At 38.6% G+C, this 72089-nt stretch overlaps 4 protein-coding genes across 4 annotated transcripts; 2 read left to right on the top strand and 2 right to left on the bottom strand.

Annotated features, from left to right (window-relative positions):
• Positions 1-28066: 28066 nt before the first annotated feature.
• Positions 28067-30136, top strand: LOC127076271 (protein NODULATION SIGNALING PATHWAY 1). The gene has a single exon (XM_051017873.1). The coding sequence runs from the start codon at positions 28184-28186 to the stop codon at positions 29849-29851; it is 1668 nt and encodes a 555-aa protein (XP_050873830.1). The 5' UTR covers positions 28067-28183; the 3' UTR covers positions 29852-30136.
• Positions 30137-30186: 50 nt separating this feature from the next.
• LOC127076272 (E3 ubiquitin-protein ligase SPL2) lies at positions 30187-33403 on the bottom strand. The gene is made up of 6 exons (XM_051017874.1): positions 32954-33403; positions 32758-32859; positions 32206-32373; positions 31952-32073; positions 30856-30975; positions 30187-30599 (listed from the first exon to the last, which is right to left on the bottom strand). The coding sequence occupies exons 1-6, from the start codon at positions 33317-33319 to the stop codon at positions 30314-30316; spliced, it is 1164 nt and encodes a 387-aa protein (XP_050873831.1). The 5' UTR covers positions 33320-33403; the 3' UTR covers positions 30187-30313.
• A 428-nt stretch (positions 33404-33831) lies between these two features.
• LOC127138037 (protein MAIN-LIKE 2-like) lies at positions 33832-40310 on the bottom strand. The gene is made up of 4 exons (XM_051064442.1): positions 39109-40310; positions 38937-39027; positions 38683-38849; positions 33832-33880 (listed from the first exon to the last, which is right to left on the bottom strand). Exons 1-4 carry the CDS (start codon positions 39891-39893, stop codon positions 33832-33834), a joined length of 1092 nt encoding a protein of 363 aa, XP_050920399.1. The 5' UTR covers positions 39894-40310.
• A 1868-nt stretch (positions 40311-42178) lies between these two features.
• On the top strand, positions 42179-42853 carry LOC127135662 (auxin-binding protein ABP19b). The gene has a single exon (XM_051062319.1). It carries the CDS (start codon positions 42214-42216, stop codon positions 42847-42849), a length of 636 nt encoding a protein of 211 aa, XP_050918276.1. The 5' UTR covers positions 42179-42213; the 3' UTR covers positions 42850-42853.
• Positions 42854-72089: the final 29236 nt, after the last annotated feature.

The raw sequence follows: 72089 nt of genomic DNA, 5'->3' as shown, positions 1-72089 counted from the left end.
AACATTATTTGCTGCTTGAGAATAAGCCTCATCACATACATCAACATTGTTGGAGAACTTGATATTGTCTTTGAACCTGAAGCCCGATGGAAACCTGTGAAATTCTAGTTAACAGACTTTCGATGTCACACGGGATGTTATGACATCCAATTCTGCGCAGACAAGAATTATGCAGAACTTAAAAGTAAAGTGCAGTAAATAACACAAGGAATTGTTTACCCAGTTCGGTGCCACACACACCTACGTCTGAGGACTACCAAGCCAGGGAGGAAATCCACTATTAGCAGTATTAATTCAAGCCTTAAACCACCTGTTTAATCCTATCACTTAATACCTACCCAATGCAATTTCAATCTTAAACTAAGACCAGAGTTCCTACTCACTCCCCCTCAATCACCTCAGTGATTACAACCTTTAATTATATTAAAGTTAATGGTGAAGTTATACTTCAAACAACTCTTGATTGTGCTTCACAGCTTTAATCAAGATACACAATACTCACGCTTAAAAGCTTAGAGTGACACAACACTTACAACTCAATGAACACCCTAGTCCAATGCAATCATCTAAGTGATAATTGCTTGGCTTACAAGATAAACCTAATACAAGACACAAACAAAAATACAGCAGTGAAGTATGATGGAACAATAAAATCTTCACGCCTAAAACCCCTTCTGAAAGAAGGATTGCCATCCTTTTATATTGCAACACTTGGGCCTTGTACTTGTATTTCCTAAAAATAAGGTTAAGCAAGTTAACCTAATTTCCACATATTAGGGTACTAACAAATAGGCTATTTGTTAGGTTCATTAATTGTAGCTCAGTTGTTAGTTTCCTGGATTTTAGCTCAGCTGTTGGACTTCTGAAGAATAGCCTGAGAAAAGTACTGAAACAGAAAAACTAACCATCCTACACTTTAGCATATGCTGTCAGGAATGAATGTCACAACATTCAGTTTGACGTCCAGAACATATACCATATGCTAAGTCTGTTATTTTCCTGAAAACAGACTGTGCTAAATGTTGTACTATAAAAGACCAACCAGTCTATACTTCAGTATCAGCTTACAGTAATAAATGTCAAAACATCCAGTTTGACATTTTGACAATGAGCCTTATGCCAGGTCTGTTATCCTCCTGAAGAACAGACTGAAATAAATACTGAACTGAAGCAGAAAAACCAACCTGCCTATTATTCAGTATATGCTGTTACTGATGAATGTCATAACATCCAGTTTGACATTCAGACAGTAGGCCTTATGCCAGGTCTGTTATTCCCTTGATAAATAGACTAAAATAAATACTGAGTTATAACAGACAACCAACTATTCTATACCTCAGTATCTGCTGACAGGGATGAATGTCACAACATTTAGTTTGACATTCAGTAAATTCTGTATTAGCTAAACCTGCAGCATACTACTCAAGTATGTCATGACATCAGTCAAGACATCAGAGTACAGTTTGATGTTCTAACATAAAATGCAGCCAATCAAACATCTCCAAAGCATGTCATGACATCAGTCAAGACATTATAGTCCAGTTAGTGTTTTACCATAAAATGCAGCCAATCAAACATCTACAAACTCCCCCTTTGGCAAATTTTTGGCTAAAACAACTTGGCATCACAACACAGTTCACAGCAGCGGAAAAACACACATCTAGCAGGGAAATTAACCTAGCTAATACACTCAGAGCAGCAACACACTCAACACACATAGAAGTTAAATAAAAACTTCTAACAGTTGCACACACACAGAAGTTAAATAAAAACTTCTAACAGCAGCACATATACAGAAGTTAAATAAAAACTTCTAACAGCAGCACACATACACTCATCACATATAGGAGTTGAACATCAAGCTGCATCAATATTTGTTCAAGCACATAACAATATTTGTTGTCCTGGGGCACCACATGTGTTACTCCCCCTTTTTGTCAAAAATGTTGCCAAAGCAACACTTTAAATTACAGACCAAAATAAAACAGAATTACACACAAATGACAGAAACACAATCTTGATCTTGCTTCTCAGCCTTGATCAAGACAACATCCACTTGATCTTGCTTCACAGCTTTGATCAAGTATAGACACACTCTGTCTTCACAGCAGGTATATCAGATGCCATGACTTTGTGTATGACATCTTGAACCACTCCTGCATGAACTTCAGCAGGTACATAGGCTGTCTCATGTTAGGATATCCCCTTAACATCTTGTTAACACACTTGCAGCAAGTGAAATAGCTATGATTTGTTGACCAATCAGAGCACACTTTCAATTGTTTAATAATTAGAAATATTAAACAATACATTCCAAACATCATTGGTTGCTATAAATCCTCATAAAGGCATATTCCTAATTTACCCCTTAAATTTTCAAACTGAGTAGCATCCAAAGCCTTTGTGAATATGTCAGCAAGTTGTAGTTCAGTGGCTACATGTTCCAAGGTAATCACTTTGTCTTCCACCAGATCTCTGATGAAGTGATGTCTAATGTCAATATGTTTGGTCATGCTGTGTTGGATGGGATTTTTTGAAATATTGATGGCATTGAGATTGTCACAGAACAATGTCATGACATTCTGAGAGACATTGTACTCAGTCAGCATCTGTTTCATCCACACCAGTTGGGAACAACTGCTTCCAGCTGCTATGTACTCAGCCTCTGCAGTGGACAGTGATACACAGTTCTGTTTCTTGCTGAACCATGATATGAGATTGTTTCCCAAGAAGAAACATCCTCCTGATGTGCTTTTTCTGTCATCAGCACTCCCAGCCCAATCAGCATCACAATACCTAGATAAGACAGGCTCAGAGCCATGAGAGTATAGCATACCATAGTCACAAGTCCCATTGACATACTTGAGAATCCTCTTGACTTAATTTAAGTGGCTCACTTTGGGTTCTGCTTGGTATCTAGCACACACTCCAACTGCATAGGAAATATCAGGTCTACTGGCAGTTAGATATAGTAGACTACCTATCATGCTTCTATACAAGCATTGATCAACATTGGGACCTCCTTCATCTTTGGTTAGTTTTAAATGAGTAGGTGCAGGAGTTCTTTTGTGCCTAGCATTATCCATACCAAACTTCTTAACTATGTTTTTGGCATATTTGCTTTGGGAGAGAAATATAGAATCTTCCATTTGGTTAACTTGCATTCCAAGAAAATAAGTCAATTCCCCAACCAGACTCATTTCAAACTCAGATTGCATCTGGTGAACAAAATGTTTCACCATTTGCTCTGACATTCCACCAAAGACAATATCATCCACATAAATTTGGGCAATCATGATTTTTCCATCTTCATCCTTCACAAACAAGGTCTTATCTATCCCTCCTTTTCTGTACCCATGAGAGGTCAGAAATTCAGTCAACCTTTCATACCAAGCTCTAGGAGCTTGCTTCAACCCATACAAAGCTTTCCTTAACTTGTACACATGTTTAGGCAGGTTAGGATCACAGAACCCTTTAGGTTGTTCCACATAGACTTCTTCATTCAAGTAGCCATTTAAAAAGGCACTCTTCACATCCATTTGGAACAATTTGAACTTCAGAATGCAGGCCACATCTAACAACAATCTTATTGACTCAAGTCTTGCAACAGGTGCAAACGTCTCATCAAAATCAACCCCTTCAACTTGAGTATACCCTTGTGCCACTAGTCTTGCTTTATTCCTAGTGATTACTCCTTTCTCATCAGACTTATTCTTGTAAATCCACTTCGTACCAATGATGTTAGTCCCTTCAGGTCGTGGAACTAACTCCCATACTTCATTCCTTTTAAACTGCTTCAGTTCATCTTGCATGGCATTGATCCAATATTCATTAGTCAGGGCTTCTTTCACATTTTTTGATTCAACCTTGGATATAAAACAGGAATTTGAGCTATTCTCCCTTGATCTGGTAGTCACACCACTATTGGGATCCCCTATGATAAGATCCTTAGGGTGGTCTTTCTGAATTCTGATAGAAGGCACTTTGTTGGATGCATCTACCTCACATTCAGGAGGAGTTTCCTGTACCTCTTCAGACTTGACTGGTATGTCTGTTAAAGTATCAAGGACTGTTTCAACATCCTCTATGACATTGACTCCTTCCTCTTTATCATCCACTATAACATTTATGGATTCCATCAGGACATTGGTCCTGGAGTTGAACACTCTGTAGGCTCTGCTGTTAGTTGAGTATCCTAGGAATATACCCTCATCACTTTTGGGGTCCATTTTCCTTCTCTGTTCACGATCTGTAAGAATGTAACATTTGCTTCCAAAGATATGAAAGTACTTCACAGTAGGTTTTCTGCCTTTCCATATTTCATACAGAGTGGAAGAGGTTCCTTTTCTCAAGGTAACTCTATTGTGAACATAGCAAGCTGTATTCATAGCTTCGGCCCAAAAGTGCATAGGAAGCTTCTTTGCATGAATCATAGCCCTGGCAGATCTTGAATAGTTTTGTTTTTCCTTTCAACTATCCCATTTTGCTGAGGAGTTATAGGAGAGGAAAACTCGTGACTTATCCCTTCAGATGCGCAGAACTCATCAAACTTGGAGTTTTTAAACTCCGTCCCATGGTCACTCCTAATTCGGACAACACAACTAGCCTTTTCCTTTTGAAGTTTGATGCACAGATCTTTGAAGACATCAAATGCATCTGATTTTTCTCTGATGAAGCTTATCCAAGTGTATCTGGAATGGTCATCAACAACTACATAGGCATATCTCTTTCCACCTAGACTTTCAACCTGCATAGGTCCCATTAAGTCCATGTGCAAAAGTTCCAGAGTTTTGGATGTTGTAGGATGTCCCAGCTTAGGATGTGACATCTTGGTTTGCTTGCCAACCTGGCATTCTCCACAAACTCTTCCTTCATCAATAAGCAGCTTTGGTCCTCTAACTGCTTCCTTGGATATGATCTTTTTCATACCCCTTAAATGAAGATGACCAAGATGTCTATGCCACAGCTTCACCTCCCGTTCTTCCTTGGCTGAGGAGTAAATTGTGGAGTAGTTTGAGACTTTAGGTTCCCAGAGATAGCAGTTATCTTTGGATCTGCCTCCTCTCATAACTTCCTGATTATCTCCATTCATCACAACACATAGCTCCTTAGTGAACTGAACATAGAACCCTTGATCACACAGCTGGCTTATGCTGATGAGATTAGCAGTTAGTCCTTTTACTAACAGCATATTATTCAGTTCTGGAACTCCAGAACTGTCCAGCTTACCCACACCTTTGATTCTTCCTTTAGCACCATCACCAAAGGTCATATAACTGGTAGTGTGAGGTTGTATATCCACCAATAAATTCTCCATACCAATCATATGTCTTGAGCAGCCACTGTCAAAGTACCAGTCTTCTCTGGTAGATGCCCTTAGAGCTGTATGAGCTAACCTAGCAACCCATTGTCATTTCTTGATGGGGACATTATGCTTATATGCCTTATGCTTAGGTCTGACATGAGGGGTTTGGTTAGGATAACCATGCAACCTGTAGCAGAAGGCTTTTATATGACCAAATCTACCACAGTAGTGACATCTCCATCTATGAAATTTCTTCTTCTGATGGTTACTCATCCTGGTTCCCTGATGTTGAGACATTGGTAGTGACTTCTGCTTGAATTTCTGAACTTCAGCCTTTGAGCGTTTGAGTTCAGCAGAGGATTTCTTCACAAAGCCTAAACCAGAAATGGTTCCTGACTTCTGTCCCACCTTTAGGATCTCTTCCAACGTGTCGGTTCCTTTATTTAGCATTCTGATGGATTTTGTCATTTGATCTAGCTTGGAGGTCAGCAAGGTTATCTTACCATTTAGACCATCTATGACTGTCAGATGCTTCTTTTTCTCATCCTCCAACTCCTTGATGATTTTCTTCTGCTTTTCTCCTTGTACACACACTTCTGCATTTTTGACACATAGCTCTTTATATGAAGCAACAAGTTCATCAAAAGTCAGTTCATCTCCACTTGAGTCATCTTCAGAGGCACAGACACTGGTTAGTGCAGTGACATGCTTAACAGATTCTCCTTCAGATTCACTCTCAGAATCTCCTTCAGACCAGGTGACAGATAGTCCCTTCTTTTGTATCTTGAGGTAAGTGGGACATTCAGCTCTAACGTGTCCAAAACCTTCACATCCATGACACTGGATTCCCTTACCTTGGTTGAACTTTTCTTCAGATGTTGACCTTTTCCTGATGTCAGACGAAATGTTCTTGACATTAGGTCTACCTTTTTTATCAATCTTCTTTATGAACTTGTTGAACTGTCTCCCAAGCATGGCTATGGCTTCTGATATGCTTTCATCACCTCCAGCACTTCCTTCTTCTGAATCCTCTTCAGTATTTGATACAAAAGCTATGCTTTTGTTCTTCTTTTCAACATTCTCACACAAGCCCATTTCAAAAGTTTGGAGAGAACCAATAAGCTCATCAACCTTCATATTGCAGATATCTTGAGCCTCTTCTATAGCAGTGACCTTCATGGCAAATCTCTTTGGCAATGATCTGAGAATCTTTCTTACAAGTTTCTCTTCAGCCATTTTCTCTCCTAAGCCACCAGAAGTGTTGGCAATTTCAAGAACATTCATGTGGAAGTCATGAATAGCCTCATCCTCTTTCATCCTCAGATTTTCAAACTTGGTGGTCAGCATTTGAAGTTTAGACATTGATCGAAAAAATAGCAAGTGTACTATTTTTACCGATGTAGTAATAAGGAGTTTATTCCCAGTATCGATCTCAAGGATTGCGTAGGAATTACTTATTTTAATTCGATTCTATTAAACAAAAGATAATGGTTGGGTTGTTGTGGAATTGAGAATAATAACACGAAAATAGTAAAAATAATTGATTAAGATAAAAGATGCTAGGGTGAGTGGTTGAGTTAGCCGGTTATGAGTTTGTCCTGATTTCCTTACTACCTATGATACCTTCAATCACCTAACCTCAGAATGTTCTTGCCTAAGTCCTTACGCAAGAACTATTAACCTCCCAATTATTACTCAAATGTCCATTCAATTAATCATTGGTGTTAATCATACACAATATCAAGGTTTACGGTGATTTACGAAAGTTACTAGTCCTAGATGATACATTCATAAACCCAATTGTGTGAAAACCCTAACAATACAGTCCTGTTATTGAAAGTCATAAATCAATTTGTATTTGTCCGATACAAAAGCATAATAACATCACACAATTAAATTGAAATACGTAACATAGTAATTAAGGAGTCATGGGTTCAAATTCATAGCATACGATAACATCAGGACCACCCCCCTAGCATCAGGGGGTTTAGCCTCTCATAGTACTTAAAGAATTCATAAAGTAAAGATTAGACATTACAAAGAATTAGGAGAGTTTGATCTTCAATGGTGGCTACCCTTGAATCTCGCCGTCTTCGAATCCGTCGTATTCGCTATCTTCTCCACTGTAATGCTTTCGTTCGTCTGTCAAAAGGTCCCTTCTTCTTTCTCTTCCAAGCCTTCTTATAGTTTCAGATGACCTTCTTCTAAGTTAAAGGTCCAAACTACCCTTACTGAGCAGAATCGGTTCAAACAGCAAAAATTAGGTTTTCCAAGTTGCGTTCAATCAACACGGCCGTGTGGTGGAACACGGGTGGCCGTGTTGTTCCTCAGGATTAATTTATTTTAACATCAGTTACAGTAGCATCAACACGGGCCGTGTCCCTGCACACGGGCGCCCGTGTTAATGCACTGTTTTAATCAACACGGCCGTGTGGTGGCACACGGGTGGCCGTGTTGATCTCTGTTTTCTGCTTCATCTTTTTCTCTGCTTGACCAACAACACGGCCGTGTGGTGGCACACGGGTGGCCGTGTTGACCTGCTGTTCTGTCATATTTTCGTCCTTCAGAGTGTCCAGAACTTCACCATTCTTGCTTTTAAACCTGGAACAATGACACTACCCAAACGAAGCATAAACGAGATCTTTTTGACATAAATTCGTAATCGAATGTAATGTAATATCAAACCAACAAAACATGATACTTGACTCAAATGCAACTAAAAACAAACATAAATCTTACCAAGGTGATGAAAATATGTCGGATTAGCGGCGGGAATTCAATGGAAATGGTGACCGATCACAACCCCAAACTTGTCTCATTGCTTGTCCTCAAGTGATGTATTGAGTCCAAACAAAGGTCACCCCCGAATTCGTTTTCCACAATGCCACCTAGTCTTTCACATTCGTGTTCTTCCTTTCCAATCGAGTTTCAGGTCTCTCCGATTCAGGCAGTTTACCACATTTGCACATCCGAAACCTCTTCACCTGCAAGCTTTTCACACACTCACAATATCTCTCAGGGTTAGGTGTGTACACTCACAGCACAGTGTACAATATCAGACTCTTAACTTTGAATACATTCTAATGTCACCACCACAGCAGATTCCACACATTTTTTGAGGTCTTTTTAGGTTGTAACGGGGCTTGGGTACGGTGGGATAAACAAAAAAAATGGATAACAGAGGGTTTTTGAACTCGGTAGTCATGTTGTGTACTTTTTCTTTCTTTTCTCTTTTTCGTGCATCACGGATATTCTGGGGTAAAAACTCTTTTGACTCTTTTGCTACTCAAATTTTCCGAGCATTTTATATTTGTTAGAGTCTAAGGTCTCGGCAAGTGCATTTTTCTCTTTTGTTTTTCTTTTCTTTTTTTTTCTTTTTTTAAAAAAAAAAAGAAGATACATACTATTTTTCTTTTTGTATGATCTCATCTTATTTTTGTATGATCTCATCTTATGCACTTGCCTTCTCTTTCAAGATTTCCACCTCAAACTTAGTTTTATTGCACATTCTGCACTTCACACAATCATACCGAGTTATGACACAAAAGAAAATGGATGATTAAAAGTTAACATGGGTTTTATGATGAATAATGCTTAACGTTAACATGGGGTTTACAATGAACAAAATGGCTAAGGCTCAACGGGGTTTTACGAAGGGAAGCATACATATAGGGATGGCTAGAAAGGCCCTGGCTAAACAAACAACTTGCCTCAGTGTGTGTTGTCATGCTGTGACGTGTCAATAGAACATACGCAAAATCAGAGTGATAAAGTCATACCTGGCTGAACTCTCATGTTGATATTTCGTGTTTGGCTTTTTGTGATCTCACCATGTTGGTTAGCTTGCAAGCTCTGAAGTCTCTTCGTGTTATGTGGTTCTTTCCTGACTTGGTCTTTCCATACCGCTTTCTTGGTCCGGTGTCCCCAAAATGTGTCCGACTTCTTTTCTCAAGGTTGCATCAACTTCCGGGGTGCCTTATCAGCCTTAGTTTGAGGGGTGTCATTCATCCACTACCATTGACCCCGGGCTCGTCCAACCGTTTCTCATCACCCTGTACACACAGTAAGTCCAAAAGAACAGAAAACAAACAAAACAAACAAACATACTAATATAATGATAACATAACTAAAACGAAATAAATTGAAAGAAAATAAAACATGAAAAGCGAAAAACCCCCCCACACTTGAACTAAACATTGACCTCAATGTTTAAAGTCAAACGCGAAGGGGACTTACAGTGCTCACTGTTGAGGAGGAGGCGGAGGATCGTGTGGAAAATGCAACATCAAACGTTGCATCATGGCCTGCATATCATCCATGACTGTCCCTTGTCGGAACAGTTCCACACTCTGTCTATCAAGTTCCGCACCTTGCCTGGTTTGCTCGGTGCGGAGAGTTCCCATCTCCGTCTGGATCCAACCCCACTGATCCTGCAACATAAAGGAAGAGCCTTCACCCGGTAGGCTCGAATCATGTGGGGGCGGCATACCGTGGGTCTCATCTTCTTCCATGTGCTCACCTGAGAGATCATGGTCCAACTGTGCATCTTCCCCTTCCGCTTGGGCTGAACCTGCGTACAACCAATTAGCAGCATTGGCTATGCAAATGGATCCAGGTGCCGGAAGTGCGAGCACTTCCGCATTGTGAATCATCAGCGCGTAATGAGTTGGCTTGATGGCAATCATTTGTTGATTGACTAGCGTGTGCATGTCAATCCTAGTCTTGCCCATTACTGCAGTCTCTTCCATCAGCAGTTGATCATATCCGAAGTGGCCCGCTATCTGTGTGATCATACCACCTACAGAAATATCCCCAGTAGTTGCATGGCCCACCTGTTTCAGATGATTGACGGCGAAAGCCGCTGCATTTACTCGCTCATTGTGAGCCATGCAATACAAAAAATATAATTCTCTCTTTGCCGCAACCCCAGTACTATCACCCCGTCCGAACAGGGTGTATGCCAACCCTTTTTGTGCATACCGAAAGCACGGGTTGTGAATTCTAGAAGCCTTGGCTGAGCTGGGGTTATACCCCGTTTTACCTGTAATAGCTTGCCAGAAATCAACAGCAGAAAAAGTGTCCGGAGGGGATCCGGGTCCCGATACCGGGAGTTTCAGAATACTCCCCAGTTCCGCAACCGACAGCTCATGATCTTCATCAAACATGCGGAAAGTAATTTGCCCATAAAACTCCAACTCCGACCCTGTCCACCTTCTCCGCATCTTGAACTCAACCGTACTCAAAAATTCAAGGGTTATCCGAGCGAAAGTTGGTGCCTCAAATTGCATGTATTCCAACATACCAATGGTGTGGAACATGCGGTACACTTCCTCTTTCAAACCTAACTCATCCAGGGTGGCATCACACATATATCTAGTCGGAATAAGCTTACGCTTGGCTAGAATGGCATACCTTTCTTGATGCTCCTGTTGGTCAAACAAAATGCCATGATTGTTTGTAGAGCGTCTAACCCGTTGCTTTGGTCGAGAGGACGTGGCCACCTCCTTTTCCTTGCTTGCACGCTTTGGAGGCATAATGTACCTGACAACAATTTCTCAACAATTCAACGAAAAGGTTAGTGAAATCGGCAACCGTCACTGTGTAGAGGATAGCGAGGGGAATACTTTTTGTGAAGGTGAGTTGATGTGAAAGTGAGTGGAGCAAGGAGAAATTTGAAGCTTAGTATGATGGAACCTAGGTTAACAATGGAGGAAGAGGGAGAAAGAGGTTTCCAAAATCAGAAAAAATAGGAATGAGTGGTGTGGAAGAGATATAAAAGCAAGTAGGGCCCACTATTGAAAATACCCAAAACCAAAAATTTTGAAATTTTTACCCGTTACCAACAACACGGTCGTGTCTATCCACACGGGCACCCGTGTGAATTTTCTGTTTTAATTCACACGGTCGTGTGTCAGCACACGGGTGTCCGTGTTAACTTACTGTTTTAAACAACACGGCCGTGTTAATCCACACGGGTACCCGTGTGAATTTTCTGTTTAAATTCACACGGCCGTGTGTCAGCACACGGGTGACCGTGTTGATGCCCCTGTTTTTCACATTTTCTGAATTAGGAAATGCTTCTTTGGTCTGGCATCCTGTCACTGCGACTCGAGTATGACTCTGGTATTCTTTCTCCTTACCTGCAACACATGTCCCACCCCTACAAAAAGAAACGACAAAAACAAACAAAATAAGTTAGCAATCGAACACGTGGGTTGCCTCCCACGAAGCGCTTCGTTTAACGTCGCATGGCTCGACGGTTGCCCACCTCATTAGGTGAGGCGCATCTGGTCAATGAAACCCGGTTGTTGGCCTCTGTAATATGGCTTCAGCCTCTGGCCATTTACCTTGAAGATATCTCTATTGTCTTGGTTCCTAATCTCTATTGCCCCGTGTGGAAAAACCTTATGCACGACAAATGGTCCGGACCACCTGGACTTTAATTTCCCAGGAAACAACTTGAGCCGCGAATTGAACAACAACACCAATTGTCCTTCCCAGAAATCTTTCCTGATGATTCTCTGATCATGCCACTTCCGAGTTTGCTCATTATACATCTTTGCATTCTCATATGCCTGATTACGAAATTCTTCTAACTCATGAAGTTGAAGAATTCGGGATTCACCGGCTTTTGCAAGATCACAATTTAAGAATTTGGATGCCCAAAAGGCTTTGTGCTCCAATTCCAAAGGAAGATGACAAGCCTTACCATAAATCAGCTGGTACGGAGACATGCCAATTGGTGTTTTAAAAGCGGTTCGGTACGCCCATAGCGCGTCATCCAGTTTGATTGCCCAATCTTTCCGTGAAGCACTAACTGTTTTTTCCAAAATCTTTTTAATTTGCCGATTCGACACTTCAACTTGCCCACTCGTTTGGGGATGATACGGTGTGGCAATTTTGTGCTTCACATTATATTTCTTTAATAAGTTCTCCATGAGCTTATTCAAGAAATGTGTTCCTTCATCACTGATAAGTGCTCGAGGCACACCAAACCTGGAAAAGATATTTTGTTTAAGAAAGCTTACCACTGCTCTAGCGTCATTAGAGGGGAGAGCTACGGCTTCCACCCATTTTGAGACGTAGTCCACAGCCACCAGAATATAATTCTTCCCAAATGAGGGTGGAAATGGTCCCATAAAGTCTATTCCCCAGACATCAAACAATTCCACCTCAAGCATGCCTTTTTGAGGCATCTGATTCTTTCGAGAGATATTTCCTGTCCGTTGACATCTGTCACACTCTTTCACCACTACTTGGGCATCCTTAAACAACGTGGGCCAGTACAACCCGGATTGGAGGACTTTTGCGGCTGTCCTGTCTCCACTAAAATGTCCCCCATAGTCTGAGTCATGACAAGCCTTTAACACTTCATTTTGTTCTTCCTCAGGGACACATCGACGAATTAGTCCGTCTACCCCTTTCTTATACAAGAATGGTTCGTCCCACAAATAAAACCTGCAATCATGAAGAAACTTTTTCTTTTTGTTATAATCAAAGTCGTCAGGAATTATACCACCTACCAGGTAGTTTGCATAGTCCGCAAACCAAGGAACACCCACCACCGCGAGGATTCTTTCATCTATAAACTCATCCTTTATGGGATAGTCCTCTTCCGTCTCTTCAATCGGAGACATTCGAGACAGATGGTCAGCCACGGTGTTTTCACACCCCTTTTTATCTCGAATTTCAAGGTCAAATTCTTGCAACAGCAAGATCCATCTGAGCAGCCTTGGCTTTGAGTCCTGTTTAGAAAAAAGATATTTCAACGCAGCATGGTCAGTATAAACAATTACCTTCGTTCCCAACAAGTATTGCCTAAATTTGTCAAAGGCATAAACCACAACCAGTAACTCCTTCTCTGTGGTTGCATAATTCATCTGGGCTGGATTCAACACATGGCTAGCATAGTAGATGACGTGAAGGCGTTTGTCTTTTCTTTGCCCCAAGACAGCCCCCACTGCTATATCGCTCGCATCGCACATTATCTCAAAGGGTAGAGACCAATCAGGCGAGATCACTATAGGAGCAGACACCAATTTATTTTTCAGAGTCTCGAAGGCTTCGTTACACTTCGTGTCAAACAGAAACGGAGTATCCTTCACAAGCAGGCTAGTCAAAGGTTTTGCGATCTTGGAGAAGTCTTTGATGAACCGCCGATAGAATCCTGCATGTCCCAAGAAACTCCGTATACCTTTCTCGTTCACAGGATGCGGGAGATTGGCGATCACTTCCACTTTTGCCTTGTCAACTTCTATCCCTTGATGGGAAATTTTATGACCAAGCACGATCCCTTCTCTCACCATGAAGTGACATTTTTCCCAATTCAGAATTAGATTGGTTTGTTGACACCTTTCCAGCACAAGTGATAGATTATACAAACAATTTTCGAAAGAAGATCCAAAAACCGAAAAATCATCCATAAATACTTCCATGTGCTTTTCAAGCATATCGGAAAATATGGATGTCATGCACCTCTGAAATGTTGCAGGTGCGTTGCATAACCCAAATGGCATTCTTCTATAAGCAAAGATTCCGTATGGGCATGTGAATGTTGTTTTTTCTTGATCCTCCGGTGCCACAGCAATTTGGTTGTACCCTGAGTATCCATCCAGAAAACAGTAGAAATCATGACCTGCTAATCTTTCCAACATCTGATCGATAAAAGGTAAAGGAAAGTGGTCCTTCCTTGTAGCAGTGTTCAGTCTTCTATAGTCTATGCAAACTCTCCATCCTGTAACAGCACGGGTGGGGATCAACTCATTTTTTTCATTTTTTATCACCGTTGTCCCTCCCTTCTTTGGTACCACATGAACTGGGCTTACCCATGAACTGTCAGATATTGGGTAAATTAACCCTGCATCTAAAAGTTTCACGACCTCCTTGCGAACAACTTCTTTCATGGCTGGATTCAGTCTTCTTTGAGGTTGGACGACCGGTTTCTGATCATCCTCCATTAAAATCTTGTGCATACACATTGTCGGGCTAATTCCTTTCAAATCTTCCATCGCCCACCCAATAGCACCTTTGTATTTTTTTAAGACTTTGATTAGCTCTCCTTCTTGTGTTTCTCTCAAACCTGAATTAATGATTGCTGGACATTTTTCCTCATTGTCAAGAAAAACATATTTGAGATGTTCCGGTAATTGTTTCAACTCTATCCCCTTTTTTACATCCTGTTTTGATTCTGAAGATGTTTTGGGTCGAAGCTCCTCCCAACGTTGCGGTCGGGAACGAGCCCAAGGCGGTTGTTCCTTTAACATTTCTACCACTTCGGATTCTTCCTCATCAATTCCTTCAGTATCTTCTACAATAGATAAACTTAAAACTCTCTCCAAAGGAAGCCTGGGTGTTGTAATCTGCATAGAGTGAGCAAAAACCGTATCTAGCACTTCAATACTTTTACTCGCCCCTTCGTCCTCTTTGAATTTCATGGTATCCCTCACATCAATTTTGAGCTTTTCATCGTAAACTTTGAGGATCATGGTTCCTTCTTCAATGTCTATCATGCATCTTCCAGTTTCTAGGAACGGTCTTCCCAATATGAGAGGAATCTCCTCATCTTCCGGCATCTCAAGTATCACAAAATCCACCAGAAATACAAATTTATCAATCTTTACTAGAACATCTGTTGCTATACCATATGGTCTTTTCATAGAATGATCCGCAAACTGCAATGTCATGCGATTATCCTGCACCTCCCCTAACCCAAGTTTTTTGTAAATTGAGAGGGGCATTAGACACACACTTGCTCCTAAATCGATCAGTGCTTTCTTGAAGGATCTATCTCCAATGCTACATGGAATAGTGACTGCACCTCTATCTTTTTTCTTCATCGGAATTTTTAGGCCCTGCAAAATAGCACTACAAGTTTCAGTTAGCATGACTGGTTCGCTGTTGATCGATCTTTTCTTTGATATGATGTCTTTCATGAATTTGGCGTAGATCGGCATCTGTTCCAGAGCTTCGGCAAAAGGTATGTTGATCTCGAGCTTCTTGAATAATTCTAAGAATTTCTCAAAAAAAAATTCATGGAGATCTTTCTTCTTTGTTCTTGTCGGAAAAGGGAGAATGATCTTTGGTTTTTGTTTCTCTTGCTGGCTTGTCGGCTCGACTAACACTTCTTCAGTCTGTTTTGGATCTTCTCTAATCTCCAAGTCAACTTCCAACAATCCCTCTTCTTCAACCTGCTCGTCAACTTGTGGTTCCTTAGCCTTTCCTTTTCTGGTGACCACAGCTTTAATGTGACTTTGATCACGGGGGTTAACGATTGTCCCACTAGGAAGCGTGCCAGGTGCATGGGAATTTGACGCTAACTGTTGGGCAATTTGACCCATCTGAATCTCAAGATTTTTTATTGATGCTGTGGTGTTCTTCTGATTATTTCGAGTTTCTTCCTGGAATTGGATGTTGTGAGCTGCCATTTTTTCAATTGCGATCTCCCGATCTGCTTTCTTAGGTACCTGTTGTTGCGACTGCTGATATTGATTTTGATATTGACTCTGTGCCGGCTGTTGCACGTTCCCTCTTTGATCTTTCCATGCAAAGTTGGGATGATTTTTCCACCCCGGATTGTACTTGTTGGAATAGGGATTGTTCTGCTTTAAAAAATTTATATCTTCGATTTGCTGCGGTGTTGCAAAACAATGAACAGTATTGTGTGGTCCATTGCAGATGTCACACACTTCACTCGGTGTCTGTTGCACTTGAGCAACTTTCTGAGCACCTATGTTTAGTGCTTTCAGCCTTTTCTCTACCTCTGCAACAACAGCTTCTTCAATTTTCACCTGTTTATTTGTTTCCAGATTCAAGTCAATAACTGCAGATTTGCTTGACACCCTGTCATATAACTCTAAATGCTCGTTCGAGGCAATAGCTTCAATTATCTTCTTCATACCGGTGGCTGTTGCAAAGTTGGCTGAGCCACCAGCTGCTGAGTCAAGGATTTGTCTTGTTTGAATTCGAAGACCATTGACGAACATTTGCATTTGTTCAGTTTCATCCATGTTGTGGGTAGGACAAGCCACTAGGATTCTCTTGAATCGTTTGTAGGCATCTCCTAGTGACTCACCCTCTTTCTGTTTGAAGTTTAAGATCTCATATCTTTTCCGCAATGACACAGATGCGGGAAAATACTCTTGCAAGAATGTTGTTTCCATGTGCTCCCATGTAGTGATACTACCAGCAGGTAAGGAATAAAACCACTCTTCAGCCTCATCTGCTAAAGTGAAAGGGAACATACGAAGTCAGACTGCTTCTTCACTATGTCCCGGCATTTTCAGTGTTGTGCTCATGGTTAGAAATCTTTGCAGATGCTTGTTGGCATCTTCATTCACTCTTCCCGAGAAGGACCTTCTTTCGAGTTAGTTAATAGTGCTGGGATGCAGCTGGAATTGTTCCACAGTAACTGGTTGGTTGACAATTATCATACGACCACCCGGGGTGTTAGTTCCCCCATAGTCACCGAGGAGTCTCTCTGGTGGTGGTGGATTAGCAGCCATGATTTCAGGAACTATTTCCGTATCTGAATCCGAATTCTCTGAGTGCACTGAAACAACTTCTTCCTCCGTTTTCTCTTCTAATTCCAGTTTCTTTCTCTTAGCTTGTCGGAGTCGGGCGTGAAGGGTTCTTTCTGGATCTGCGTCAAAAAGGAAAATCCGCTGAGGCCTTACCTCGCATAAACAAGTTAGACAAAAATTAGAATTGAATAACAAAATTGTCACAGATACTATTCTAGTTGGTAAGCAACAAAATTTCGATAGAATAGAAATTAAAATATGTAGTTTGGCAATCCCCGGCAACGGCGCCAAAAACTTGATCGAAAAAATAGCAAGTGTACTATTTTTACCGATGTAGTAATAAGGAGTTTATTCCCAGTATCGATCTCGAGGATTGCGTAGGAATTACTTATTTTAATTCGATTCTATTAAACAAAAGATAATGGTTGGGTTGTTGTGGAATTGAGAATAATAACACGAAAATAGTAAAAATAATTGATTAAGATAAAAGATGCTAGGGTGAGTGGTTGAGTTAGCCGGTTATGAGTTTGTCCTGATTTCCTTACTACCTATGATACCTTCAATCACCTAACCTCAGAATGTTCTTGCCTAAGTCCTTACGCAAGAACTATTAACCTCCCAATTATTACTCAAATGTCCATTCAATTAATCATTGGTGTTATCATACACAATATCAAGGTTTACGGTGATTTACGAAAGTTACTAGTCCTAGATGATACATTCATAAACCCAATTGTGTGAAAACCCTAACAATACAGTCCTGTTATTGAAAGTCATAGATCAATTTGTATTTGTCCGATACAAAAGCATAATAACATCACACAATTAAATTGAAATACGTAACATAGTAATTAAGGAGTCATGGGTTCAAATTCATAGCATACGATAACATCAGGACCACCCCCCTAGCATCAGGGGGTTTAGCCTCTCATAGTACTTAAAGAATTCATAAAGTAAAGATTAGACATTACAAAGAATTAGGAGAGTTTGATCTTCAATGGTGGCTACCCTTGAATCTCGCCGTCTTCGAATCCGTCGTATTCGCTATCTTCTCCACTGTAATGCTTTCGTTCGTCTGTCAAAAGGTCCCTTCTTCTTTCTCTTCCAAGCCTTCTTATAGTTTCAAATGACCTTCTTCCAAGTTAAAGGTCCAAACTACCCTTACTGAGCAGAATCGGTTCAAACAGCAAAAATTAGGTTTTCCAAGTTGCGTTCAATCAACACGGCCGTGTGGTGGAACACGGGTGGCCGTGTTGTTCCTCAGGATTAATTTATTTTAACATCAGTTACAGTAGCATCAACACGGGCCGTGTCCCTGCACACGGGCGCCCGTGTTAATGCACTGTTTTAATCAACACGGCCGTGTGGTGGCACACGGGTGGCCGTGTTGATCTCTGTTTTCTGCTTCATCTTTTTCTCTGCTTGACCAACAACACGGCCGTGTGGTGGCACACGGGTGGCCATGTTGACCTGCTGTTCTGTCATATCTTCGTCCTTCAGAGTGTCCAGAACTTCACCATTCTTGCTTTTAAACCTGGAACAATGACATTACCCAAACGAAGCATAAACGAGATCTTTTTGACATAAATTCGTAATCGAATGTAATGTAATATCAAACCAACAAAACATGATACTTGACTCAAATGCAACTAAAAACAAACATAAATCTTACCAAGGTGATGAAAATATGTCGGATTAGCGGCGGGAATTCAATGGAAATGGTGACCGATCAGACATCCTCACTTTGGAGGTACCTTCATGAGTTGTTTTGAGAGTATCCCAAACTTCTTTAGCCAGTTCACAGTGATGCACCAGTCTGAAAATGTTCTTATTTATTCCATTGAACAGTGCATTCAAGGCCTTAGAGTTTCCAAGGGCTAATGCCTCTTGCTCCTTGTCCCACTCTTCTTCTGGAATTTGCATAATGATTCCATCTTTAACTGTCTTCGTTGGATGTTCCCATCCTTTGTTGACAGCTCTCCAAACCTTGCTATCTAGAGACCTCAAGAAGGCTATCATACGAGGTTTCCAGTCATCATAGTTAGAACCACCCAGCATGGGTGGTCTATTTGAGTATCCTACATCCTTGTCCATGGTACTAGAAAGTAACGTCCCTAGATCTCACCCAGAAATTAACAGGCAGGGTGCTTGCTCTGATGCCAATTGAAATTCTAGTTAACAGACTTTCGATGTCACACGGGATGTTATGACATCCAATTCTGCGCAGACAAGAATTATGCAGAACTTAAAAGTAAAGTGCAGTAAATAACACAAGGAATTGTTTACCCAGTTCGGTGTCACACACACCTACGTCTGGGGGCTACCAAGCCAGGGAGGAAATCCACTATTAGCAGTATTAATTCAGGCCTTAAACCACCTGTTTAATCCTATCACTTAATACCTACCCAATGCAATTTCAATCTTAAACTAAGACCAGAGTTCCTACTCACTCCCCCTCAATCACCTCAGTGATTACAACCTTTAATTAGATTAAAGTTAATGGTGAAGTTATACTTCAAACAACTCTTGATTGTGCTTGACAGCTTTAATCAAGATACACAGCACTCACGCTTAAAAGCTTAGAGTGACACAGCACTTACAACTCAATGAACACCCTAGTCCAATGCAATCATCTAAGTGATAATTGCTTGGCTTACAAGATAAACCTAATACAAGACACAAACAAAAATACAGCAGTGAAGTATGATGGAACAATAAAATCTTCACGCCTAAAACCCCTTCTGAAAGAAGGATTGCCATCCTTTTATATTGCAACACTTGGGCCTTGTACTTGTATTTCCTAAAAATAAGGTTAAGCAAGTTAACCTAATTTCCACATATTAGGGTACTAACAAATAGGCTATTTGTTAGGTTCATTAATTGTAGCTCAGTTGTTAGTTTCCTGGATTTTAGCTCAGCTGTTGGACTTCTGAAGAATAGCCTGAGAAAAGTACTGAAACAGAAAAACTAACCATCCTACACTTTAGCATATGCTGTCAGGAATGAATGTCACAACATTCAGTTTGACGTCCAGAACATATACCATATGCTAAGTCTGTTATTTTCCTGAAAACAGACTGTGCTAAATGTTGTACTATAAAAGACCAACCAGTCTATACTTCAGTATCAGCTTGCAGTAATAAATGTCAAAACATCCAGTTTGACATTTTGACAATGAGCCTTATGCCAGGTCTGTTATCCTCCTGAAGAACAGACTGAAATAAATACTGAACTGAAGCAGAAAAACCAACCTGCCTATTATTTAGTATATGTTGTTACTGATGAATGTCATAACATCCAGTTTGACATTCAGACAGTAGGCCTTATGCCAGGTCTGTTATTCCCTTGATAAACAGACTGAAATAAATACTGAGTTATAACAGACAACCAACTATTCTATACCTCAGTATCTGCTGACAGGGATGAATGTCACAACATTTAGTTTGACATTCAGTAAATCCTGTATTAGCTAAACCTGTAACATACTACTCAAGTATGTCATGACATCAGTCAAGACATCAGAGTACAGTTTGATGTTCTAACATAAAATGCAGCCAATCAAACATCTCCAAAGCATGTCATGAAATCAGTCAAGACATTATAGTCCAGTTAGTGTTTTACCATAAAATGCAGCCAATCAAACATCTACAACCTGTATTTGAAATAGCAAGTATCAAGGGTGTGTCCAATTTTTCCACAGAAGGAACATACTTTGGAATTGAATGAATTTTCTCCTTGAAAACTTGGATTACCACGACCTTTGACTTGTTTATTAGGAATTCTTCCATTAACTTGAAGGTTGTTGGTGTTTACCAAGAATCTTGGAAGATTTAGAAGTGATAGGAGTGGTTAATTGATGTTATTGTTGCAAGTTGGAAGAAAAGAACTTGGTGACATCATGGAGAAGCTCGACCATGAGGATTTGGGATTTGACATTGTTGAAGTTATTATTCATACCTTTCAAAAAATAGATGACACACTCCACATCTCTTTGCTTTTTTATGGTGAGATGAGCTCCACAAGTGCGATTTGGAAGAGTTCTAAGGGCCTCCAAATCTTCCCAAAGAGTCTTCAACTCGTCAGAATATACATTCACCAATTTGTCACCATGTCGCATGAAATGGATTTGCTGAAGAAGATCAAATAAGAATAAATGATCACTCTTGGAGAATTGATTTTGTAGATCTATCCATAGTTTGGATGCATTATCAACATAAACTATCCTCTAAGCAATGTTGGGAGAAAGAGATACATATATCCAAGAAAGCATAACGTTGTTGCAATATTCCCATGTATCAAAGATATGATCATCTTCTTGAGGTGTCGTGAGTTTTCCATTTATGAACTTGACCTTCGTCTTATTTAAAATAGCTATTTTCATCGAACAACTCCAAGATTCATAGTTATTTTCTGATAATTATGGAGAAAAAAGAAATGCACCAGGATTTTAGGCAAGATGAAGATGATATGGGATGGATTGACCAAGGTTCAGATTCTTTGTGGATTGATTGTAGGTGTTATGGTTGTGTTGAAGGTTATCATTGTTATGTATTGTGTTTTTGTTATTTTGTGTGGTAGAGTAAGTTTCATGATCATGAAAGTCCATTGTTGAAGCTCAAATGAAAGAATTTGTGAAGAAGAAGAAGAAGAAGATTCTAGTTTCTCACACTACCGATACCACAATTTAGCCCCTCCCCCTCTTGTGCTTGAATTTACTTGTCCAATAGGACTTGGTACACATACTCCATAGCCTGATGAAGGTTCTCCCGAGATTTCTGTCGTGCAGTAGCCAAGTCTTCTTCAAGGCCTTTCAGAAATTTGGCCCGATCATATTTCTTCTACCGAAGAGCTTTCCGATTTGCTTCAAAGTTACGACACGCCTCTGCCGCATCATCAAAAGCATTCTTCCAACACTTATCTCCCTCAGCAAAAGAGTCCTTAAACTTCACTATTTGAGCATCCAAAGTTGACAAAAAATCGTATCTCCCCACCTCTTCCTATAAAGAGTCAGTAAGCTTGACCTTTATCTTTAACTCGGGCAATTCCTTCTCAGCCGTGGAATTCTCCTACTCAAGGATCTCACACTTTTCTTCAGTTCATCTCATTCCCTAACAAGGTCAATGGTACTTAACATATTATCCTGGCTGGAAGCTACCATCAAAACCAAGGATCCGTCCCGAAACAGAGTACGAGAATCATCTCCAAAAAGACCCCACCTGTCAATCGTATAAAGGTTCTAGACGAAAGTCGGGTCCTCAGTGGCCACAACAGGAACAAATTCCTCTGGGGTGGTGGATACTTGAGACGAAAGAACGTCAGGAAGACATAAGAAATGAGTAAGGGCCTCCTACTCAAGGTCATATGACAAATGAGCATGTTTAGAAGAGCCTCCTTCAATAGGAGTGAACATGTAGTCACCTCGATTCCTCTTGGTAGGGGAAGGATATGGTGAAGGCTCGCGAACTAAAAGGTCGACCATTGTAGTTCTCAGTTCTTCCATCTCAAGAGTTATACCTGGGATAATAGTCATAACTATTATTGTGGCAGTAACTATAGCCAGTGGCCAGACCTCTGAAGCGGCACAAATATTCGTCACTCGGTCTAACGAATCGGTAGTAAGACCCTCATCCTTGATAAGTACGATTTTTTTTTGCAATCGATTCATGTTATCTGCATGATACGAGTGGAAATTGTTAAAAAAAATGTGCCCTGGGTCCCCATCCTCACCAAAGAGTTTTTCCTCTCTACATGACTGGGCACACTTAGAATTGCGTAAGTATCAATCTGCTTCTTGTTTCGCTGAGAGGGGTACTTCGCCTGGACCAAATCCTTCTTCACAACTGATACCAAGCACATAAATCCTCATTCATTTCCACCTCATTAGAAGACAAGAGACTCAATCCGGTGTGGTAAAAAGAAAGATGTTGGAGGAAGTGAACTCGAGACCAGTGCTTCAAGAAACCACTATTGCAGGGATGCGTATATCCCACTGGGGCATGAGACAAGTAGATATAAAAGTGACCCTCAGGACTAACAAGTTTCACCAGCATTAAACACTCAATAAAACTACCACAGACTGTGGTAAAAGAGTTAAAGTAAGGTATCTTGGGGTGAAGGAAGACCAATCCCTGATCTCGGGCATCATCCTTAGAAGTGTGGTCCATGTAAAACTGATCGGAGATCTAGAGAAGGTTTCTAATATTTGCACCCGACGTAGAGTTGGAACACCTTTATATAAGCCCAAGGTTCCAAGTGGATTTGCAAGGGGGTAACGCTCAGACGCTTCATCATATCTACCTCAAAATCAAAAAAGGGCATATGCACCCCTAACCTGGTAAATAGGCATTCATACAGAAGAACCTAGCAACCCTAGAAAGAGTTACACGACCTTTTCGTCGGGCCTACAGGAAGAACTGACCAATCCGAGGAGTTTCCGACCATAATGTCAGCATTGGTTATATCCTCCATAGTGTTCAGAACGTGATGAGTCTCTATAACTTCGAAGGCCACCCAACAATATCTATGGGCGTTATACGACTCAATTAACCAAAGTCCCCTTCGGGGAAGTTCATGAGCTTTAAAGTGATCATCGGGACTGATCCAAGACACAAAGTTAGACTTCCCCCAACATTATAAATGGCGTTCAATTTCAGCATCACTGGGCTCACGACCATTCATTCGTATGTACAGCCGGACAAAGCTACCGACACATTCCTTCCTTTGATGGGTAGCTTATATTTCTGCCTTAGTGAAGACGAGGGATGCATCGATTCTCAACAGAAATCTCACCCTCATCGGCTTTCTTTGAAAATAGAAGCCTCTGAAGGATCCCTGGAAGGAGCTCCGTCTGAAAGAGAATCTCCAGAAACTCCCTATATTTCTGAATTATAAACCAAAGAGACGATTTTCGGTTTAAAATCCCCAATGACAGAGGAAAGGGAATATGATTCATACTCCATTCCCATTTTCAAAGAAGGATAAGTGTCACTTTCTGAATCACTCTCTATGATAATAGGGTTATCACTTATTTAACAAAGAAATAACAAATGCTTGAAGAAAAAAGTTTGAGTTGTAGAAGAGTACCTTAAAGTAGGAGGTCAAATACAAGGATACGGAGGTTAAAGGTTGGATCTTGAAAGCTTTGAATGTGTGATAACAATCACTCCAGGAAAAGCTCTCTCAAAGAAGAGGGAAATGTTCAAAAGAAATAAAGGATATTCAATATATTAATAGTTTGTATTGCTTTTTTAAGTTTCTTTATTAAAAGAATGGTTAGTAGAGAGAGAATTAATAAGTGTCATTAAGGCAACTCAATTGGTAGTTATGTAAGGATATTAGATGTAAGAGCGTGAATTCAAACCTACGACGTCTCACTTATTCACCTTTAAAAGATTAATACCTACTTGACAAAAAAAGATAGAATTGTAAAGAAGAATTTTAAAATAAATAAAAAAAGAAGGGGGTGAAATCAATACATTCAAGATCAAATGTATCTAAAGGTTAGTAAAAAAAAATGATGTTAAAACTCCGAAAGAGGTAGGGGAGCTCATTCCAAAAAGTATAAGTGGATAAGATAAAGTTTAAATTAGCTAAAGTAAATCTCCAAAGAATGATCTAGTGGTAAAGACTTGCATCTTGAGAGTGTATTCCTCTCAAGATCGGATACCAAGACTTCGTTGCAAAACAACTAATAAAATTTAGAAATTATTTCTAAGCATTTCTCCACATAATAAAGAAAAAATGTAAAAGCACCGTAAATATTGACATTCATATCAGAGGAGAGACCAAGTAATTTCTTTGATCGTAAGAGTTTTAGGAGGATAGATTCAGATCATCAACCTTTTAAGGACGATGAAGTTTAAGATTGGAGTTGAACAATTGAACTTTATGCTGTTATCAGATAACGAGACAATTCTACTTATGAAAGCTATTATCTCATACTTTCAAGAGATTTTATCTTGAAACCTTGTTTTATTTCTCACATACAATAAAACATTAAGAGTCATATATATATATATATATATATATATATATATATATATATATATATATATATATATATATATATATATATATATATATATATATATATATATATCTTAAAAATAAAAGAAAATTAGAATGCAATCAAAAATCACAAAGCACAATAGGTGTCCGAAAACAAGATACAAAATAAAAACATGAAGCCTCAAGTAGAAAGAGACATTCAAAAACAAAACCACAACTTCTACATAACCACCTCGCTACTCTTAGTCTAGAGCTCAAACCAATCAGATCTACCATCAACATATCAGATTTTAATAGAAGCGGTATATAAGATCCACAACCATACTCTGAATCAGGGAAAACATTCGATCTGCTATTGGTGAGGTAGATGATATGGTTCTGAAGTTAATCCGTGAAGGTGCAAGAGTTATCCTCCGTCCTATCCAAAAACCAATTCCAAGCCAATAAAATACTTTTCTCCTCCGTTTCTTTCGTTGTTTTTGTGACTTCGTTAAAGATAACATCATTTCAAACTTTTCAAATAGACTAGATTATAACATGTCAAACTATAATGTAACCACCCTTATACTTTACCCTACCTCTTAAAGACAAAAAATACTAAAAAAACAACCTAAGATCCTTGTATATCTACCTAGCACCCCAACCACCTGGAAAATCTATATTACACTGGCGAGACTATCTCACAAGTAATAAAAATATGAGAATCGTCTCAATTAGAAACCGACAAAAATGACAAGAAAGCCTAATAGTGTCTAATAACGCCTTTCTTCTAAACAAGTTGACTATAGAAGGAAATCTATCATGTAGTATTTGTCAGGAAAAAAACAAAATCTTAGACGCGCCCCAACTACCCCAAATAAGATAAATGATATGACTTTGAAATGAAATCAGTGTCATAGATGAAAATAAGCTCCCCCTCTGGACAAGGTAACTAGAGGCCACTAAAAAAGTACCTTCACTAGAATGCTTCCAAATCTATTTATCTTTATCTAGAGTAAGCATAACATGTCTAAGAAATGCATGAAACTCTTTAAGAATGGGAAATTCTCTATGGAAGAAATGTATCCTTCATCTAAAATCTCAGGTCAAGACCCCATTGATAATCTCTCCTATCTCGCCCATCAACCCCTTTTTTTGCAGAAAATTGGAGAACAATCCAGGATACTTAGACTTTAAAGGGGTGCTCCCTAATCAAGGATCCTCCCATAAGGAAGTCTGAAGACCTGACCCCACTTTCTTGATAATGCCAACAAAAAACCAATATAAGTTACATTCCTCTTTTATCCCAAGGAGATATGTCTCTTTCCACCAAAACGAAGAAGAATAAAAACCTCTATCCCTACCTCAAATATGAGAGGATATATATATATATATATATATATATATATATATATATATATATATATATATATATATATATATATATATATATATATATATATATATATATATATATATATATATATATATATATCCACATCTAACTATTATAATATCTCTATAAAATTCTTAATCATCTACAAACAACCTCCATCTCTATTTCGTCATAAGAGCAAAATTAACCTGTCGGAGATTCCTCACTCTTAACCCCCTGTCAGACATCATCCCAATTTATGCTGAAAATCTTAGAAGAATTCTTCATCCCTAAAGAAATCTTCTGTGTAAAACCACAATCTTCTTCTAAACCATAACAATTTTTTTTAGGAAGGAGAAGAAGATAAGAATAATATTAAGTATAAAATTAAAAAAAACCAATCTACCCTATAGACTCAGGTATCTATGCTTTTAAGAATTGAGTTTTTTTTCTAACAAAGCGATCAAATGATCCAAAGAGACTCAAGAACAGGAATTAATTTCCACTAACAACCGCAAAATACTTAAAAGAAAGATAAACTATCTCAATTAAAGAAAACTTGATCACCAAATTATATTTTTAAATTTACTTTTACACTGAGTAGATAACTTATTTCAATCATAATTTTCATTGATATTTACAGACAAAAATTGTACAATAATCTTGGATATTTACCAATTTAAAATTATAAAAGTGGACATACAATTTTCAAGAGAGCCTTGTATTTTATAAGTTAGGAGTAGTTATTTTCAACATATCAGTGTCTCTTTTTAATTGACATTAATATTAGTCTCACTTAATTAGGAAGGTCCAAAATATTTTGATAGGAACCATATAAACATTAATCAATAAGATTTTAACATCTTACTAGATTCAAGTGATTAATGAATAGCTTAAATAAATAATTATTAACTAAATTGTATTTACTTTCTCATCAATAAAAATTCTTAGATAGACACAAACAAACACTTAATTTTACAAACAACCAATCACAACTTTGTTATTAATTAAAATATAAAATAAATTTTTTTCTCTCCTTCATTATCACATTCATCCTATAATTTCAATTAAAAAAATATTAAATTTTAATTAAATTTAAAATTTTCTCTCTTATTACTTATAAAAATATAAATATATATGCATCATCATACAAATATTTCTCTCTCATCAAACCCTGAGTTACTAAGACCTCTTTTCTAAAAATCGAAACATTGACACCAAAAACAACAACAAGATATTGAAAAAACAGTGGCAAATAATGTTTTTTTTATTTTATAATTTTGATATCCAGCTCTGTATCTACTAATCCAAAAAAACTGACTCCACTGCTCATTTACGATTGTCCGTTTAAAGCCGGAAACATGACTTAACTCAAAAATTGTTTGCACTAGGCCATTTCTGGGAGTGAAATAATGTGTTAATGTCAATTTTTGTTTTCACAATATATAATAACAATTTAACACCTATTAACAACAAAATACAGTACAAAAAGTTGCATAAGCCCAGCCAGACATAAACTTTTCAACAATCATCAATTAGTCAAATAATATTTGCCGGCTAAAATTTAAAAACAACCTATCACATTCTTCAACACACAAATTAAATCTTAAACAGTATATATAAATCTCCAATACAATACAAAAACAACAAGTTAACCACCCAACATAAAGAAGAGACAACCTCGTCTCCTAGTTGCCTATGTTAAACCATTTAAAAACCTCAATAAAACATCACATCCTCCAAACCAACAGCACACAAACAATTAGATAATTCCCTTATTTGTCACTACTTGGTAATGTAACACCTCTATTATAAGCTAAATGTTTTGTTTTATAAGTACATGTGAGAAACTATTGAACTTAAAAACTTAAAAGTCTTTGGTTCTATCTTCTATGATCTCTTGTTTTTGGTCAATGATCCAAGAACACTACTAACCCTTTCAAACCCTTCAATCTTTCTTCTTTGATATCTCGAAAGTTTCTTTTTTTTTTCATCGTGATGATTATGGAACCAAACCCGACATCGGATCACATTCTTGACTGGCTTGAAGGGTCTGTTTCGTTCTTTCCGTCATTCTTGGATGATCCGTATAACAGCGGTTACATCCAAGAGTATCAGTTATGGGATCAGAATCAAGATATAAGGAGCCAGTATCAAACTGATGCGATTAGTGATTCTGCTAATGCCACGAACAGTGGGACCAATGTTGTTGCTGCTAGTACTACTACTACCACAAGCACAACATCGCTTGAGCCTAATAGTTCGAACAATGTAACGTTTTCTGATTTACCGAAGAAACGGAATGTTGATGATGAGTCGAGGCTCGAGAAACAATCACAAAACCAAAAGAACAAGAGAGTCAAGAGGCGTGTGATGAATGAAGGTGATAATGGAGATGCAGGTCTTGAAGGGACAGTGGTTAGAAAGTCTGGTGGGAACAAGAAAGGTGGTGCTAAGGCTAATGGAAATAACTGTAACAATGGAAACAATAAGGATGGTAGATGGGCTGAGCAGTTGTTGAATCCGTGTGCTGTAGCGATATCCGGTGGTAACCTGAATCGCGTGCAACACCTTTTATATGTTCTCCATGAGCTAGCTTCAACTACCGGTGATGCCAACCACAGGCTTGCGGCGCATGGACTCCGAGCGTTGACACACCATCTGTCTTCATCTTCGTCGTCTACCTCTTCAGGGACTATAACTTTTGCATCTACTGAACCACGATTCTTCCAAAAGTCGTTACTGAAGTTCTATGAGGTTAGTCCTTGGTTTTCCTTTCCTAATAACATTGCAAATGCTTCCATCCTTCAAGTTCTAGCTGAAGAGCCGAATGATTCGCGCACCCTTCACATCCTTGACATTGGAGTCTCTCATGGTGTGCAATGGCCAACTTTTCTAGAGGCCTTGAGTCGTCGGCCCGGGGGACCACCTCCTCTGGTTCGCCTCACTGTGGTTACTGCTTTATCGACTGAAAATGACCAAAACATGGAGACACCATTTTCAATAGGTCCATGTGGTGACAACTTCTCTTCTAGACTCCTAGGTTATGCTCAGTCCATAAATGTCAACCTGCAGATAAACAAGCTTGATAACATTCCATTGCAGACATTAAATGCGAAAAGCATTGATACCGCCCCCGATGAAACCTTAATTGTCTGTGCTCAGTTCAGGTTGCACCACTTGAATCATAACAATCCTGATGAAAGAACTGAGTTTCTAAAGGTGTTGAGAGACATGGAGCCTAAAGGGGTGATATTGAGTGAGAACAACATGGAGTGTTGCTGCAGTAGCTGTGGCGATTTCGCCACTAGATTCTCTCGAAGAGTGGACTACTTATGGAAGTTTTTAGATTCAACCAGTTCAGCATTCAAAAATCGCGAGAGCGATGAAAGGAGAATGATGGAAGGGGAGGCTTCGAAAGCATTGACAAACCAGCGTGAGATGAACGAAAGGAGAGAAAAATGGAGTGAAAGAATGAAAGAGGCAGGGTTTGCAGAAGAAATATTTGGAGAAGATGCGATTGACGGCGGTCGAGCTTTGTTAAGAAAGTATGATAGTAATTGGGAGATGAAACTAGAAGAAGAGAACAATACAAATGTGGGACTATGGTGGAAGGGGCAACATGTTTCTTTCTGTTCTCTGTGGAAATTGGATAAACAAAATTGACAGCATAGTTTGTTGTTTGAGTTCTGTATAGAAGTTACATGTGCTATTGTGGTGAGATTCTTTCACCATAATGTAGTGTTTCCTTATCCTAAATTTTCAACTATAAAAATGTCTGTGATTAAGAGAGCTGCAAATTATTCAATTTGATGCATGTTTTTTAATGTTTCACTAAGGCTCAAGCATTCCAGTAAGAATCATGTTAAGTCTGTTTTGTAATGTTTGTAATGTTCCATTAAGGTTCAAGCATTACAGTAAAAATCATGTTCAGTCTGTTTTGTAATGTTAGTAAGGATTCAACTCAGCGAATAACTTCTCACTCTAAAAAGAAAATTAAAGAACTTCAAATAATAGCTTCTCACTCTTCAAAGAAAATTTCATTTACATTGATTTCGCTACAAACAGTCGATATTCGACTTTTCTCCCTAAATGCCACAGTGAAACGAAAAACCATCCTCTGTCTACTCAAGACTCAAAGATTCGCACTGAATCCTGAACCTCCTGGCGACAAACTGGACACTTTGGTGCCACTTCACTTTCAACTGATATAGCACACACTTGGCAACATACAAGATGCCCACATGGAATGAAAATGGAACGCCTTCTCCTCGTCAGACATATAACGCATAATTGTCCGTCTGGAACGTTTTCAGTATCATCGTCATCTAGCTGAGAATCAACTTCAGTGACTGTTTGCCTTCGTTGTTGGAGCTGCCTTCGTAGCTTCCATTTTTTCCATCTATTCCAATTCCTGAGAAAATGAAAATTTGTCCTCATAAATTTTAACCACTAAGAACAATATTATTTTAAATCACCATGCACTTTTATTATCATCAAAATTAAGGCCATCAATGTGTGCCAAACAAGTTAAACAATTCCTCTATTGATTCATTGTGTCAAAATTTATCCAACCAAAGTCAAAATTCTAAAGTCAGCCGTGATTAATGGAATTCAAAACATCGCACCTACAATAAGTTTAAAGTAACTGGTCAAGAAAACCAACGTACCTCACAGCTGCATAGCCAATGATCCCAACTGACAATGAACCGAGAACAATGCCACTCCAAAACAATACTCTTGTTTTGAAGGAAAGTTCTACAACCATCTGATTTTTACTCAAGTTAGACCTACAGAAAACACGAATCATTTGCTGATACTTTTGAGTTATATCATATCATATATGCACTAAAACATGCAACAGGGATGAAAAAAACATCAATAATTCAGTATTTGTTGCAGAGGTCACAAACTATACTTCACCAGAAACAATTTATACATCACAGGTATGCTCTACTTGTTGGCAAGAGAGTATGCACAGCTTCCACTAAAATCACACAGATACTCCCGTATCATCTCACCAATGTAAATATAAAAATTAAAATTAATAACTAAAAGACAACAGAACAAAATGGTTGTAATTTTTCAAGCTATGATGCACAGCTACTCAATTTTTCCTCCTTTCCTCCTGTATCATACTTGATAATATCTTATACAATCTGATACGCCATTGACATGCCATGATGTATCAGAGACCGTTTTAAAATAAATAAAATCAATTCATCATGGAACTGCAACAATATAGTTATCATATCTAGTGATCTTTTATTTGGGAAACCGTGTTCTATTTTTCAAAGAACAATGTATTTCCGTATCAGATATGGACTGTATCCATGCATTGTAGTTCTTAGAATTTAGAGTTGGGCCTAACTCAATCATACAAAATCAGTTTGTAAGGCGAGGGCGGCCCAAACTTTATAAACACCTAAGTACCTAAGTAATGTGGGACTAAATTCACCCCTTCGTACCCAATACAATGAAAGTATTGGAGGCTGCAATGTAGGCAACCAAAATAAAACAATTAGGCGGCTAGGGGCGGACCGCAATTAAGGTGGAATTTCCAACAATAGTCTACCAGTAAACTGACATTTCCCATAATACTTTTCCTACAGGACCACCATCAGTACAGAAAAGGAACAACACTAAGTTACCTTAAACTGAAACAATCCCTACTATTATTGCCCAAAGTATGGCAAGAATACTAAACGGAACATGGTTTCGAATGATCAACATTTTAACAGTTTATTTCAAGGAAAAGAAACTTACAGAAAATACGGAAGATCTTCGCAAGACTTGATTTCAGCAATTCCATTTCTTAAACTGCAAAGGCCTACAGCATTGATATCCTTCCCCAAGGGAAGAATTTTCTCTTCATCAAGCAGTCCAACCTGCAGAAAGAAAACATAACATCATACATTAAATTTCAGTAAATCTCATATACCCAAAATCAACAATCTCACAAGAGACCGAGACATAGAGGCAAAATTTCAAAATCAAACTTATAGTGAATATTAACTTACCGGATATTCATGCCCAAGAAAAGCTTGCAAGAGAGTATAAGGAGGATTTATGGGTTGCAATTTGTGATAAACTGTTGTAAGAGGTAAAGGATGTGTGGACCCATCCATGTTGACAACAACATATTCAGTATTTGACAGTCGTCCAACATCAATGAGAACAAAAGGCACCTAAAATAAAAATAGTTATAACATCTAGAAATATTTAATAATGTCATTATTGTATTACTGTGGTAAAAGTACTATTGTATCTTCGGATGCTTTAAAGTATATTAGGAGTAGTTCCTATATTACATGATTTGTTTCCTTATTTTGATCTACCCTCATAAGTACTTCTATAGTATATCCTAACAAAGATAAGAAAATAATCATACGATATAAACTAAGATATTCTAAAATATTATTAGATGTTTTCATATATTCTGCCAAGTTCATCTTTTTCCCTCATAGCTACCCCATCAGCTCTAGCATGTCCTAATCAGCAGGATCCTAAAGTTGTATGAGCCAGAAATTCTGGTTACAGTATAAGCCAGAACCAACAAAATTATGCATTACCTTTCTTAAAGATGTAGACTCATGTTGTCTCCGAGATCTCGCAAATACGGCTCGAAGATCAGAAGTCCATCCAAATAAGCCTTTCCATTCGCTGTATATACACTTCATGACAATCAAAACAAAAATTAGTCTTCTAATTCCAAAATAAAATGGCATGAAACTGAAGTTGGAATACACAAAACAAACAGTTAGTTACCCTTTGAGTTCTTTGAAGAACAACGCCTTTATCACCGGACTCACGAGAAACCAAAACCCCAGGCCACAAGGCTTTCCAACTTCCGTCAACAGCGGACTTAGCATCAACAGTACCGCGCACAATTACGATTTTACCATCGCCGGAGTTTTTCCTATCATCCTCTGAGACGTTCTCGAGGAGCGAGCGTAGGTCAGAGACGGGGACGGAAGGAGCGTGGGTGATCTTCTGGAGAGCGGCGGAAGTGACGGTGAATTTTCGAATGGAGCGAACGGCGACGTAGGCAGCGGATAAACCCAAAACGGCGCCGTCGAAGGATAGGACTAACTGGGAGAGGAGGGAGACTAGTAATTGATCTTGCGAGGACATTGATGAGTACAACAACCAAATTCTGTTTGCAGAATAAGCTCACAATTTAGGGACAGTTTAATGATTATAAATAGTTGTATTTAAGATTTGATTTTAAAAAAAAAAAAATAGATATCCATCTTTGAGACCAAGTTAAGTGTGGACATCCGGCCGGTCTGGTTCGGACCCCAAAATTTCAAACCGGTTCAGGTTCAACTCTTGGTTAAGAAATATACAAGTGTAGTTTTGTCTGGTTCAGTAATTGGTTTTTTTAGGTTTGGGTTTTTTCATAACTCGTTTTTCCGAGTTTAACAATAATCGGGTCCGTTTAAAAATCAAATCCAATCTTTTTATTACATTTTAGATTAACGATGGACTAGTTTTAAATACGTTCAAATATTCTCTCTTTTATCTTCACAAATCTATTTAAATATTAGAATTTTTTAAAATATTAATTCCATACCCAAAACTTACTTGTGAGACTGAATTAGTATGAAACCAACAATGAAACTGAATTGCTATTCTTTCAAAATTCATAAGTGACTGGTTGTGTTATTCATTGCTTCAAGATTACGAGTCATTCTGAAAATTCAAAAAGTGGTTGCAAATACAAAATATAAAATGGTTTAGTAAATGTTTGAATCCAAAAATTCAAAAAGTAGTTGCATGAAATGTTTTTGTCAGCATATATGTGTATAATATCATCTCTTTCGTGTATATGTATAACTTCATTAAACTCTACAAGTTATTAAAAAAATAATGAGGCTTAAAGTTATTAAAATAATATTAAACAAGACAAAATTTTGATTCATAAAGTGCATGAAATAATAGAATCCGTTATCTCATATTCTTCAATCATATTAAAGATTTTTTGATCGTTGTAAGAAGACTTCAACCAATTTTGAGAGCAAATAAGTGTCTCGACCATTTGTGGACTCAAAGAGGTCCTATACATGTCTAAAATATCTCCCCTCCCGGCGCTAAAGGCACTTTATGAAGCTACACTGGAAATAAGTATTGTCAAGACATCCCGAATAATTATTGTTAATATAGGATAACGGGTGAAATTCTCCTTCTATCAGTTAAGAATGTTAAAATTTTCCACATCCCTGCAACAAGTGTCACCTAAGTATTTATCTAGTTCATTTTGATTTTTCATTGTGCATTTCTCCTTCAAGTGTTTTTTAAAAACACTAGCCCTTATAAAAAAAGTGATGGATTTTTAGGTTGGGAAGATGTTTCTCCATGGGAAGTGTTCTCCAATGGTGCATTTATGAGACCAACTTCAATATTCTTATCATGGTCAGATTTATACCAATTGTACAGTTTAAACATATTGGTTTTAACACACTCAACTCTTTTCTTAGCAAGTTTCAGTACCAACCTCATACATGTTATTAAAATACCACTCAATATATTTAAACTTAAACCTAGGGTCAGAGATCACTCTATTGTAAAGAAAAAGATTCACTTTTTCCACATCCCCAAAATATTTCTCATATTTAGACTTCATATTTGAAATTATTGGAGCCACAAGAATATTCATGTTCAAAGACATTGCTTGAAGCTCGCAGAAAATAAAAGATAGATTATGAAAGGCTGAATGCAAGACCAGTTCTTGCAATGATGAAAACACTTTGGTTGCTTCGTAGAACGTTTTTAAGAAAATAACAAAAGCCCTATATTTTTCCCAATCAACAAAACAAGATGGACCACAAAGGTAAAAAAAACCCATGTATCTAGGATCCTAATCCTCTAACTTTTCAAATTCTAATTAAAACTTTTTCAGCAGCATCCAACATCAAGTAAGTGGAATTCTGTCGTGTAGAAATATCAAGACAAAGTTTTTTTTACATGTTATACCTGCAATTTTATACATTCCTTAAATTTTAAAGCTCTTTGTGTTGAAAACCTCACAAAAGTAACAACATTGTGAAAACTTTTGACACGTCGCAACTGTACGACTGTGCGAAGTTGTAAAAGATTATCGAACCACGGGGATCAATGTTTTAAGTGCCGAATTTTGTTTTATCAATGTATATCTAGAGGAATCAATAATTTGAATCTTAGTAACAACAACTTCAATAAAAAACACTTATATGAAACAACTTAATTAAAAAATCACTTAAGTCACAATGGAGACAAACAAGACCTAGGGTTATGGTTTCCACTCCAACACATTCGTATAATCTGAGTCACATTTATTACAAGATTTTCGACATAATTTATAGACCTAGAATGACATCCATTCAAATTTAACACAAGTTTGCAGCTTTCTCATCAGTTTTATCATCCTTTCATTTTACAAATTTACATACTATGAGTGTGTTTCACATGATGGTTTCTTTTAATTTTCCCGAATTTTTTTCAATTAAAGGTATGTATGTTGTTGATGTTGTTTTGTGTTGTTTGTTAATAAATGGTTATTCATGTGCAGCTAGCAAGTGGTTATGGTTCTTTACTTATCAATAATGCAACTGGCCATGGTTATGGTTCTAATAAGAGAGTTCCAAACTTGTGTTCGCTGTGGAAATATTATATGAATGAGTCTCTCATATAATATTCTCATACAGAACACATATTTTCTACTCTCCCTTCTACTTTATCCTCTTATAGCTTTCAAGAACAATTAGTTATCAAGTTCTCCCAATCTATGTTAATTAATTAATGTTTTTGTTGATAAATGTTAGTGAGTTTGTTATATCATATGTGATTGCTTGTTTCACTAACCCCTCACTGAACTTGCACTCATTTAAATAAATTTTTGAGACAATAATAAAAAAAATTAAATTATTATTGAAAAACAACTTAGATGATTCAATCTTTATCAAATTACATGCATCTTGTAATCGTGATTTCCTCTTTAGTCCATAGAATTTGATGAAATGCCACAAATTCTTCAAAACAATGATGATAGATGGATGTCAGACTGAGTCTTTCACATAAAATTTGATATTTGCAAAATAAACTAGAAAAAAAGAGGAAATAAAATTTTGTGTGAAAGATTTAGAAGACATTCATTCATCATCATTACTTTGAAGAATTTAGGGTTGAATCAAGTTGTATGGGTTAACGAGGAAGTCATGAATTACAAGATGTATGTAATTCAAAAAACATTGGACCGTTTAAGTTGTTTTTCAAGAATAGTTTAATGTTTTTATTGTTATCTCAAAAATCTATTTGAATTATTGTATATGATTAATGAGAGGCAGAAAAAAACAAACAATCTCATATTTCACAACGGTTGGAACATATAGCTTTTGTGATAGGTAGCTTACTACCTAACTTATAACCACAGTCACACGTTGGTTGTGAAAACCAACATACATACAATTACATGCTACCTATTAACAGACGTGCAATCGTCATTATATGTGTTTTTCACAATAGTAAAGATTTCACAAAATCATTTTCAATTTTTCCAATTAAGAAAATAAAACTTTTACAATTATTTGTTTAATAAGAAATATGGGGCTTTTGTACTTATAATACACATTATGTATCAGTTACAAATGTTTTAAGTGTTATTCAAGTTTCTCTTATTTTGAATGAAGAGTTTTGGGATGAAAAATAAAATAAAAATTAATGCGAATTCAACAAAATTATTTAATTTATTTGTCGACATATTAATATATGCTAATTTGTGTTTTTGGACAATCCAATAAAATTATGAAAAAAAAGAGGAGATGCAGTATAAATTAATTTTAGAATGTTAATCAATTATTATAGTGTATTTTGTTAAATTAGAGTATAACTTTTAAGTTAGTGATATCATTTAGCTAAATGATGAATTTCTAAAATTATTTTCTAAAATTATTTAATTTTATCATTAATATTATATGTTTATTTTACCTTGGTGTCCAATTCAGGGAATTTTTTTTTTAAATATCCAAAAATTTCAAAAAAATTTCAAAAATATCCAATTTTTCAAAATAATTACACAAATGGCCAAAATTGGCCATTTTTTACCCTTAGGCGCCACCCTAGTTGGCGCCTACCCTTAATGGGGAGGGCAAGTCGCCACTAGGGGTGGCGCCTATGCCCAAATCCATTTTTTTTTTTTTTTTTTTTTTAATGTTTTTTTTATTGTTTTTTTTTTTTTTTTTAATTTTTTTTTATTTATAAATTTATGTTTTTTATTAAGTATATTAATTTATGTTCACACATATATTTTGTCTAAATTTTTTTATTTATATATATATATATATATTAATTTATATATATATATATATTAATTTATATATATATATATATTAATATAATTTATAAGTAATTAATATTATTTGTAAATTTTTGGAAAAAAAATTAATGTATATATGTATAAAGATATGATAGACAATATTTTTAAAGATAAAGATAAAGATATAAAGATAATAAACAGAAAATATTTTTATTTAAATAATAAACAAGGCAAATATTACAAAGATATGATTAATCACATATGATGCGGTCCCTTGTACGATCCGCACGGGGGAGGTCTAGTTACTCGCCTAGACGGTTCACGTGGTGGTGGTGCTTCCCTATTACCACCCCTTGCCCTAACGCGCCCCCTTGCCGCTTGCCGTTGTGGTTCGGTCGAAGTCCCTTCAGTGCTGTAGGAAAGACGGGTCCCCTCTGCGCCCTCGAAGCTTTGTCTCGGTGGGACAAACTGACTACTGCTGGGTGCGCCCTCGAATTGTGGTCTTTGGTAGTTTAGGGTTGAATCGGGTTGGCCAAAGTGCAATGTTTGTTGTGGTGTGTAGTAGTCCTGTTGGTAGTCCTCTTGTATACCCGTGTCGGGGCTAGGTGGAGGACTGGAAGAGCTTGGGAAATTGCCGTGTTGGAATTGTTGGGATTGGTGGAAGTAGGGGGATTGATATTGTGGTAGGTGTTGGGACTGTTGATGGTGGTGGGAATGTTGAGTTTGTTGTTGGTAGTCTTCATGGTATTGGGATTGAGTTTGTGGTATGTATTGTTGATTTGGTTGGGGGGTGGACATGTGTTGTGGTTGTTGTTGTTGGTAATATGGTGGTGGTGGTTGTTGTTGGTAATAAGGTGGTGGTGGTTGTTGTTGGTAAAATGGTTGTGGTGGTTGTTGTTGGTAATAAGGTGGTGGTTGTTGTTGTTGGGAATACTGTGGTGGTTGTTGTTGTTGGAAATATGGCTGTTGCATCCGGGGATCGTCCAAATAGAACGGGTCAGACACAATCATTTCTGGATTGGTATTTGCTCTATACCATTCCACATATTCCCTTGTCGGCTTCATTTCGTTGGGCGCCACCGGAAATTGTAGAACATAGTGGGCACGGTCTTTCCACATTTTTCGAAACTCCTTAGCAAATTCCTTCCAATTTTGGGCATACCACTGGTGGCTGACTTTTTTTAGATGCCAAGGTTCCATGGACATTGGGGGGCCTGGGATGTCTTGATGCATTCTGAATTGAAGCTTGACACGGTCACTTTGGTGCATCTCCACAGTGGTGAACCGCATTATGGCCGTTTTTGCTGTCCAAACAGCTGCATCTTCGGGGTTTGGTTGATGTTCCAATCCCAAATATGGCCTCCAAATAAACTGCAAAGAAAAAAGTAAATATGTTATTTATCGATAATGCATGACATTAATAAATCAGTTAGAAGTTGAGTGATTTAGTGGTAATACATCCTGTGCTCGGAGACGATCCAACAGTTGACGATAAAATATAATTTTATTTTTGGGGGTAAGACTGTAATCCAGTCCGGTTGTAATGAACCTAAACAAAAAAAGATAAATAATATTAGTTACAAATATTTATAGAATAAATATACAAAATGAAATAAGATCATAAATTTACCTAGTTGCGTAGGGGAAGGAGTAGTCATTAGGATTTTCTGGGGCTAGCCTCGGCAATCTCCACCACCCCCATGTTTGAAGCAAAAAAGAACATCCAGAAAATGTACAGTGCTCATTTTGTGCATTTTTACACAAAGAGCTATATAGGAATGCTAATACTGCAGAACCCCAACTATATGTGCTTATTCTATCAATGTCCCCGAGCAAACTCAAGTACATAAAATTTATGCTATTTCCCGTCCCTTCGGGAAATAGCAAGTTCCCAAACAATAGCATAATGTAAACCCGGGTTTTTATGACTTTTTCTTGTTCGGAGGATTCCTCAGTCAAAGTTATGGAGTCGTGGTACAATTGTAGGCTAGATAATTTAATACCCTGACCCCTTGCTTTGGCAGACCCCTCACCCTCGACCAGATCTACCCCCAACATTTCAACACATATTTGGTTAGGCTGTTGAACATTTCCGGTGACAGGCTTACCATCTATTCTAAGACCTAAAAGCATGTACACGTCCTCTAATGTGACGGTACATTCACCAGTTGGTAGGTGAAAGGTGTGTGTCTCAGGTCTCCAACGTTCACACAGAGCCAAAATGAATTTGGCATCAATGGTGGCATTTACGACATGCATTACATGACCGAAACCCGCACGCTCTATGTAAGGTACGCACCATGGGTCTGGATAAGGCATTGGGTGTGAACGTTGACGAAATTTCTTGGGATCCTTTAAAAACAAACAATATAAAAAATTATTATATTGGACTTTTAAAAAACTAACTACAAACATACGAAAGAGGCAATGTTCAAGAAAAACTTACGAATGAGGCAATGTTTGCCCTAGTTCCTCTGTGTTCTTGGCCCATGGTAAGAAGCGACATGACTGCAATGTAGGAAGAAGCTTGGTGGATGAGAAGTTTCGCCTGAGTTCTCTGAATAAAAGTGTTAGTGGTAGATGAAAACTTGCAAGAATGACCCTCTATTTATACTCTTTTTCAAGTAAACTGAATATGCAAAAATGTGACAAGTGTAAGGCATGCGTGGTAGTGTTGGCATGCATTGGTGGAATCTGATGATGCAGAAACGTGACAAGTGTGAGGCATGCGTGGGAATCTTGCAGAATAGGTGCAGACTACGTGGCAGTGTTGGCATGCATAGGTGCAGACTAGGTGGGAGTTGTCTTGTCTTGGGGAAGACTTGGTGGAATCTGATGATGCAGAAACGTGACAAGTGTGAGGCATGCGTGGGAATCTTGCAGAAATGGACGTCGCAGAGAAAATGCAGAGGAAGTGTAGCATATGTAGACAACTAGGGCATAATAAGAACAAATGTCCATATCGTGGATCTAGTTCCACAACTTAGTTTTCACTTTCATAAATCTGTGTACCAAAATCATTTTAAATTAAAGTTTACTTTTTATTCCAAATAGAAGATGACACTTGAACAACAAACACAAACATCTAACATTACAACACCAATTACTAAAACAAAAACAAATACTGGAACAAAAACAAGTACTAAAACAAGAACAAGTACTAGAACAATAACAAATACAACAACAACATGACAAACAACCATTAAAATCTAAGAAATTACAACAGTTAACACTATGTCGTCTGATCCATGCATCATTTGGATGCAATCAATGTCGCTTTCAACTTCAACCCACCAGCGTATCGTTTCTCCAGTTTCAAATGAGAACCTTGTTCTAAGCCTCTGAATCCTTCTGATGACTTCACCAGGTTGGTAATCTCCCTCTAACCAAGACATCAAGGACCTTTTTAGTTGGTCCAACGAACGGATGTTCCAAAATTTCATCTCCATTGGGGGTTTCAAAGGCGAGAAAATAACATGCCCATCCCTTTTTAAGATTACTGGTTCAGGATCCGGGCGCCTTGATGATGTTCGCTGCCATGACGACGGTCTTGGGGATGCCATGAACTCAACTTGATACAGAAGGTGGTAGGAAACAGTGTTGAAGAAAATGCAAGGAAATAACACTTTATTTATAGGAAAAGATCTGGGTTGTACACCAGTCTACCTAACCCTAATTCTCCCAAAAATTTATAAATAATATTATTTACTTATAAATTAAATTAATATATATATAAATTAATATATATATATATATATATATATATATATATATATATATATATCTTGTAAATAAATATTTATATATATTAATTAAATGTGTATAATATTAATTGTTTATAAATTAAATTAATATATATATATATATATATAAATTAATATATATATAAATTAATATATATATATATCTTGTAATAATTTTATTTATATATAAGTGTTAATATAAATTAATATAATTTATAAAAAAAATATATTTATCAAATATCTAATATTTAAAAAAAAAAAAATTAAAAAAAAAAATTAATAAAACATTTAAAAAAAAAAAAAAAAAAAAAAAAAAAAAGAAGGGATTGGGCATAGGCGCCACCCCTAGTGGCGACTTGCCCTACCCATTAAGGGTAGGCGCCAACTAGGGTGGCGCCTATGTACACAATTAGGGCAAATTTTGCCCATTTGTGTAATTTTTTTGAAAAATGGGTTAATTTTGAAATTTTTTTTAAAATTCTGGATATTTAAAAAAAAAATTCCAATTCAGGTACTGAAAGATGAGAAATTAACTTGTCAAAACTTCCTTATCAATTCGATTTTCCAATTCATCAAAATCAACAAATTTATTTGGAGTTGCAAAAAAATAAATAGTAAAAATAATTTATAAGTGTTAAATGTGACATAAATTTTAAAAAATTAATCACAAATTTATTCCAGAGTTGTATTAGGAAGAAATATAAAATATAAAATATTAGAAAAATAAAAGTGAGAATCTTTTTTAAAATTAATAACATTTTCAAATAATTTAATACAAATAAATAGTAATAATTTAAAATAAAATAAAATAGTCAAATATCTTTAAAATATCTAGAGTATTTATAACTTCATATCTTCAATATTAAATTATAATAATTTAATACATATTGTAAGCTAAGGCTATATATATATCTTCCATCTCAATCTTGAAAAAATACACTATACAAACAAACAAACCAATCCTTGAATTTTCTTATCCTATATTTTAAAAGATGAATACTATTCACATTATTTTTTTCATTTTTGCTTTTCTCTCATCATATACATTCCATGCTATTTCTTCTGCCAATGATTTTTGTGTAGCAGATTTATCACTTAAAACCCTAACAGGTTATTCATGCAAACCAGAAGCAAACGTAACTGTTGATGATTTTGTGTTCTCTGGCCTTGTAGAGGGAAAGCCAGTAGCACCTTTTAACAGTGGATTAACCGCCGCAACCGTTGAAAATTTACCAGGTCTTAATGGACTTGATATTGCTGCAGCAAGAATAGACATGGGAGTAAATGGAACTGTCCCATTGCACTATCATCCTGAATCAAGTGAGTTGCTTATAATTGTTGAAGGTGAAGTCACAGTTGGATTTATCACACCACAAAAAGCTTATGTGAAAACTCTTAAACCTAGTGATGTTATAGTTCTTCCAAAAGGACAATTGCATTTTGTGATTAACTCTGGTGCTGGAAAAGCTGTTATTTATGGAGCTTTAAGTAGCTCAAGCCCTACTGTGCACGTAACTGATTTTCTTTTGTTTGGCAATGACTTATCAACTTCCATAATTGCACAAACTACTCTACTTGATGTGTCACAAATTGAGAAGCTTAAGGCTGTGTTTGGCGGAAGTGGATAGAAAAGCTTAGTACTATGTTGGTTTGAAATCAAGTTATGTGCCTATTTTTATTTTTGCAAACAATAAAAATTAATGGAATTCTTATATTTTACCAATGGTTTTTAGCGAACAATTTGTTTGTTGTCAAGACTCAATATCTATAGCATCTTAGTTCAATTTAATCTAAAGTAATTCTTGCTTACATCTATATGGATTTTGATCCCTTACATTTGCTTGACATCAAAAGTATGTACCAGAAAAATCATTCAATATCCAATACACTTCCTTTTATGCTCATCCCCTCCCCACATAAACGTTCGATGCAGCTTTAAAATCTCCTGAATTATAACCTTAAGCGCTTTAAAGAGTGAGAAAAAATAGATTTGAAACGTCGCATTCAACAACACCACTCTCCCTCCAAAACGGAAAAAAAAGGAACATATCCTATCTTATAAGCTAGGAAGGTGGAAACAGCTTTCAAGAAGTCTTGACTTAGGTGTATATAATAACTTTTACTCTTCTTGAGATTCACACACAACCCACTAGCGAACTCAAAACCACTTAACAAAGCCTTTAAACTCCACAAGTTATTTCAAGATCCATTACAAAGAATCATTGTGTCGTGTCGTCCGCAAACTAGAGTAACTCAAAGTGAATCTTGTGATGAACCTGAAATCCCTAAAATTCGCCATGAACATATGCATTCAGAACAAACCCTACAAGACCTGCCATAATGAACAAGAAAGGATAGATATGGTCTCCTTGACACAAATCTCTTGAAGCTCGAAAATTAAGGATAAGACTTCCATTTGTTAAGGTCGACATATATAGAACTAGTAAAAACTAGAGCTTCCAACCATTTGAGTCAGTTAGGATCAAAATCCATCCTCCTTAAGACAAGCTTAAGATACCCCCAAAAAACACAATCATAGGCCTTTGTGAAATCGACTTTCACCAACAAGCACTCTTTCTTGAATTTATTAGTGTGAGAATTTGGATCGAACTCTAGTCTCGACAATGATAGCTTCTTGGTTCGAAAAATGTTCACCATGTAGTCAAAGTCTGTTCACATGCTGATCCCGCATGTTGTAGTCAAATTATACTTAAGCATGCAGTAGTCAAAATTGCTAGGATCGTTAGCATGTTAAATTTGGCATGTTTGTTTAGCTCAATTGTTTAAGTTATCTTGTAACTTAAGTTAACTTAGTAGTCTATAACTAAACTAGTTCTCTCAGGTTGTTGAGACGAGTTAGTTGTTATTCACTTGTAATCTTTGAACCCTGATTGAGTAAGTGAATAGAAAAACAATTTTAACCAATTCTGAATCTTTCTCCTTCTTCTTCCCTCTTCTCTCTTTCTTGAAATCCTAATAGGTTTTCTTGTGTTTGTTCAAAAAACCCAATCTTTCTCATAGTTTTAGTTTGTTCTTGATGGTACTTCGTTACAACAAACTGGTGTGGTGAGCGTGAAGATGAATATGCCATCAAAAAAGTATGGGATTGAGAAATTCACTGGTGTGAATGATTTCAGTTTGTGGCACTTGAAGATGCAAGTCATACTCGTATAGCAAAGTTTGTTAGAAACGTTGAAAGGATCAGAGAAGATGGATGTTGCTCTAATGAAGAAGGAGAAGAAGACAATAGTCAAGAAAGTCCATAGTGCCATTGTATTGAGTCTTGGTGATAATGTTCTCCGACAGGTTTCGAAGGAGAAAACTGAAGTTGGTGTGTGGACAAAACTCGAAGGCATGTACATAACGAAATTGTTGGTCAATCGTCTCTACCTGAAGCAAGCTTTGTATTCATTTAAGATGAGTGAAGACAAATTCTTAGTTGAGAAGATGGATATGTTCAACAAATTGATTCTTGATCTTGAGAATATTGAAGTCAAGATTGATGATGAAGATCAAGCGTTGTTGCTATTGTGTGCTTTACCTAAGCCTCATGATCGTTTCAAAGAAACTGTCTTGTATGTAAGAGATTCGTTGACCTTTGAAGATATCCAATCAGCCTTGTACTATAAGGATTTGAAAGAATGAAAGGAGCACATGCCATCGATAGTTGGTGAAAGTTTGTCAATTATGGGAAATTCTTAAAGAAAGATGGTAGGGTTGAGAAGAAGAAGGGTAAAGTTCTACATAATTCTTATGGTGGTAATGCTTATGCTATTAGGTGTTATCATTGTAAGAAGGAGGGCCACATAAGAAAGGTGTGTCCTAGTCGACTGGATAATTCTTGTGGAAAGGATAATGGTAATACAATCATTGTGCAAGATGATTATGAATCATCTGATGTCTTGGTGGTTTCAAGCAGTGACTCTAACAAGGAGTGAATTATGAATTCAGGTTGCACTTGACACATGACTCCAAATAAAGATGTGTTTGAAGAACTATGTGAAATTCTGGTTTAGTCAGAGTTCAGATGTTCTACTCCACGTCATGACATCTGATCCAACATTGTTACTCTTACAGCAAGATAGCTATACAATTAACACCCAGTACTAATGTGCACACATTCACAAATGTCACGGCATCTGCTACTGTATTACCATAGAATGGAAGAACACCCAGTTCTGTCCATCTGGTACAAAGACTCAACAGATATCAACCATAGCACTAACTTCTGTTGAGCCTGCACAGTTATCAGCATGATGACTCAATAGTGATTTGAACATCACCTGTTACAGTATTATAGTTTACTGGCCTTGTACTTGTATTTCCTAAAATAAAGGTTGAACAAGTTAATCTAATTTCCACATATTAGGATGCTAACAAATAGGCTATTTGTTAGGTTCATCAAATGTAGCTCAGTTGTTAGTTTCCTGGATTTTAGCTCAGCTGTTGGATTCCTGAAGAATAGCCTGAGAAAAATACTGAAACAAAAAAACTAATCATCCTACAATTTAGCACATGCTGTCGGGAATGAATGTCACAACATTCAGTTTGTCAACCAGAACATATACCACATGCTAAGTCTGTTATGTTCCTGAAAACAGACTGTGCTAAATGTTGTACTGTAAAAGACCAACCAGTCTATACTTCAGTATCAGCCTACAGTAATAGATGTCAAGACATCCAGTTTGACATTTTCACAATGAGCCTTTTGCCAGGTCTGTTATCCTCCTGAAGAATAGACTGAAATAAATACTGAACTGAAGCAGAAAAAACCAACCTGCCTATTATTCAGTATATGTTGTCAATGATGAATGTTAAAACATTCTGATTGACATTCAAACAGTATGCTATGTACTAGGTCTGTTATTCTCTTGATAAACAGACTGAAATACATGCTGAGTTATAACAGACAGGAATATAACGTGCAGAAGGAAAACAAACACAGGAAATTGTTAACCCAGTTCGGTGCAACATCACCTACTCTGGGGGCATACCAAGCCAGGAAGAAGATCCACTATCAGTAGTATTAATTCAGAGTTAAACTCCCCCGTTTACAACTCTTCACTTAATCCCTACCCAATGCAATCTATACCTAGGAACTCTTAGATAGAAACCACCAGTTTCCATTCCTATCACTACAATTTCAAAGTAATGCTAAACAAATTGAACTTGCTTCACAGCTTCGTTCAAGACCATAACAACTCTTACCTACAGGCTTTGAGCTACAAATAATCTCAGCTTTAAGCACTGAGAAACACATGGTAACCTTCCCACAAGTTGGGAGGTTTACCTCACACACACCCCTAATTTTTACATTGTTTGAGGCTTGCAAAACCTAGGTTACAATATGCTATTTATAACCTAATCACCCAACTGGATTTGGGCCTTCAGAAATCGCAGCAAACTTCTTCTTTGTTGTTACAAAGTCAGCAGAAAACTTCTGCTACAATCAAGGTCTTCAATCTTTTAGTTCCCAAAATATCTCCATATATATCTCCATATTTAGAACATGTATATTCTGATTGAGTCTTTAAGACCTCCACAAGGAAGTTAGGATATTCACCAAATATCCTCACTAATCCCAGAATATATACCTGAATTAACTAATTCAGTTTTCTACACATGTGTGATGTCACAGTCACGATGTCGTGACATCGTACATGACATGTTGGTCCAGATGTTGAACTTCTTCAACCCAACATATTAAAACAACAGAGGTGATTACATTATTTGTTTTGCAAAATTAATGCCAATCCTAAGGTATTAACACTATGTGATCAAGATGGTGGATCAATATTACTTGGAAACAACAAATCATGCAAAATCGCAGGTATTGGATTTATAAGATTCAAGCTCCATGATGAGTCAATAAGGCTATTGACTGATGTCAGGTATGTACCTGATCTTAAGATTCAAAGGAGAACAAACTATCTTAAAGGTAATAAAGGGGTCAAAGGAAGTCTTGAGAGGCGTGAAGAAACAAGGCTTATATACCCTTGAGGTTGAAGTTGTAAGTGGTTAAGCAGATGTGGCATCTGTGAGTGCAACTTTTCGTTAGATGTATTTTAAATGATGTTAAAACTATTATACTTTAGCATTAATGTATATTGGCCGGTATCCTCTGATTCTCAATGTGCATCTTCAAGGAAAGGTTGGTGGCTAGGGGGTTCACTTAGAAAGAAGGTTGAATTTAATGATGTGTTCTCACCTGTTGCAAAACATTTATCCATTCGAATGTTGATTTCTATGGTGAACAGATGTATGTCAAGACTGCCTTCCTGTATAGTGGTCTAGTTGAAACAATCCTGATGAGGCAATATGAAGGGTATGCAGAAAAGGGAAAGGAAGCTTATGTGTGCAAGCCGAATAGGTCTTTATATGGCCTGAAACAATCTCCTCGAAAATAGAATAGGAGATTCGACAAGTTCATGGCACACATAGGTTTCACTAGGAGCCAATTCGACCAGTGTGTTCACTTTTTTGGTAAAGGCTGAACTCGATAAGGAGTTCGACATGAAAGATTTAGGAGCTTCCTCAAGGAATCTCAGTATTAACATCCAGAGAGATAGAAAGCAGTCGAGATTATGCTTATCTCAAGAGACATACCTGAAGAAGATTCTTGACAATTTTGGTATGTCGAATTCAAAGCCTGTTGTAACATCGACTAATTCTCAATTCAAGTTGAGTTCAACTCAAAGTACTAGTACTGAAGTCGAAAGAGCCTATATGAATATAATTGCATATGCTAGTATAGTAGGATTTTTGATGTATGTTATGGTCTGTATGAGACCATACATAGCATAAAGAGTGAGCCTTGTAAGTAGGTATATGGCCAATCTTGGGAAGGCGCACTGACAAGCATTAAAGGGGTTTCTAAGGTACATAAATAGATCTCTGAATAGAGTACTTATTTATGGCGGAGCCTATGGTGATGATAAAAAAGTTGAAATAGAAGGATTTTAGGACTCTGATTATGCAGGATGTAGGTATTCCAGAAAATCTATTTCTGGATATGTGTTCACTATGTTTGGCACAATAATCAGTTGGAAAGCAACACTTCAGAAGGTTGTTGCCTTATCAACCCCTGAAGAAGAATATATTTCCCTCATTGAAGTTGTGAAAGAAGCATTGTGGATTGAAGGTTTTGCTAAGGAGCTGAGACTTCAAGGTCAAATTATCACTGTTAAATGTGATAGTCAAAGTGCAATACACATTTCAAAGAATTCACCCTATGATTAGCGAACCAAGCACACCGATGTGAGGTTGCATTTCGTTATAGAGATAATCGAGCATGGAGAAGTCCAAGAACTGAAGGTTTCAACCAATGACAATGTTGCTAATATGATCACCAAGACATTGTTAAGTTGCACGTTTTTCCACTATATGCAGTTGATAAAGCTGCATGAAGAAAGCTAGTTTGTTCCCTTTATGTTGTAGAGTTTGTTCCAAGGTGTAGATTTGTGAGAATTTGGAGTCTCGACAAGGATAGATTATTGGTTCAACAAAAGTTTAGCATGTAGTTGAAGTCTGTTCATATGCTGATCCTGCATGATGTAGTCGAAGTATGCTCAAGCATGCAGTAGTCGAAATCGCTAGGGTTGCTAGCATGTCAAATTTGGCCTGCTTGTTTAGCCCAATTGTTTAACTCATCTTGTAGCTTAAGTTAGCTTAGTAGTATATAAATAGACTAGTTCTCTCAGGGTATATGTATTGGTATGGGGGCATGTGCCCCCACTATATTTTTCAAGAAATAAACCTTAATACTATTATATATATATATATATATATATATATATATATTAATAAAATTAATTTAAAATATAGGATTTTAGTTAAATATATTATTTTTATTATGTTTATTAATATATATATATATATATATATATATATATATATATATATATATATATATATATATATATATATATATATATATATATATATATATATATATATATATATATATATATATATATATATATATATATATATATATATATATATATATATATATATATATATATATATATATATATATATATATATATATATATATATATATAAAATTAAACTTAAAAATTAAAATACATTTTTTAGAGATAAATTTCATTAAAACATAAATATAATATATATTTATACTTTAAAAATAAATGGAAATAAATTCATATATTAATATATTGCCCTGCAATTCAAAATCTATGGCTCCGTCCCTAATTGCATTCATAACTGAAATATTGTCTAACATGTACCTTTATCCTAAAAAAGTAGTTTGACAATCGAAGATCAAGTTGCCCATAAACCTCTTAATTCTGTTAGCCAAGAGTTTGAACAAGATTATATGCAAACTTTCCATGAGTCTGAATTCATCAATGATTTTTTTTAACTTTTTAAATTATTTTCATTGATTCATGTGAATGCAAAATTAAGTTTTTGAAGAATCATTTTAATCTTTTTTACTTTATACAACTCTACTACTTTTATTTTAGATTCGTTTTTCTCAATTCTTTAAGATAACTTATAAAAACTATTTATAATTTATAAAAGATAACTAAAAACTAATTTATCTTTTGTTATGAAAACAATTTAATTTATAAAGAGTGGTATTAATCTCTCTTGAGGATTTAGCATTTTTGATCGCCGCAGGAGGCTGCAAAGATTTCTCTTGGAGATCCAACATTCTAATCGCCTCAAAGGGCAGCCTCCTTGGGGATCCACCGTTTTTTGGTCGCCTCAAGGGTGGTAAGGATCCTTCTTAGGGATCCAACATTTTGGTCGCCTCTAACGGCGACAAGAATCTCTCTTAGGGATCCAACATTTTGTATCACCTTAAGGGTGAAAATAATTACTCTTAAGGATCCAAAATTTTGGTTACCTCTAAGGGCGACAATGATCCCTCTTAGGGATTCAACATTTTTTGATCGCCTTAAGAAGCGACAAGGAACCCTCTTGGGGTTATAACATTTTTTATCGTCTCAAGGGAGACAATTATCCCTCTTAAGGATCCATAATTTTGGTCTCCTCTAAGGACTTAAATGATCCTTCTTAGGGATCAAGTATTTTGGTTGCCTATAAGGGCAGCAAGAATCCCTTTTGGGATCTAGCATTTTGATCGCCTCAAGGGTGGCAAGGATCCCTTAAATGGATCCAAAATTTTGACCTCCTTAGAGAGAAATATTCAGTATCCTTAGGTTACTTGTAAAGAGAAATAGGAGACAACAATGCAGTTACTTATGAAACAATAGAGTGACGAGTCTCATTAGAAACCCTTGCCCCTTTCGAGGCACAAAGGGAAAAAATATGTACCCATAAAAACAACATGTCCTTACAATAGGCACATATATAATAATCGCTTGATCAAAAATATCAACGAAGCAAACAAGTATTGGTAAAGCAAATAAGCAAATGATGGTAAAGTAAATAAGCATTTGAGAACATTCTCGTTAAGGCTCCATTCTTCTATCTTCTTGCCTTCTAAGGGGGAGCATCTTCATCTCAGAGAGCTTCTTTTGGCGGCTTCATTCCCAAACCAACTTTCTTGGTATTAACGCCTCAGAGTTCAAACCCTTTTAAACTTAATACTATCTACATGGCATTTACTGGAGATTTTCTGATCCCATTGGAAGACTCGACCCGTCCGTTGAAGTGCGGGTATTTCATGCATAAATACAAAGTAGACAAGTCGGCACCCAAATGATTAAAAATTAAATGCCTTATAATCATGTTATAAGAAGCGGAGGGTTCTATAACTAGATTCCTAAATCTCCTTGGCTTGTTCTCCCACTACAAAGGTAGTCCTTAGCGTTATATAGTCTTTTACTTGCACTTGCTCCCCAAAGAATCCAACTAGTGATCCTTTGAAAGCCTTTAAGTTGTCTGGGTCGAGGGGGAACCTCTCAAATGCATCCTAATAAAGGTTATCTATGGAGCTTCCTTGGTCCACGAGAAATCTTCTGATATCCCAATCATGCACCTAAAAGTGATGACCTTGGGGTTGTCGTTATGAGGGTGGATGTCTGATGCATCTTTTCCAAAAAAAAAGATATCCTGATCTTTGGTATCTTCATTTCACCTTCCTCTGAATCCCTGGGGAGATCCTATTAGTTCAATACCTGGAAGGCATACATTTTATGGGCGGATCTAGTCTCCCCGCCCCCATCAAATCCTTCTGCAATTGTATTTAGAATATAGTGTACGACCTTATCACCCTCATATTTGGATGGCTCATCCCCTTTTCTGGATCTGGGGATTAGTGCACCGTCTCACCCTTAGGATTTGGACCCACCTGTCCATTGGGAGGAATCACCCTTGATATACTTTTTAAGGTGTCCTTCTTGGATCATCTGTTTGATCTTTGTATTGAGTTGGTAGCAGTCTTCTGTATGGTGCCCTTTATCTTTATGGAACTTACACCAGATTCCTGGATCAGATCTCATCCCGACCTCCATTTTGGATTGGAGGCATATGGATATTATGCATGTGAAAAAACTCCTGTCAAGTCTGTTCACAACGAGTGTTCAGGGGCCTGAAGCTCTCCATCGTCATTCCCACTCGCTTGGGTATGGCTTTTTCCTCAATAGGCAAGGTATAGTTGTTCTTCAATGGATGATGTGAACCCTAGACACTAGGTAAAAACTCTTTTACGTCTCATGCCTTTTTCTCGGTGTTGCTCTCTTCGCCCTTTATGTAGCATTCCACCCTCGTGGCCACTTCTGCTAACGAAGAAGTTGGCCTCTGGGCAAGAGACTCATTGAAATGTCCTTCCTTTAGACCATTATAGAAGGCCCCCACCAATATTTCTTGATTTGGGTGTATAACACTTATGGTAACTTCATAGAAATGGGCAAGGTATTTCCTCAACGACCATGAGGCACGATGTCTTATGTTAAATAGGTTGGTGGTGGACATCTTCCAGTGTCGACTGAATGTAAACTAATATACAAGTTTCTTCACTAGCTCCTGATAGATGATGATGGAAGCTCATGTTATGCCCATAAACCATTTCAAGGTTGCGTCTCTGAAAGTTCCACACAAAAGTTTGCACTTCAGGGACTTAGGTGCTCCAGTGATGTCAATTTGTGTGTTGATGGAGGCGACGTGCTCATAAAGATTACTACAACCATTAAACTTCACCAATGAGGGAGGCTTGAACCCTTCAGAAGCATGCACTTCACACATTTTGTCTAAAAGTAGTTATGAGTATGGAACTTGCATTTCCTCTGGGTGGTTAGCCTCCATAGTTTGGCTCTTAGCTTCTTGAAGAGCATAAATTAGACTTTGGTTCTCAGGTTTCAAGTGCAGGATATGAATCTCCAATTCTTCCATTTCCCTCCTTTGTTATTGGGTATAGTTCCTTTTCCTTCTATGAAATTCCATTTTTTTATCTTACTTGTTATTAGATGATTAAGATACCTGTAAATAAATAAATAACATAAATAGAGGAAAGAAAATACACAAAGCAAACAAGTATAACCCTAAAATCCTAGGTTATGATGAACTCTCTTTAGGGAAAGTATAAGAACTCTCCAGCAAAGTCGCCAGCTGTCGCGGCTTGAAAAACTACAGAGTCGCCATCATCCTTTATTTGTTCCTAAGGAACAGGGAAATAATGATAAAACCTAAGAAAGAGTGAAACTTATGATTCGGGAGTCGATTAAGTATGGGGAAGGTGTTAGGTACCCCTTGTTAGATGCCCAAAAGTGCTTATTTGAGCTATCATATGTGGGCATCTTTCACTCTTTTTCCTGGCTAAAATTGTCAAAACCACATTTGTTTTACATGGAATGCATTACATTGATAAACAAGCTTGGTGCCTTTGATTTGTGTGTTATTGTGCAGGAAAGACATGAACTAATTGAAAATAAAGACACAAGAAAATTGGCAAAGGAACCAAAGAATACAAGCATTTCATCAGCCTGCTCGCTAGGCGAGGCTGTGGCGAAGCATTGGTTCGCTAGGCGAGTTCCTGACGAAAAGCTCCAGTAAATTGTCAAATTAATTCGCCAGGCGAGCTGAAGGCGAAGGTGGTAGCGAGTTCATTCTGTTTTGGTGAAAAACGCAGCCAGCACTCACTCGCTAGGCGAAGCTCTAGCGAGTCCCCAGCGAGCATTACAGTAGCTAAACCTCTCAACCTCGCTGGGGCGAAGGTTGAAGCGTGTCCTTCGCTAGGCGAACATGACAGTTCAGCAGGCCCTGTTTTCTCTGGGCGCAGGGGCCTTGTGTGCCCATATTAGACCCTCGCTAGGCGAGCCATTCTGCTCGCCTAGCGAACATGACAGCCCAGCAGAGGTCTATAAGTAGCAGGTGCCACTTTTGAGCACCATACCTCATTTTTACCAACTTTTTCCACTTTTGTACTTTCTTCTAGATATTTTTGCAGCATTGTTCTTGGGATCTTTATGCCCTAGTTTTCATTTCTCTTCATCTTAGAACCATCTTCTACAAAAAGAAGGTGGATTCCCATCCAACTTCGATTATCCGACTTGGATGTTGATCAACCTTCTTTCCTTACTTGCCGACCAAGCTACCATGAAAATGAGTAGCTAAGTCATCCTTTTGTCAAGGTTAGATGTAGGTGATTACTAGCTTTGTGTGTAAATGTAAGGATCCTCATATGTAAACTCTTTAATGGTAAATATATGATGAAAACTTTGTTTCTATTTAAAACTCTTTGTGTTGGTTTATGATCGAGAGATGTTTACCGACTCTTGACCTAGGTTTTCATCCAAACTTGTTTGTTAGCTAGAGATAGTAATGAATGATTTTGTTCACCATAAGGTTGAACCAAAAAGTTGTCATTTTGATAGATTGTGTTCGAGAGAAACAATGGATAAAAATGGCAAAACTCACAATGTGTGTTCGAGAGAAACATATTGAGAGGACTTTGTGAAATTATTTATCATCTAAAGGAGTTTATAAGATTGTTGACCGAGCAAATACATGCAAAGTGATCATTGAAACCTAACTTTGACAATATTTCTCATTTAATCAAACCATAACTTTTACCGCAATTTATTACTTTTTATGCAAGATAACTTGATTAAAACCAAAACCCTATTGTTACATTGAGCTACGATTAATACAACCATCGAACGGCGGTGATATCTTACAATCCCTGTGGATACGATAACAAAAACCCGACACGAAATATACTTTCAACAAAATGGCGCCGTTGCCGGGGATTGTAAATTGATATTGCGAGCATCGCAATGGTTGTTTAAGTTTTAGCTTGTGAATTTTTGACTTGTGCTTGTAATTTGTTTGGTTTAGTGTGCAGCTTACGTTTTATGCGAGGGCAAATCCCTGTGGACGAACTTCTTTTTGATCCTGAGATCGAGAGAACATCAAGGAGGCTCAATAGCAAAACGAGACGTAGGAGGCAACAGGCTAGACAACGCCAAGAGCAAGGAGAAAGTTCTTCAACCACAAATCCACACCCATTCATACCAAACATGGAGCCACAACCACCACCACCGATTTCTACTCCATGTATCAATAGTCCAAGGAACACCGCTCAGTTTGCCAACCACACCGGAAGGCAAGCTGAGATGAAAACGGGAACTCTGAATTTATTATATGGGAGTCCATTCACCGGAATGGACCATGAAGACCCATTTGCTTTTCTCACAAAATTTTATGAGATAGCATTGGTTGCCGGAGTGGATCAGGCTCAGGAGCTTCCGTTGTTCAGACGATTATTTCCCCACGCTTTGCTCGGAAAAGCAAAGGATTGGTATCTCGATCAAACACCAGCCGTAATGACAGACTGGAACGTGTTAGAAGAGAAATTCATTGAAAGATTTTTCTCCCATAACCGCTTCATGGAATCAAAGACGGCCATCTCGGTGTTTTCTCAAGGAACCAGTGAATCTTTGAATGAAGCGTGGGAAAGATTCAAGTCCATGCTTTGAAAATGTAAAGGGCATGGATTTGATGAAATGACTCAAATCCATATCTTCAGAAATGGACTTCAACCAAACTGCAAAACGTTGTTGGATGCTACCTCGGGTAGCTCTTTATTGTCAAAAAGTGCCGAAGAAGCCACAAACATTATCAATCGAATGGCTTTGAATGATCTTCAGAGTCAAAGTCGAGGAAATTCTTTGAAGAAGGCGGGAGTGCTTGAGCTAGGGACGAACGATGCCATCCTTGCCCAAAACAAGCTCATCTCACAACAAGTGGAACTCTTAACGCAACAAATCAAAGAGTTAAGAGAACCGTCAAAAGCTAAACAAATAGCTTGTTGTGAACTTTGTAAAGGTGAACATGACACCGGATTTTGTCCACCTCCCGGTTTTGACGAAGTAAACTATATGGCCAATCAACGGGACTATCAACCGAGACAACAACAACAACAACCTTATCAACCGCACCCTCAAAATCAACAACAACAATTCCAAGGGAACCAAGGGTTCCAACCTAGAAGCAACTATTATCATAACCAAGGTTATGGAGGTGGTTCTTCTAGCCGTCAAAACCCTCCCCAAAATCCTTATCAACCTCAACCTCAACAACCGCCGATCGTCAATTCTAAATTGGAAGAAACATTGACGCAATTCATGCAAATGTCAATGGCCAATCAAAAGAGCAATGACGCGGCCATAAAAAATCTCGAAACTCAAGTTGGGCAACTTGCCAAGCAACTCGCGGAGCAACAAACCGGTCCTTCCTTTTCGGCAAACACGCAAACAAATCCTAATGCACATTGTAAGGCGATCATGACGAGAAGTGGGAGGGAGTTGGGTAGTGAGAATGAAAAAAGAGTCAAGAGTGAACAAAGAGAGAAAGAGAAAGAAATTGAGGAGGAAATAGTGGAGGAAAATGTTGATGGTGAAGTAGGAGTGTGGAGTGATGGTGAAGAAGTTGAAAAGAATCAAAATAATGGTGAAGTTGAAAAAGAAAAAGGTGTGGAGATTGAGGAAAATAAAAGTGATGAGGTAATAAGGGAGGTAGTGAAGAAGCCTAGATGGAAGAGTGCTAGAATTGCAAAGGGAAAGGAGGTAGTGAGCGCTACTCCTATCCAAAATCTTCCTTATCCTCATGCTCCTTCCAAAAGGGAGAATGAACGGCATTACGCCCGGTTCATGGATATTTTTAAACAGTTGCAAATCAACATTCCGTTTGCTGAAGCCTTGGAACAAATGCCAAAGTATGCCAAATTCATGAAAGACATACTAACCAAAAAGCGGAGGTATACGGAACCGGAAACCATCGTCCTTGATGCGAGCTGTAGTGCCATTATTCAAAGGACGCTTCCTAAGAAAGAGGTTGATCCGGGAAGAGTTACATTGCCGGTTAAAATTGGTGACGTTTATGTCGGGAAAGGACTTATTGACTTGGGGTCGAGCATTAATCTTATACCTTTGTCAATTATCAAGAGGCTTGGCAACATCGAGATTAAGTCCATCCGAATGACGTTGCAATTGGCGGATAAGTCGACGACCCATCCTCATGGCGTAGCCCAAGATGTTTTGGTGAAGGTCGACAAATTCTTTTTCCCGGTGGATTTTATTGTAATTGATATGGAGGAAGATGATGATGCTCCGCTCATCTTGGGCCGACCATTCATGAAGACCGCAAGAATGATGATAGATGTTGATGACGGTTTAATGAAGGTGCGAGTTCAAAATGAGTAAGTCACATTTGATCTATTCGAGGCGATGAAGCATTCCAAGGATAGAAATGATAGCTTTCGCATCGATGTGATCGAAGACGCTATTATGGAGGTTTCAAAGCATATTCATGAGATATCTCCTATGGAGTTAGCTCTTGACGACTCATTGGAGGTTTTCACTGTTGAAGAGGAGCTAGCTCTTGAGGAATGCTTAAAGGAACTTGATAGTTTGGAAGACCTACAACCGTGGGAAGTAGAGGAAGAAAACTTGAAGAAGGAGGTCATTGACGAGAAAGCGCCAATTGAATTAAAAGAGTTACCTTCGACTTTGAAATATGTGTTCCTAGATGAGACCGAGGCAAAGCCGGTCATCATAAGCAACCTTTTGACAAAAGAAGAAGAAGCCCGTCTAATCATTGTGCTAAAAACCAATCAAGAAGCTATGGGTTGGTGTCATACGGTGAACTGGACTTTGTTGGATTTTTAATCGCAATGTCGCGGTTAGCAAGAGTCGCCACCGACTTTTCTTTTATCCCATAAGGAAAGGTGGAAAAGAACAGGAAAGACCTTAATTTAGATTCTTAGGTTCGGGAGGTACTTTATACAAAGGGAAGGTATTAGCACCCTTTGTATCCATGGTTATCCATGGGCTCTTAATTGCTCAATCATTTATGTTTTCCTTGTTTGAAAAGGTGTTTTGAGAAATGTGTAGGAGGTGTTTTGAAAATGAGAATTTAACTTTGTAATGATTCTTTCATGAATGTATACAAAGTGGTTATCTCGTTTAGTTTTTTTTGAAAGTAGTTTAGAAAAATATAACTCGGCAATGATCCTAGTACGGATGTATGCTAAGTGGTGATTTTCCAAAAAGATGTTTGAAAGGTGTGAGGTGTGAAAAGTATTTTTTGGTTATGAATGAGCAATTAAGGTTATACCTGTCCGAGGTCTTTCCGGGCATTTCCTATCCTTATGAGGGTAAAACTGTCCTTATTATTGAGAAGTAAGTAGTTTATCCTTGGGATGTAAAAGGGTCATCGTAGGGTCGTCGATAGGTTATCGAAGGCAACAGTTGTGAGGATACCTTAGCATTCGAAGGGACTATCATCATTTAACCGTAGGCTACACCGAAGGGTCATCGAGGGACGAAATCGTAATTTCGACGGCAACATCCGAGGGACTATGATGATTTAACCGAAGGGCCATTGCTAAGTGTATCCCCACATTCGCGGGACATGACCGTAATATCGAAATCGTGGGGTAATAAAGAGAGGTCCGATATTGTTTATTTAAAGTCCATATCTTGAGTTCATTGGGTAATTAGGATGATTCCGCATTAAATCGATACATTAAAATCAATACATTAAGAATCAATACATTAAAATTGGTTAGGCAATCAATATGAATCTTCGCATTAAAGTGAAATAATTTAGAATCCATCTCCATGAAAGTCTTCCACACATAGAGTGGTGTACCTAGCCAGCCACTTCCTTGAGAATATGCGAGCTTTAACACAAATTAAACACACGGGTTAGAATACCAAGTTAAAGTGCAATTGAAAATTGCACTACAGAATGAACACAATAGTCACAAGGCCGGATAATGCATGATTACGATAAGACAAACATAAAACGAAACATGAGAGCTGCTACTGGTCCATTCGCCTCTGCTTCGCCTAGCGAAGGCGTAGCGAATATTCGCTCCAGGCTCGCTTAGCGATGTGCTAGCGAGCGGCCACAGATTTTGAATTGTGGCAATCGTACTGTCTCCGGAACCTTGAATTATGACATTAAATTACAGGCACAACATGGATAGCATTCATGATGTTCAAGCATATTTCAATTTGCATGTTACATATCAAAATTTAATCATGATGCATTATGTAGGTAACGGTTATCAATTGGAAGCATATAACAGTGACAATACGCAAACCTGTTTGCAATTGCTAGGTTGAACTGATCACTCTAGGTATCGGATGGAGCTGGGCGGTGGCAGCTTCGAGGCGGGTGAGCGGCCTTCAGGGTTTCCGTCTTCCGAATTCTCTGGATCGGCAGGGTTTCTGTGTTTCTCCCTCTGGATGCGTGTTTCCGTCCGTCTTCGTCCGTCTGTGTCTTCTTTCGTGGCAGAGGAGCTGGTATTTATAGTAGTAGTGGTGGTGACCTAATGGGCTTAAAATGAGGTCCAAAACTTCAAATTTTCGCAAGCTTCGCTAGGCGAAGGAATTGCTCGCCTAGCGAGCAAGCTAGGTCTGGGCTTTTTCTGGACCTGATGCTTCGCTGGGCGAGTGGCATGCTGAGATATTCGCTAGGCGAAGGAATTGCTCGCCTAGCGAGCAAGCTATTTTGGGCCACTTTGGATTAGGCCTGTTGTGAGCTGGGCTTTTGTCCATTTGATATCAGTGCCTTGCAGATCAAGTCAGAGGGTTTTGGAAAATGCCTTGTAATATCAACGGGCAAATTTTGGGGTATGACAGCTGCCCCTGTTCAATATTCTTGCACCGAGAGAGTAGAATGGTATGTGCCGTTCGTGGTCTGGAGGTGAAAGATTATTGAACACTATAATGCCCCGAAAATTTGCGCTTGTCCATTAGGAGCTAGTCTTGATGGAGATGGGCTTAGAGATGCCATCCAGGAAACTTGATGAGGAGATTTTCAGATTGTGTCGTACGTTAGACGATATCTGGAGACACGGGTGTCACACCGGGTCGTACATCAGACCGTATAGTGAATCATCCATCATGCTGTTGACTTCGTTGGGGAGTCGGAGTATGTTATATACTGCTGGGGATAAGGGATCAGAATGGATCGTATATTAGACCGTGTCTGAATACCAGAGTGAGTTATTCATTAGGCGGATGACTTTGCTGGGGGTGAAAGATCAGAATGGATCGTACGCTAGATCGTACGTTAGGCTGAATCTGCTGAAAAGGGAGTAGTCGTATACTAGACTACCATTCAGGAATGTACCTGTCCGAAGGTAGCACCTGAGCAAGGGAGTAGCCGTATACCAGACTACCATTCAGGAATGTACCTGTCCGAAGGTAGCACCTGAGCAAGGGAGTAGCCGTATACCGGACTACCATTCAGGAATGTACCTGTCCGAAGGTAGCACCTGAGCAAGGGAGTAGCCGTATACCAGACTACCATTCAGGAATGTACCTGTCCGAAGGTAGCACCTGAGCAAGGGAGTAGCCGTATACCGGACTACCATTCAGGAATGTACCTGTCCGAAGGTAGCACCTGAGCAAGGGAGTAGCCGTATACCAGACTACCATTCAGGAATGTACCTGTCCGAAGGTAGCACCTGAGCAAGGGAGTAGCCGTATACCGGACTACCATTCAGGAATGTACCTGTCCGAAGGTAGCACCTGAGCAAGGGAGTAGCCGTATACCAGACTACCATTCAGGAATGTACCTGTCCGAAGGTAGCACCTGAGCAAGGGAGTAGCCGTATACCAGACTACCATTCAGGAATGTACCTGTCCGAAGGTAGCACCTGAGCAAGGGAGTAGCCGTATACCGGACTACCATTCAGGAATGTACCTGTCCGAAGGTAGCACCTGAGCAAGGGAGTAGCCGTATACCAGACTACCATTCAGGAATGTACCTGTCCGAAGGTAGCACCTGAGCAAGGGAGTAGCCGTATACCAGACTACCATTCAGGAATGTACCTGTCCGAAGGTAGCACCTGAGCAAGGGAGTAGCCGTATACCGGACTACCATTCAGGAATGTACCTGTCCGAAGGTAGCACCTGAGCAAGGGAGTAGCCGTATACCAGACTACCATTCAGAAATGTACCTGTCCGAAGGTAGCATCTGAGGAGATGAGGGTTTAACTTGGTCGTACATTAAACCTTACTTGAGTTGTTGAAGATCAGAATGGATCGTACGTTAGATCATATCTGAGCTGAAGGTCCAAATGGATCGTACGTTAGACCGTATTGGAGTTGCAGAAAGCCAGAATGGATCGTACGTTAGATCGTATCTGAGCTGAAGGAGTCATATGTTGGGCTGAATCAGAATGAACCGTACGTTAGGCTGTATCTGATAATCTTTGTTGTATTTGCAATGAATATCTGGGGTGGGCTTAGAGATGCCACCCTTGGGAAGATGTCAGAACGTTCGTCAGATGGATTATATCTGAGAGCTGTATTCGAACCTTGAATGTGATCAGAAGGATAATCAGCCTGAAAAATAAAGTTAGTTTCATGCGATGTCATGATGCATGAGATGCAAATGTTGTATGCATGCGTGTGCTGTGAAATGATGTAATGTATATGATGCGGAATGAAAACTGTATATAGGTATGTGATGTGAAATGATGTAATGAGTGCACTATGCGTCTGAAATATTCTTCCAGGGGACTCTACTGGGGGAATAAATCTCAGTCTTCTGGTCGGAGATATTTGTATTGATGACCCTTTCTTAGCTGGGGGATACTTGATTTCTGTCTGACGATAGAAACACTCAACAGAGCCTGGCTGGGGATGGAAGAGAAGACCTGTCTGTCTGGTGGTGCCAATTTCTTCTGGGGAATAATTGACGTTGCCGGGGAATAGGATTAGCAACAGATTCATTGGAAAGCATGGTTAGACCTTTTCCTTGATCCTGAAGTCTGATAGTAATTGCAATTTCCATTTTAGGCATGTATTTTTGATAATCATTGATCATATTCACATGCATAAATCAATTCAAGTTAAATCAATGGACGTTTACGCAAACAAAACAGAGGAAATAAAACAACAACATTTTTCAAAATGAAATTGCATTGATTCTGAAAGAGGGCCTATAAACAGGCAATTTGTGTACAAGGAGACAGAAATCCTAGTAAGAGGAAATTGTCAAGAAAACAAAGAGAAAGCTATGCAGAAAAAGTCCTGTTGATTTTAACTCCATTACTGTCATTATGTCTTCAAGCATCTCATCTCCCGCTGTCGGATAGAAGTGATTGGCTTGTTCAGTCCCTTGAACTTGGTTGAAGCTGACAGAGAACGGGACATAGTCATACGCTTTAATCCCTAATTTTTGCCTGGACCGCCTTTTCAGGTTTTCAGTCCACCGGGATACCCCTTTTTGCCCAAGCCACCTTTTCAGGTTTTCGACTTGCCGGGTTAATGTCTTTATATATTTATCCCTAATTTTTGCCCGAACCCTTTTGATTCGCCGGGATGCCTTTACTTTTGCCTAGGTACGTCGACCTAGCGGGTCTTCTTTATGCGTAGTATTTTTTAACTATGTCCGCGTTCACAGGATGCGGGAAGTCTTCGCCATCCATTGTAGCAAGTATCATGGCTCCACCGGAGAATACCTTCTTAACTACAAATGGCCCTTCGTATATGGGAGCCCATTTGCCCTTGGGATCACCTTGCGGTAGAATGATACGCTTGATAACTAAGTCGCCGATTTGGTACACTCGTCTCTTGACCTTTTTATTGAATGCTTGGGTCATGCGCTTCTTATATATCTGCCCATGACAAACAGCCGCAAGTCTCTTTTCATCAATCAGATTTATCTGATCGAGTCGAGTTTGAATCCATTCATCCTCATCTAAGCCTGCATCTTTCACAACTCTTAGAGAGGGGATCTGAACTTCCACTAGTAAAACGGCTTCCATTCCATAGACTAAAGAGAAAGGGGTTGCCCCTGTCGAAGTGCGGTAACCATGAAGAGCAAAAGGTAACATCTCATACCAGTCTTTGTATGTTACTGTTATATTGTTAGCAGCCTCCACGGCGTCGTTCGTCTTTGGCCGGTACGGAGAAGAGTTATGGTGTTTTATTTTGAACTGCATGCAGAGTTCAGTTTAGTACCATTATCAGTGATAACTCTTTCAGGAGACGGCATGTTTCTCGAATGTATATTTGATAAGATCCATCTTAGAAATCAATAAAGTGGTATGATTCAACATATACTGTCTTAGTCGGCGAGCAGCCCAAGCCAAAGCGCAGCAAGCTTTCTCGAGCTATGAGTATCTTCTTTCACAGTCGGTACCTTTTGCTAAGGCAGTGTATGACATGCTCTTTTCGACCAGACTCGTCATGTTGCCCCAGCACACCCTATTGAATTTTCTAACACGGTCAAATACATGATTAGAGGTCTTCCTTCAACTGGCAGCATTAGAATTGGAAGTTCTTGGAGATATTTCTTGATTTTGTCATTCATCATTCCATACCATCTCTTGATTTTAGTAATTTGAAGATGGGTTTGCAAGTTGCAGTCAAGTGCGGGATGAATCGGGCAATGTAATTCGAGTGCCCCAAGAAACCTCTGACTTCTTTCTTGTCCATTTCAGTGCTCGTTGCAATTTCAATTGACTCCTCCTGCGGCTGTATGGTCTTTTCTTCTTGTAGTACCAGTTTGGCAAGTTCACCAGGGACTTCACAATCTTCCTCACTTCCATCCTCGGCTCAGTAGATCGGATTTTCAAAGTCATAATGAACAGTAGCAGAACTATTATCAACAGGATCCAGAGTGGATATGGATCGGAAAATTGTTACGTGAGTGTGTGCAAAAAAACATAGCTTGTTTGAAAAATGACAGGAAAGATAAAGAGCGCAATATTTGAATGCAAAAGGTCCATTGATTTATCGAATATGAATATGCTTATGAAAATGACAAAACCCCTTGAAAAAAATAGCTATTGTGCCCCGGGTATAGACACAATGCTTTGAAACACAAAAATAGCAATAACAATTACTCCTGACTAAAGGAAATCGGGATAGTGTCTTTAGCCTTCCAATTATTGAGTCCGTCATCAATTATTGGGAAAATCCAGCTATCCAAGTCATAATCGTTATCAGTATCTTCCACAGCATTGACAGTCTCGTCATGATTAGGCAGAGGGGCAGTGATGCCATTAGGAGTCTCCGGAGGATCAAAGGTAGTCGCCTGTATCTTCCCACTTCGAATGCCACTTTCAACATGTTCACCTGTTAATATAAGTTCAGTGAAACCCAATGAGGAACTCCTCAATAGATGGCTGTAGAATGGGCCAGTCAGTGTGCTCATGAACATGTCCACCAATTCTCGATCGGTCATAGGGGGTTTGACTCTGCCAGCCAAATCTCTCCATTTCTGAGCATATTCTTTGAAGCTTTCTTTAGAGCCCATAGTCATACTCTGCAGCTGTAGCCGAGTAGGCGCTAGTTCAGAATTATACTGATAGTGCTTGTAGAAAGCTGTCGCTAAATCAGTCCAGGTGCGGATGTTAGAGCTCTCGAGCTGATAGTACCATTCCAACTGTGTGCCAGCCAGACTCTCTTGGAAGAAATGGATCCATAGCTTCTTGTTAGTGGTATACGGCTGAATCTTTCTCACATAAGCTCTCAGATGCATTTGAGGACAAGACGCACCATCGTACTTAGTGAAAGTGGGGATCTTGAATTTGCGAGGAATGACCACATCAGAGACCAAACCTAAGCTTTCGAAATCCAGACTGGGTGCTTTCTGACCTTCCATAGCTAGCATACGTTCTTCCAGCAGTTTATACTTATCACTTTTTGGAGAGTACGGCTCATTCTCATAATTTTCATCGTCGTCCTCAGGGTTGAAAGGATCGGCATTCTCATCTTCTGAATCTGTCTCTGTTTCCTCTTCTTGATCCTTCGGAATTCCAAACTTGACTCTCGCGGCCTGTCTTTTAAGCCTTCTTCCTGGGTTAATGTAACTCACAGGTTTCTGGTCTTTCTTCTTCTCGAGCAAGAGAGCTTTCAGTTCCTCCTGCCCCTTGGATAAATTCAAGATCATCTCCTGGAGTTGAGCATTCTGAGCCTGGAGATCTTTGACAATTTGTTCGAGGTCCATTTTTCTGTTTGGAGGAAAACCGTGAGAACACTGATCCCTTTAGAGTACCTGTTATGCTATGTTATGCTATGCAATGCATGAAATGTTTTCAAGGCCTTTTGGAATTTAACTTTGCATAAACTACGAAAAAGGGAAACTTTTTTTTTTGTTTTTTTTTTTTGCTTTTTTTTTTTGTTTTTTTTTTGTTTTTTTTTTTATATACAAAACAGAGCAAAGTTAAATCCCTAAGTCCTTGAAATGGTTAGTACAATGTTATGATGTCATGATGTTATGATGTTATGAGGTTAAATAAATAACAAGCACAAGCAAGTCACACAACCATCATTCCTAGGTTTTAAGGCTTGCACGAGTTCCATAGGTAAGTACCCTCCCCACTGAAGTTTGGTTGGTTCAACCTGTCCTAGAATAGTAACCGGGTTCTAGAAGGATCTCAAATCATCGACCTTTCCTTAAGTCCACTTCAGTGCAACACCAAGTGGTTGACCGAAGCTTCCCTAAAGTCCAATCTCAAAGAGTGTAGCATCGAGTATCAACCAACCTCAGTCGGAACCGAAGCCAGTTATCTCACTACTTTCTAATGGCTAGGATGAGTCAATTAGGGTTCTAAAGGTCTGGTTAATGCTTTGATGACACCACGTGAATGCCAAATTTTTCCTCAAGTGAACATGAGGAACATCAGGACATCCAAAGTGTCACATTAACCGTAGCCATCATTTTAACCATTCCAGTATACGCCGGATAGTCGCGATGATCTATTGCTACTTACCTAAGGTACACTAGATCCGGGTGTAGGATCTTTCACTCAACAATACCCTTAAAAGAAGGAACAATTTAAAACATAAATGATTTTTTTAAGGTGACCTCTCTTTATTAGTCCCCAGCAGAGTCGCCAGTTCTGTCATACGGTGAACTGGACTTTGTTGGATTTTTAATCGCAATGTCGCGGTTAGCAAGAGTCGCCACCGACTTTTCTTTTATCCCATAAGGAAAGGTGGAAAAGAACAGGAAAGACCTTAATTTAGATTCTTAGGTTCGGGAGGTACTTTATACAAAGGGAAGGTATTAGCACCCTTTGTATCCATGGTTATCCATGGGCTCTTAATTGCTCAATCATTTATGTTTTCCTTGTTTGAAAAGGTGTTTTGAGAAATGTGTAGGAGGTGTTTTGAAAATGAGAATTTAACTTTGTAATGATTCTTGCATGAATGTATACAAAGTGGTTATCTCGTTTAGTTTTTTTTGAAAGTAGTTTAGAAAAATATAACTCGGCAATGATCCTAGTACGGATGTATGCTAAGTGGTGATTTTCCAAAAAGATGTTTGAAAGGTGTGAGGTGTGAAAAGTATTTTTTGGTTATGAATGAGCAATTAAGGTTATACCTGTCCGAGGTCTTTCCGGGCATTTCCTATCCTTATGAGGGTAAAACTGTCCTTATTATTGAGAAGTAAGTAGTTTATCCTTGGGATGTAAAAGGGTCATCGTAGGGTCGTCGATAGGTCATCGAAGGCAACAGTTGTGAGGATACCTTAGCATTCGAAGGGACTATCATCATTTAACCGTAGGCTACACCGAAGGGTCATCGAGGGACGAAATCGTAATTTCGACGGCAACATCCGAGGGACTATGATGATTTAACCGAAGGGCCATTGCTAAGTGTATCCCCACATTCGCGGGACATGACCGTAATATCGAAATCGTGGGGTAATAAAGAGAGGTCCGATATTGTTTATTTAAAGTCCATATCTTGAGTTCATTGGGTAATTAGGATGATTCCGCATTAAATCGATACATTAAAATCAATACATTAAGAATCAATACATTAAAATTGGTTAGGCAATCAATATGAATCTTCGCATTAAAGTGAAATAATTTAGAATCCATCTCCATGAAAGTCTTCCACACATAGAGTGGTGTACCTAGCCAGCCACTTCCTGGAGAATATGCGAGCTTTAACACAAATTAAACACACGGGTTAGAATACCAAGTTAAAGTGCAATTGAAAATTGCACTACAGAATGAACACAATAGTCACAAGGCCGGATAATGCATGATTACGATAAGACAAACATAAAACGAAACATGAGAGCTGCTACTGGTCCATCCGCCTCTGCTTCGCCTAGCGAAGGCGTAGCGAATATTCGCTCCAGGCTCGCTTAGCGATGTGCTAGCGAGCGGCCACAGATTTTGAATTGTGGCAATCGTACTGTCTCCGGAACCTTGAATTATGACATTAAATTACAGGCACAACATGGATAGCATTCATGATGTTCAAGCATATTTCAATTTGCATGTTACATATCAAAATTTAATCATGATGCATTATGTAGGTAACGGTTATCAATTGGAAGCATATAACAGTGACAATACGCAAACCTGTTTGCAATTGCTAGGTTGAACTGATCACTCTAGGTATCGGATGGAGCTGGGCGGTGGCAGCTTCGAGGCGGGTGAGCGGCCTTCAGGGTTTCCGTCTTCCGAATTCTCTGGATCGGCAGGGTTTCTGTGTTTCTCCCTCTGGATGCGTGTTTCCATCCGTCTTCGTCCGTCTGTGTCTTCTTTCGTGGCAGAGGAGCTGGTATTTATAGTAGTAGTGGTGGTGACCTAATGGGCTTAAAATGAGGTCCAAAACTTCAAATTTTCGCAAGCTTCGCTAGGCGAAGGAATTGCTCGCCTAGCGAGCAAGCTAGGTCTGGGCTTTTTCTAGACCTGATGCTTCGCTGGGCGAGTGGCATGCTGAGATATTCGCTAGGCGAAGGAATTGCTCGCCTAGCGAGCAAGCTATTTTGGGCCACTTTGGATTAGGCCTGTTGTGAGCTGGGCTTTTGTCCATTTGATATCAGTGCCTTGCAGATCAAGTCAGAGGGTTTTGGAAAATGCCTTGTAATATCAACGGGCAAATTTTGGGGTATGACAGTTGGACTCTTTCCGATCTAAAAGGAATTAGTCCATCCTATTGTATGCACAAGATTTTGATGGAGGAAGATTTTAAGCCGGTGGCTCAACCACAACGCCGCTTAAATCCTACGATGAAGGAGGTTGTAAGAAAGGAAGTGGTGAAGCTATTGGATGCGGGAATGATTTACCCGATCTCGGATAGTCCGTGGGTTAGTCCCGTGCACGTGGTTCCGAAGAAGGGTGGAATGACCGTAATCCGAAATGACAAAGACGAATTGATCCCGACTAAAGTTGCCACGGGGTGGAGAATGTGTATAGATTATAGACGGTTGAATACCGCGACTCGAAAGGACCATTTTCCACTCCCATTTATGGATCAAATGCTCGAAAGACTATCGGGCCAACAATACTATTGTTTTTTGGACGGCTACTCCGGGTATAACCAAATTGCGGTTGACCCGGTTGATCATGAGAAGACGGCTTTCACGTGTCCGTTTGGAGTGTTCGCATACAGAAAAATGCCCTTTGGGCTGTGCAATGCACCGGCGACCTTCCAACGATGTGTCCAAGCCATTTTTGCCGATCTGATAGAGAAAACAATGGAAGTCTTCATGGATGACTTCTCGGTATTTGGTGGGACGTTTAGTCTATGCTTGGCAAATTTGAAGACGGTGTTGGAAAGGTGTGTGAAGACCAATTTGGTGCTTAATTGGGAGAAGTGTCACTTCATGGTGACCGAGGGGATCGTGCTAGGCCACAAAGTCTCTAGAAGGGGGCTTGAAGTGGATAGAGCTAAGGTTGAAGTAATTGAAAAATTACCCCCTCCGGTGAATGTGAAGGGCATCCGTAGCTTTTTGGGGCACGCGGGGTTCTACCGGCGCTTCATCAAGGACTTCTCAAAGGTGGCTAAGCCTTTGAGCAATTTGCTCGCCAAGGACCAGGTATTTCTCTTCACCGACGATTGTTTGCAAGCTTTTGAGGTTTTAAAAGAAAAATTGGTTACCGCTCCAATAATAGTCGCTCCCGATTGGAATGAAAATTTTGAACTAATGTGTGACGCGAGTGACTATGCTGTTGGAGCGGTACTTCGCCAAAGAAAAGACAAAACTTTCCATGCGATACATTATGCGAGTAAGGTTCTTAACGAGGCTCAAATAAATTATGCCACAACGGGAAAAGAACTACTTGCAATAGTGTATGCGCTAGAAAAGTTTAGGTCTTATCTTATAGGGTCTAAAGTCGTTGTGTACACCGACCACGCGGCGATTAAATATCTGCTTACCAAGCCGGATTCGAAGCAAAGGCTCATCCGTTGGATCCTCTTGTTACAAGAATTCGATGTAGAAATCAAAGACAAGAAGGGGTCGGAAAACTTGGTAGCGGATCATTTATCCCGATTAGTGAACGTGGAGGTTACCGCGTCGGAAAAAGAAATCCGGGAAGAATTTCCTGATGAAAAATTGTTTAAGGTTCAAGTTAGGCCGTGGTTTGTAGACTTTGCAAACCACAAGGCTAGTGGTTTTGTGCCTGCCGACCTAACTTCGAACCAAAAGAGGAAGTTCCTTTCGGATGCGGAGTATTATGTTTGGGATGACCCATACTTGTTTAAGTTGGGTAGCGATAACCTGTTAAGGAGATGCGTAACTGGTGATGAAGCCCAGAGCATCCTTTGGCATTGTCACAACTCGCCTTATGGCGGACATTATAATGGGGTTAGAACGGCCACTAAAATTCTTCAATCGGGATTTTATTGGCCAACTATTTTCAAAGACGCACATACCCATGCGCAAAGTTGTGACAGTTGCCAAAGAAGCGGTGGGATAGGTAAGAGAGATGAGATGCCTCTCCAAAATATCCAAGAAGTGGAAGTATTTGATTGTTGGGGCATAGATTTCGTAGGACCTTTCCCACCCTCTTATGGGAATGAGTACATGCTTGTTGCTGTCGATTATGTCTCTAAGTGGGTTGAGGCGATTGCCTCACCTCGGGCGGATGCCAAAACGGTGATAAAATTTTTAAAGAAAAACATATTTTCCCGTTTTGGAACCCCCCGAGTGTTGATAAGTGACGGAGGGTCACACTTTTGCAATGCACCTTTGGAAACAATTCTAAAACATTATGGTGTATCGCATAGGGTGACAACTCCGTACCACCCTCAGGCTAACGGGCAAGCGGAGGTCTCTAATCGAGAGATTAAGAGAATCCTAGAAAAAACCGTGTCTAATTCTAAAAAAGAGTGGTCCCAAAAATTGGACGAAGCATTATGGGCCTACCGTACGGCCTTTAAAGCTCCAATTGGCCTAACTCCCTTTCAATTGGTATTTGGTAAAACTTGCCATTTGCCGGTTGAATTGGAGCACAAGGCCTTGTGGGCCCTAAAGTTTTTAAATTTTGAACATGAGTTGGCCGGTAACAAAAGGAAAGTACAACTACTTGAGTTGGAGGAGATGCGCAATGCCGCATACCACTCAAGTTGGTTGTACAAGGAAAAAGCAAAGAAGTATCACGACAAGAAGATCCGTAACAAAGAATTTGTGCCCGGACAATTGGTCCTATTGTTCAACTCCCGGTTGAAGTTGTTTCCCGGGAAGTTGAAATCAAAATGGTCCGGGCCATTTCGGGTGAAAGAAGTCAAGGAATATGGGGCCATTGTCATTGAAGACATGGACAAGAAAGATAGTTGGACCGTGAATGGCCAACGATTGAAAGTATATCTCGGCGGTCATGTGGATCGCGAGAGTTGTGCTCTGCCGCTCGATGCTCCTCTGTGAGCATCGCACCGTCGAGCTTAGCCGACGTTAAACAAGCGCTAGTTGGGAGGCACCCCAACATTGTAAGTATTTACTGTTTTATGTTTTGTGTTGTATTGAGTACACTGTGCTAAACCCATGCTGGATGACTTGCAAGTGCTGCATTTGCAACAACACTTGCTGTCATGCTCGCTTGCAGCTCGCTAGGCGAGGCTGTAGCGAGCACGCTCGCTAGCTGCTCGCTAGGCGAGGCAGCAGCGAGCACTGCAGTACTGTTTACTATTTAAATCTCAGCAGGGCCATTTTGCCCCAAACCTTCAAAAAAATTTCTGAACGGCTCTGCTGAGGAATTTGTGCTAGGCTTCTCAAACTCTCTCATTTGCATCTTTATCACCAACACTTGCTCTTTTCGGTCGATTGCAAACTCTTCTCACTTCACATTTCCAAATCCGTGTAACTAAGGTTTGCCCTACTACATTTTTCTTTTTGTTTGAACTCTTAATTTCCAAATATGAATTGCAATTAGGATGAGTGTGGTTTGGGAACATTGAGGTTGCATGTGGTATTTCTGGCCTGTGGACAGGCCTGTCTATGGTGAGGGGGTGGGCGCTGATGCTGATGATGCTGATGATGATGATGTTGATGATGAGGCTACCGGTTCTGAGGCCGGTAGCGAGGAGGAGTCCTGAGCCCTTAGTGGGTTAAGTTTTTGTGTGTTTTCAGTTTTATGTTATTTCTATTTGTATTTTCGGATTTTGTATCTTGATTTTGGTGTTGTACTATTGGGGTGTTTTGTCCCCCATGAACAAATTTATATTTTCAGTTAATGTTATTTAATTATGTTTTTAATTTTGTGTGTTTAATAAATTTTTGGTTGATTGAGTGGTAAACCCTTCTAGATTGGTTGCTCCTCAAGAAGTACCCAATGAAGGTGCATCCGAGCTTGGATGGCAATGATAAGAATAAACAAGTGAATAAGGCTAAGGTACATGGTTACCGTCGGCTAGAATTTTAGAATGCATTAGGAACTTTACTCTTTTTGGTAAATTGAATATTGTCTTTTTGCAACATAATTGAATGAATGCTTCATCTAGAACTTAAAACCACAAATTGTGAGGAAACCTCCATTGTTCACTTAAATGCTGGATTCTAATAAGTTTTGTTGATTCATGTGATTCATTCTTTGTCTTTTATTATTATGAAATTGTGGAAGCAATTAGAAATGATCAAGGCACTTGTTTTCTTTCGAGCACAACTACATCCAAAAACAACTTACCTGTGAGCAGAGAGAGTATTTGTTAACCCCTTTGAGCCTAAACAGTTGAATCTCGGCTTGAAATAAAGCGAGATCTCAAAAATCTTTTTTTTACAACCCGGAAAATCTTGATTATTGTTCTTTTGCCGTAAAAAGTTAAGAGCATTCACTTAGGGTGTGGAAGAAATAAGTTGGGGAGAACGAAAAAGAATTGGTAAGTACCACAACTCTTGAAAAAGAAAAGAAAAACCGAGCAAGCATAGAAAAATATATGTATAGAAAATATAGAAAAGAAATATCTGTTTTGTATATTTGATGTGAAAGAAAAGAACAAAAATAGAAAAAATGAAAATGAATGCTTGCTTGGAAGAAAAATAGTGAAAAATAAAAATTGAGTTGTGGAATATGTGTTGTGAAGGTTTCAAATAAGAAACAAATGGAACAAAGTCGAGTAGTGTGAATAATACTGTGAATGTCTCTTTTGCATCGGCACTTTCGTTTCAATGGCCTTAGAAATGACCCTTGTTTGTTAACCTAACCAAGCTTCAACCGAAAAGC

The sequence above is a fragment of the Lathyrus oleraceus genome, chromosome 4 (assembly GCF_024323335.1).
Source record: "Lathyrus oleraceus cultivar Zhongwan6 chromosome 4, CAAS_Psat_ZW6_1.0, whole genome shotgun sequence".
Classification (NCBI taxonomy): domain Eukaryota; kingdom Viridiplantae; phylum Streptophyta; class Magnoliopsida; order Fabales; family Fabaceae; genus Lathyrus; species Lathyrus oleraceus.
This window is presented reverse-complemented; position numbering and strand designations above follow the sequence as displayed.

Excerpts from the sequence above, each read along its gene's own strand:
- LOC127076272 (XM_051017874.1), bottom strand. The coding sequence starts at position 33,319 with ATGTCCTCGCAAGATCAATTACTAGTCTCCCTCCTCTCCCAGTTAGTC. Across the intron at positions 32,860-32,953 it reads TTCTTCAAAGAACTCAAAGG|TGTATATACAGCGAATGGAA; the intron begins GTAACTAACTGT and ends ATTGTCATGAAG. Across the intron at positions 32,374-32,757 it reads AGTCTACATCTTTAAGAAAG|GTGCCTTTTGTTCTCATTGA; the intron begins GTAATGCATAAT and ends TTTTTATTTTAG.
- LOC127138037 (XM_051064442.1), bottom strand. The coding sequence starts at position 39,893 with ATGTTTGTAGTTAGTTTTTTAAAAGTCCAATATAATAATTTTTTATAT. Across the intron at positions 39,028-39,108 it reads TCCTTCCCCTACGCAACTAG|GTTCATTACAACCGGACTGG; the intron begins GTAAATTTATGA and ends TTTTTTGTTTAG. Across the intron at positions 38,850-38,936 it reads ATCGTCTCCGAGCACAGGAT|TTTATTTGGAGGCCATATTT; the intron begins GTATTACCACTA and ends TTTTCTTTGCAG.
- LOC127076271 (XM_051017873.1), top strand. The coding sequence starts at position 28,184 with ATGATTATGGAACCAAACCCGACATCGGATCACATTCTTGACTGGCTT.
- LOC127135662 (XM_051062319.1), top strand. The coding sequence starts at position 42,214 with ATGAATACTATTCACATTATTTTTTTCATTTTTGCTTTTCTCTCATCA.